The sequence below is a fragment of the Antechinus flavipes genome, chromosome 1, assembly GCF_016432865.1.
Source record: "Antechinus flavipes isolate AdamAnt ecotype Samford, QLD, Australia chromosome 1, AdamAnt_v2, whole genome shotgun sequence".
Lineage (NCBI taxonomy): Eukaryota > Metazoa > Chordata > Mammalia > Dasyuromorphia > Dasyuridae > Antechinus > Antechinus flavipes.
The window spans coordinates 91,782,080-91,854,168 of record NC_067398.1 but is presented as its reverse complement, the minus strand read 5'-3'; the positions used below and the strand labels follow the sequence as shown (position 1 = coordinate 91,854,168).

Here is a 72,089-nt window from a genome sequence, read left to right as displayed (position 1 = left end):
GAGAAGCATCAAAAAATTCACATGAAATGATGAAGATTGAAATAAACAGAGCCAACTAGAACCACATATAGTCACTAGAATAATATAAACAGAAAGAACAGCAACTCACAAAACAATCAAAAGTTAAAGTTGCAAAATTAAAAAGAATCCTAAGAGATGTAACAAGATTCCCTCTCTTTTCCAGTTCTTGGTCAAGTAGAATGGGGTGGGGTGGGGTTCACTGGTGTGAAACATTATGTATAATGTCAGATTTTTTTTCTATGTATTGATGAGTTTTGCTGTTTTTCCCTTTTCCTCTTTTTAAATCTTGTATTCCAATGGAGAATTTTTTGAGAGACGAAGAGAGAAGGATAAAATAGGAAATTTAGAAAATGTAAAAACAAAAGATATTAATGATATACCTCTCTTTTCTCAAGATTCATCGCAGGTGTCACCTTTTTTTCATAAGATCTTTCTTTGTCATCTCTTCTCCCAACCCCCATTTTGTTAACCTACATCCTCAGATTCCAAATTTTGCATTCAGTGAACATATTATTCTCCACACCACTCTATCACTTCCCTGAGGAAAAGGGCAGTTTTGGTTTAGTATCCCCATTTCCTACCACAAAGTTGCAAATATAATTGCACCTACCTGCCAGTGTTTTTGTGAGGATCCAATGAAATAACATTTGTAAAGCATTTTGCAAACTTCAAAGTAATTACTATTATTAATTAATTCATAGATGCCTATTGAATTTGATAGTTTGAACTGAATTTCTTGCCAGCTCCTTTTTCTTGGGGTTCCAATGCACCAACCAAAATGCCAAGTGAACCTATTGTTGCCTTCTTTTAGCATGAGGATGGCAGCTGTCCATGTTTAATAATAAATAATCAAACTGGATAATGAAATGCATTTTTTCCCCACTAAATAGGCTTAGAGAATGGCTGTAATTTTGTTTTACTAATACCAGCTATCACTTAAAAAGTAAAAGTTACCTTGGGAGGTAGTAATAGACTGAAAATAAAAAAAATCTCAAATAGTGAAACAAGACTTGTAGAGTAAGAAGTAACCAAACTGAAAAAGTTCCCTCACTCTATGGGTCCTTACCACATGCAGAAGCACCACCTTGTGGTGAAGTGAAAAATAACTTTTCACATTTGCAAAGAATTAGAAATGAGTTGTAGAATCAAGAAAGTGTCAGAGATAAGAGGCATCTAGCATTGCCAAAAATTTCCAAAGTGAGAACTCATTGGGGGACCCCAGTGCTATGTGAACTAATCAACTGGAAGTTGAGCAGTGACTCATGATGTAAGCTCCCTGAGAAAAATGGAGGAAGTAGGCCAGTGGGATTGAAAAGATATGGAAAAAAGAATTCTATATCCCTCCTTTCCCACCCCTCATTCACTATCACCCAGGAAAAGGAGGTGGACCTATTTATCTCATTACAAATGGTCCCTCCTCCATCAATTTGTAGCATCTTTTTTCGAGAAGCAGCCTGGTATCAAAGGGCCAGAGTTCATTGCTAATGTGGCTTTGGGCAAATGTAAAATGACACTTCTGAGTTCCCTTCTTTCTTTAGAACTATGATCCTATGAGATGCTTGTTTCTGCTCCCATCCCTCCCTTTCCCCCATTTCTTTCAAGACTTGATGCTCAGTTTAACTTAAATTTTCTTGGATAAAAGTATTTATTGTAGAAGAATGGAATACAGCATAATTAGATTAATATAACATGATAGACTCTCAGAGTTTAAAGGAAACCCCAAGGTCATTTAGTCTAACCCAGACCTTTAAATAAACTCTTAAAAATATCATGAACAAGTGATCATCTAGCCTCTTTATTTAAAGCCTTCAATGATGAGTAACAGCTCTAAATTTGTTTTTTTTTAATAAAACTTATTTTCAAAACACATGCATAATTTTTAACATTCACCCTTGCAAAACCTTGTGTTCCAAATTTTTTTTTCCCTCTTTTCCGTCCCTCCGTCCCTTCTCCTTCCCCTAGATGACAAGTAATTCATGTTAAACATGTGCAATGCTTCTATACATATTTCCACAATTATCATGTTGCATAAGAAAAATCTGATCAAAAAGGAAAAAACATGAGTATAAAAACAAAATGCAAGCAAACAATAACAACAGCAACAAAAGTGGAAATGCACTCAGCCCCGACATCCTCTCTCTGGGTGCAGATGACCCATCATAAGACCATTGGAACTGACATGAATTACCTCAAACAGCTCTAAATTTGAACAGCTCTAATTGTTAGGGTCTTATTCCTTACTTCAAGTCAAAATTCATCTTGCTGTAGATTATACTCTTTACTTCTATTTTTATCCTACGAAGTTAAGCAGAACAAATTTAATCTTTCTTCTACATGACAGCCTTTCAAATACTTAACAAATATCATGCCCTCACTTTCCTAAATTTTTTCTTCTTCAGGCTAAACATCCCTAGTTCCTTCCCATGGATATAAAGGATATAAATACAAGTATCTTCCCACGCCTTGGTCCCTTACTACTTTCATTGCCAGCCCCTTTTTCTCCCATTGGTAAGTCCTCTGAAGCTTTCATTTTGAAGAAGACAGGCCCACATCTACCATGTTTCTGATTTTACAGACTTCGTTACCCTGATTCTGTTGCCTTCTTACCCTGAAATTGTCCTCTCATTCTGGCACTTCCCTCAGCACTTTTGGCACTATCCCTGCAGTATCCCTCTACTCTGCCAACTCCTTTCTCCCTTTGGTGAATTGCTTTTGATCATCAATTTGGGGGATCAAAACCCCACATCAGAAATACCCCATTCCTCTGGGTTTTGGATTCTGAAGACTTTGCTGCCATATTCCAATATGACTACCTCTTATTCTTTCCCTTACTTTCTAATTTCTTACATATTGTCTTCCCCCATTAGAATGTAAGTTCTCTAAGTTCAGGGATTGTTGATTTTTTGTTTGTTTTTAAGTTTTTGTTTTTTGCTTGTATTTATATTCTGAGATCTTTGCATAGTGTCTGCCATATAATAAGTACTTAATAAGTGCTTTTTGCATTGCCTTCTTTGGATATGCTTCAATTAGTTGATTTCCTTCATAAAAATGTGTCAATCAGAGCTTAATACATCACTTCATTTATGGTCTGATCAGCATAGAAACCAGCAAAATTATCATTGAAGACCACAGTCCTGCATAAAGTGTAGGCTAGATTGAGATTACATCCTGGGCCAAGTATTATCACTATCTTTCCCCTGAGAGAAAGGCACATCATGCTTAATAGAAAAAAATTTTTTTTGTTACATATCACACTATGATTTTACTGAATTCACTTTTTGCTGTGCAATCACATCTGACTTCATAACCCCATTTTGGGTTATCTTATCAAAGACACTAAAGTGGTTTATCATTTTCTTCTCCAGCTCATTTTACAGACAGGATTTAGTGGCTTTTCCAGGGTCACACAGGTAAGAAGTGTCTGAAGTCAAATTTGAACTCCGTTCTTTGCACTCTAGATCTGGTACTCTATCCAGTGCACCATCTAGCTGCCCCGTGGGATTCACTGTTACATGTCAAAGCCTTTAGGTCACATCTCCAGCTTTCATCTTTTACTTAAGTAATTGGGGTTTTTTTTGGAACTCAATAGAAAAACTTTATATTTGTTAAATTTCATCTTCTTAGATTTGACACACTATTCCTGCCTGATAAGATCATTTGGACGCTGACTGTCAGCAAATATGTTAGCTATTTATATCAGTTTGTGATTTCCTTTAGCCCTCCATTCTTTCTAGTCCTTAGGAAATCCTTGACTAAAATATAATAATAAAATTTTAAGACAGACCCTTTCCAAATATATTTGAAGGTACAATGTCTTTCAAAACCATATACCTACATATAGAAGATAAAAATGTGTTTATCATTGAAATAGTATTCAAATGGAAATCTTAAAAGCTCAGATGAGCTAATCCATCTCAGGCATGGAGGTGAATTTGTAGAATTTTCTGTTTAAATAGTGAGGCAGAGGATGAGAATCATGATGGAAAAGACTACAGAAATCATCCAGCCTATTCTTGGCAATCATAGATGTAAGCCCTGAATCAATCTCTGGAAAATGGAGCTAAATCTCATTTAAATCCTTTCTGGTGAAATGGGGGATAGGGACTGAGCTTCTCTTGGAAGGTCATAGCCTGAGATATTATTACATTTCATTGACCATTCTTGTTCTCTAACTTTGAGGAGGGCCAAATGCGAGGAGGGCTAAATGGAAGTCAGCCATGATGTCTTCCAGAATTCCTTCCTTTGTCCTGGTGTGTAGGGAATTGGCAGCCAGATATTCCCTTATTTTATCGCCTCTTTATCTCTATGGGATGCTATCCTGAATGATGAGGGATTTGCTTAAAGTGGCACAAAGGATGAAGATTAGGATTCATGGTCTCCCAACTTGTGCTTAATGTGTGTGTTTGTGTATAGACGTCTCTATAAGCATGAATTAGATAGCATAGGCAAAAAGACATTTGTGCTGCATAAAATAGTACTCAAAATAGTTTTGATAAAGAACTATTTTCTACCACTATTGTAAATATTATTATTTTAAATAGAAGTGTTATCCTTTACTTCATTGACAAATAAAGCTATTCAAACATATAAAAAAGAACATTTTATTGGGAGAGGGAACAGGGCTGGGAATATGGATCTATGATATCATCAGTATGAGAATTTTTGGTTAGAGAGCCTCCCTACAATTAGAAACTTCGAGTATTAAAGAATTCATCAAGAGAGTATGTGAATCAACCAATGTTACCCAAGTATTATTAAGTCAGAAATAGAACTGGAGCCCAAGCATTCTATCCACTATGCCATGCTCTTCTTATTTTATATTTTCTCCTAACTCCTGATAGGAAATGAAGAAAGGTGAACAAAAAGAGATTAGTAATTATGGTCCACATCCCTAAAATTCTGTTTTTTTTTTTTTTAAATCAATTGATCACTGTACTTCCAAAATATGGGTTTGTTAACTTTTGCATGGTAGGAACCCTACAGTCTTTGAATATCATATAAGCATAGAGTTTTTTTTTAAAGCTTTTTATTTTTAAAATATATACATGGATAATTTTTGACATTCACCTCTACAAAACCCTGTGTTCTAATTTTTTCCCCTCCCTTCTTCCCATTCCCTCCCTAATTGGCAAGTAATCCAATATATGTTAAACATGTGCAATTCTTCTACATATATTTCCACAAATATCCTGCTGCACAACAAAAAATCAGATCAAAAAGGAAAAAAAATGAAAAAGAAAACAAAGTGCAAGCAAACAATAATAAAAAGAGTGACAGTACTATGTTATGGTCTATATTCAGTTCCCAGCCCCCTCTCTGGGTGCAGATGGCTTTCTTCATCAGAAGACCATCGGAATTGGTCTGAATTGCCTCTTTATTGATGACAATCATTCCATCAGAATTGATCATATAATCTTGCTGTTGCCATGTATAATGATCTCCTGGTTCTGCTCATTTCACTTAGAAAACCATAGAGTTTTTATAACTGGAAGAAACTTTAAAAATTAGGAATAAGGTTCAAATCTGGCCTCAGACATTTACTAGCTGTGACACTGAGCAAGTCATTTTAACCCCAATTACATCCCCCAAAAATGAGCATAAGAAAGAATGAGTCAGCCTAGAGTGGTGACTAGAATTCTGGACATGAGTCAGGAAGACCTGGTTTTAATTTTTCGTTAGTAAGCTTTTCTTATTAGCTGTTTGATTCTGAAAAAGTTAATTTCTCTTCCCAAGCTTATTGTCTAACCTGTAAAATGGGGATAATAAAAACTCATATTCATGAGATCAAATGAGATAACATAAGTAAAGCACTCAACAACACTTGCAGGGTTGTATAAAGTTATTGTAAGCCTCTTGAGGGAAAAGATTACTCTATTTTTGTCTTCATATCCCCAGAATTGAATACCTAGCATGCATTTATGAAATGCTTATTGATTTATTGATCATTTACAGATGAGGAAGCTAGGACCCAGAGGAGAATGATCCAAGACCCCACAAGTAATTAATAGCAAAATTTCAGACTTCCTTTCTACCTGTCCAGGATTCTCTCCTTGAATCCTCCTCTTTCTCTTGCCTAATATAAGGCATTCTCCCTGTTTTGGGGGAAATGATTAAGATAAAGAACAATGATGAGGAATGCTAAAGTTCAAGGAGAAGGCAAACTTTTGAGAAATTGCATAGGCTAGTGATCTGGGAAAATAACAATCAAATTCTGCCTCAATAAAGATGGAGAGCAGAATGACAGAACTGTTCAGCCAAGTTTCTGAGAAACTTGGCAGGGGAGAGATTCTTTAAGCATCCCATATTGATAGGGTGATTGATTACTAATTGAAATTTACTCCCCACCTCCTTGCTCATATCTCCCTTTATTTAACCTGAATGGAAGTTTCACTTTTTAAGATTTCTCCCAGAAAGATCTGAGTTGACTAACTTGTATTTCAGCCATATGGGGAGACTTTTATTTTTTCCAGATTTACTGTTAACCTTTCTTTAGTTTCTGTCAGCATATTGTAAAACATTTCCCTTGCCTGTGTCCTGCTATGCAACGCTGTGATGAGCCCCCTGAGCAGCCTGGATACAGTCCACACTCCCTATGAATCTGTATCATCTTGTTAGGTAAGGGGAGGGACAGAGACACTATTACTTCCTATTATGCAAGTTTCATCTTCCTAGGAAGAAAAGGGATTACTTGGAGACTGGGTGATCAGTATCACTCTAGAATTCATCTACAGGTAATGGAGAGAATGAGTTCTCCTACTTCACATGGGTACAAACAGATGCTCTGACTTACATGACATGTTGGATGGTCATCAGGCTATTGTTCTGTTTTCTTTTTCTTTCTTTTTTTGTTCCTCTCATCTTGTCTTTTTTCTTCCTCTTTCTCTCCCTCTCTCTATCTTTCCTTCCTCCCTCTTTTTCTACCTGTGAGCCCCTTCAGGGTTATGGCTTTGGAGACTGTCAGCTATAATGTTGGAGCATGAGTTGTTATTATTATTTATTCAGTAGGCAAATTGTTTTACTTGACTCTGCCCTAGTTTTTCCCTTCTTTGATATTGAAGAACATCATCTACACCACTTTGATGTGGAGGGAAGCTATCTTAGAAGTTATTTCTAAAATGATTTGAGCTATCCCTTAAAAAGATAATTTCCTTTCCTTTTAGTGTCTACCTTTCTGTAGGGCCCTGTATTCTGAGTGTCTTTAATGGCTCTGTTGGTATATTTCATTTCCTCCCTGGCTAGCTTATTCAACATCCTTTTTCCTCCTGTCTTATCAATACTTTTGTGAATTGTTGACAGCTAAGATATTTGGTGATATAGGTTCTTCCTACTTCTGCCAGTAGAAGTTTCTCAAAGAGGTGAGTCTAAGTCTTCCTGAAAAAGGAGATATCGAGATAAAATTGATCTATGTCGGGGTACAGGAACCTTTCTGCCTTAGGAATTCTAGATAACAACAACAATAATAATTGATCTATAGAGAGTGTTTTGAAGTTTGCCTTCCCAAAAGCTGCTTAGAGAAATTCATTGTTCCTTACCTTCCATGACAGTTTATACAAAAGTTGTCTATAAGCCATTTGAACTTGGTCTTGGTTTTTTCATATGTTGAATTAGGGAACTGAACTAGACTTTTTAAGGAATATTCTAGCTCTAAATCTCTATGATAGTGTTTGTAGGACAAGAGCTATGAAGCTATTGGGATTACAGAAATAATTGAAAGGAAGGATTAACTAATAGGCAATTAAATGGACATGAAAATACACATGCATCTACAGACCGAGTATGGCAAATTATAGCACAACAGCAAATATAATAAATTTAACAAATATTTATTAAGCACTGTCTTAAACCATTGTGCACTGAGGACTGGTATGGAAGCAATATTTAGATAAGGCATGGTCCTTGCCCTCAAGAGATTGATGGTTTAATATGTTAGAGATATATCTTTGCATAGCTTAAGGCCATAAGGTGGGGTGTGGTGATTAGAGGGATGATAATAATTGTAAAGCTATTGGTCCTCTGAGTAGTGGTTCTTCCCACATTTATTATATGGCTTACAGGCTGCCACTCCCTATGATTCCATTGCCTTCCTTCCCCTTTCCTGGGTTCCAGTAATATACTCCTGAGAATGTCCCCACTTACCACGGGCATATTCTTGCCATATTTCTATATTTCCCAGCACTAGAGTATGTACCCAACCCCCTCATCTCTTTAGGGGATTATCATCTACCTATGGGAACATTTTCTAATCTACACCCAATAATTCTTTTTGTCTTTACTGTTTGCTCCTGAGGATCTATGCCATAACCTTTTAAGAGAGAAGAGAGAGGGCACCTTAGGTTATTCACAATGTATTGAAATATAATATACACATAATATGTACATAAATTAGGGACTTGCAAGAAAGCTACTTGTGACAGTAAAGGTGAAAACCAGATGCTGGCATTCATCTCACAAACACACACACACAAATGGAGTGTGTGCGTGTGTGTGTGTGTGTGTGTGTGTGAGAGAGAGAGAGAGAGAGAGAGAGAGAGAGAGAGAGAGAAACAGACAGACAGAGAGATAGAAAGACAGAGAAACAGGGAGATTCAGAGACAGACAGACAGAGAAGCGTGAGAGAGAGACAGAGAGACAGACAGAGAGACAGAGAAGAAAGAGACAGAGAGAGCAGACAGACAGACAGACAGAGAAGAGTGAGAGAGAAAGACAGAGAGAGAGAGAGAGAGAGAGAGACAGAGACATAGACAGAGAGACAGACAGAAGAGAGAAAGAGACAGAGAGAGAGCAGACAGAAAGACAGACAGAGAAGAGTGAGAGAGAGACAGAGAGACTGACAGAGAAACAGGGAGAGACAGAGAGAGAGAGACAGAAAGACAGAAAGAGAGACAGAGAAGAAAGAGACAGAGAGAGCAGACAGATAGAAAGACAGAGAAGAGAGTGAGAGAAAGACAGAGAGAGGGAGAGAGAGAGAGAGAGACAGAGAAACAGAGAGACACAGAGAGAGAGACAGAGAGCACTATTCTCATAGGGTTTAATATACTGGAGTTTCTAACTCCTGCCCCTCCCCCATGATCCCACCTCCAACCCCCAACCCTCCACTATGGGATTTCTGCTCTCAAAGCCTGAGATTGGAGTCTTTCTCAGATTTTTCACCATTCCTTGACTGAATTTATCTTTAAAAATTGATCTGAAAAAATTTTTTAAAAGCTGATTTGATGATACTTTGAATTCTTCCCTTAGGTGTTAAAACTGCTAGTAATCATTCCAGTCTAACATGACATCCTGTCAACTGCCATTTGTCTGGTATCTATATAATCGCTATAACCTGACACCTCCCCCTACCAAGTATTCCATTTCTCATTAGTCTCTTCTCCATCTCAGTTGTGATCCCTGTTTTGGACCCAATTTCCATTTTAGACATCACCTCCTACCTCTGATGCTTTTCAGCTCCAGGACTCATCTGCCTGCTGGTTCTTGATCTTGGCTCTTTTGTCCTTTGATTTAGACTCCTACCCTTACAGGAACTTCTTAGCTACAAATCCCCCACCTCCACTCCCACCCCAACCCACCCCCACTCACTCCCACAGTAGTTCTCTTCCTCCTTCTCCCCCCCAAAAAAACAAAACAAAACAACAACAACAACAAAAAAAAACAGCAGCAACAATAGGAAAGAATCAGTTCCATGAACCTCACTCCATCCATCACAGCTCTTGAGGGGAAGGAGAGGAGGAGGAGAAGGACCCAACAAAAGCAGTTTCATTCACTGGGGCTTACTTTCCTCACTAGTGACTGCAGAGTATGCCTTTTGTCAGTGCTGGCAAAGAATGGCTGCCATCATGGACTGTTTCCACAGCACTCAGCATCTGCCAAAGCCATTTTTATGAGTCATTCCTCACAACACCCCTGGGAATCGGGTTAGTCATCACCAAATAATGGGCAATGTGATGCTAGTACCTATGCATTAGTGCAACGCTAGGCACTAAAGCAGGTGCCAAATTTTTAGAAGTGCCCCGCCCTCCTGGGTTATTGTGGCTCTTTGATTTCGCAACACTCCTCAGCCCCTGAACGTGCTCTGTAGCATGTGCTGGCTTTTTCTCAGTCTCTGTCTCCTCAGTTCTCTCTCATTCTCTGTCTCTGTTACCTGTTCCTCTCCCTCCGTCTCTTTCTCTCTCTCCTTCCTTCTTTTTTTCCTTCTTTCTTCTTCCCTTCCTTCCTTCCTTTGTTCTTCCTTCCTTCTTCCCTCCCTCTGTCCTTCCTTCCTTCTTTTTTTTCTTCCTTCTTTCCTTCCTTCTATCCTTCCTCCCTCTGTTCTTCCTTCTTTCTTTCCTTCCCTTCTTTTTTTCTTCCCTTCCTTTCTCCTTTCCTTCTTTCCTCCCTTCCTTTCCTCCTTCTTCTTTTTTTTCCCTTCCTTCCATGTAATAATAATTCTTAGGGAACTTCAAGGACATCTTTCAAAACCAATGAAGGTACCTTAGAGCAAGGATTCTTGGTACAAGGCATCTATGAATAGATTTCAAGATTTTAAGATTCCATGAACTTAGATCAGAAAATTTTTTTTTATTTTACTAAATAACTAAATTTTCTAACTGAATTAACTAAATAACTAAATGAATGAACTAAATAACTAAAATTTCTAACTGAAAATAATTTTTCCTTCAATTAGACATGTAGACAACAAAAATTAGTCTAAGAAGGGATCCATAGGCTTCAACTGCACAAGAGATCCATAATACAAAAACCTTAAGAACGCCTATCCTAGGAAAAAAAGCATGGCAAGGAATTTTTATGCTATTCCAAGCTATTAAAATAGTATGACTTTTCCTTCTAGGAGTAGAGAACTTTTGAAAATAACAAGTCATTGTGTATGTCATTTTCTTGGCTCTATTGTGGGAGGGTTTATGGGTGCAAAACATTACATATGATGTCATATTTTTTGATGGGTAGAATTTTTGCTGAATTTTTTTCTTCTTCCTCTTTAAACAAAAACAAAAACGAACCAAACCTTTATTATAAGAGATAGTTCTTTGAGAACAGAGATGATGAGAGACCCAGAGAAAATCTTGGTGTTGGAGAAACAAAATATAGAAATAATAATCTATTTGTTAAAAAGGAAAATAACAAGTAGATGAAAGCATAGAGGTGACGAGATGACCAAAAGTAAAACTGGGGCCTCTTTGTCTGTAGGAATAATGATAACTTGTTTGCTTTGGATAGATTTTGAACTTAGAATTATAGAGAACTAGAAAGGACCTCAGAGATAATCTAATCCAAACCATTCATTTTACACGTAAGGAAACTGAGGCTAAGGAAGATTTTCATGTTTGCATTTCCTTAGGGTAACATTGGGAAATATGGATGGACCGATAGAAAATTTGCTGGACCACAGATCTTTTTTTGAGATGAGTTCCTCCACCCCTGAAATAGAAGTAAGTTTGTGAGACAGTTGCCTCACATGTGAATAATCAGTCATAGATGGACCTTCAATGAGTCCTGAGTTTGGGATGTCTATGTGAGCATATATATTATTGTTTTTTGAGAGAAAAAGAATTTGTCATGTATATATATATATATATATATATATATATATATATATACACAGAGAGAGAGACAGAGAGAGAGAGAGACAGAGAGACAGAGAGAGAGAGAGAGAGAGAGAGAGAGAGAGAGAGAGAGAGAGAGAGAATCTTAAGGAGAGATTTTACCATACTAAGGCATATTGATAAGAAGGAAGCCAAAGTTTGCAGCTTACACCTCAGGATTTAGACTGAAAACTTTTGCTGAGTACTGGAAGTTTCTTGGAATGTTCTCTCGCTTGAGAGATAGCATCAGCTAACACTCCCCTTGGATGTGGCGGGATTGGATGCCAAGGCAGTTTCTAGGACAGGGAGTCCCTTGTAAGGCAGAACATTTATAAAGCACTAAGTGGGAGGATCCTGTTCAGACCTGCCATTCTGTTATTTTCCAAGGGGTAGTTGAGTTGGCTTCAATTCAGTGTGTCACCCCTGAGATACCATTGGAATTATGTGATATATTCCACGAGCCTCAGAATCAGAATTTTCTTCCATGTAAGAAGAGCGTATGTGAGGTCTATTGCCTTGGAAATTCACACTATTTCTCTGGCTCAGTGGATCACCTAATCATTAGAAAATCCTTGATGGATCAGGGTACAGAGAGTTTCTTTACCATGATCTTCAATTCATGGCACAGTTCTTTCTATTTGATAACATCATACCTTATTGTAATATTAACCTGGGCTTAATAATCTAACTAGAATGAGTCTATAATAGGATGACTTGAAATTGGCACCTTTCTTATCTGGAGTATGTTTCTCATGTATTCTTATATCTTCAATTGCAAAATTAGAGCATATGATAGGGCATAAATGTGGTTGATTGATCACACAGTGTTACAGAGGAAAGGGACCTTGGAGGTCAATCTTTAAAGTATGGAATACAATTTACCTAGTATATAAACTGTATTCCTAAGAAGCCATCAACAAATGACACTTTGGTAAGTGAAATATTACTTTGCAACGGACTTACATTATCATTTTTACCATAATTCCCTATAAATCATTTGGTAACGGCTTCTAATATTTTGTCTAAGAATTATGAATTCTTCACTTCCTCAGGCACTCTGTTAAGCAGCCAGTGCCTTGTGAACTTGAAGATCTTTAACTGGAAACAGAATCACCCATTCTCTGGGATATATTGTCAAAAAGAAATCCTGTTGTAGTACAGTTTGGTCCTAAGGAGCTCAAAAGTGCATCTGACTAATATTTCCCAAAGAGGTTATTCACCTTTTCCTACAGGAGTTCAAATTAGATGAAACCCAATTCTTCCAGACTTACCTATTCTAGTTTAAAGTAGCTCTGTTAGGAAGATTGTTCTTTCCATCAAACCTAAACCTAAATCTGCCTCTTGAAATTTTTATTTATTGTTCCTATCTTTGCTCTCTCAAGTCAAACTGAATAAATCTAATCTTTCTTCCACAAGGTAACCTTTTAGATGTTCAAAAGTAGTTACTTACCCTCTCCTTCCTCAAAATTTTTCTTTTCTAAGCTAAAAATTTCTTGTCCTTTAACCAATTTTGTTATAGCATAGTCCTGAATGCTTGATCATCCTGCTTTTACTTCTTTTCAGTGAACTCTAGTTTGTCAATGTCCTTGCTAAAATGGTATTCTGAATGGGCCACACTACTCTAGATCTATGGTCTGACCACAGCATTTTCTATGTTCTGGGTACAATGTCTCCTCTGAGGCAGCCTCAGATGTATTAGCTTTTTTGACTGCCATGTTGCACTGGACACTCATATTGAGCTTGTAGTTCACTAAAGGCCCCAGATCTGTCTCAGATGAAAAAGATTCCCTGTGAAGTCTCTTCCAACTTTGAAACTCTATGATGTTATGACTTCAAAGCATAAATGTGGTGCTGAACACAAAGTAGAAATCCAACAATATCTGCTGAATAAATGAATGAATGAGTTCACTATTCACAAAAGAAATCCTGTGATAAATCTTTCTGGAAAGTAATTATGAATCTTTTAACGTCGGTTTTGTAAGTTTGGGGCTTCTTTTTCTAAATACAGAACGCATTCACTCTACCACAATAAGGAGCTATGAACAAGTTCATTATCTCTTCCCAACAGGTGACTTTCAGACATTTCACTTTTTACTTTCTACTATGCTGGCCTCCTCTTACCACTATTTGTAGTTTATGCAAAAATGTTATTTGTTGAAGTTATAAATCACCCAGTGTTTGTGCAGCTGTGTGTGCCTCTTCATGTTCTTCAGTATGTTTATCTTCCTTGATGTTGCTGTCTTAGATCATAAACTGCTAAAGGACAGAGACTGTGATCTTTTATTGGTTCTGTGCCACGTATGCGTGGGTATTTACCAAAAGCTTACCTATGATGAGGATACCTTTTATTCTTCTTCATTATCTTTCTATCCATTGGCTTTCCCCCCACAACCTATAAAGAAATTCAGGTCTCTCTATTATTTTTCCCTTGACATTTCTAGTCTATCCAGCCAATCATCTGTACTCTCATTTCCTCTTTTTCATTGCTAAAATCCTGGGGAAAATTAATACTGATGAATTCACTTCTTCACTACCCAGGATCTCCTCAGTCCCTTTCACTCTATTTTCCACTCCTTCCCCATAACTATTGTACTGAAACTTCTCTCTCAAAGGACATTATTGATAGCTTCATCACAACATCCAGTGTCTTATTTATGATTATCCTCCTTGACTTCTCTGTGACTTTTGACACAGTTGATAATTTCCTCCTACTGAATAATTCTCCTCCCTCAGTTATGGAAACTCTTGGATTTCCTTCTCTTTATTCTCCAATTACTTCTCTGATTACTTTTTTACTGAGTTGTTTTCCTTTTTTTTTTTTTTTTTTTTTTGATTACATAACATGAATGGTCCCTAGGGTTCTACTCTTAACCCTCTTCTATCCTCTATATATTTTCTTCCTTGGCAATCACACTCATATTGGCTTGGCAAGTCCATCCACATGGCTTCAGCTATGATCCTATGAAGATAATTTCCAAATGTGTCTATCTCTGTTTTCTTTTTGAGCTTCTGATCATTTCTAGATTCTTTTAAAAATTCATCTTCCATCTCAAACTTAATGTGTCACAATCTTAATTTATTATCTTTCTTCCTAATCCTTCTCTTTCTTTTGACTTTACTTCTTTTCTCTTTGATATCCCAATTTCTTTAGACCTCCCACAATCGCAATCTTGGACTTGCCATTGACTTTCACCTTTCTCTAGCATCTCATATTCAATCAACAGTAAAGTTTGCTTGGAAATTGAGAATATTAATGTGATTTTAATAAGTTGAAAGTTAATAATTCTAAATGTAAAATCTTAGAGATGAGTCAAATATAAGATGAGAGAATTCTAGTTGGACAGCAGTTCAACTGAAACAATTTTGGGAGTTTTGGTAAACTGCACACTCAGTCTGAGTCAAAAATTATTTTTATCTTTTTTTTTAGCATCCCCTGAACTTAACATAGTGCCTGACATATAGTAGATAGTTAATATAGACTTATTGATTTGTGGCAATCAAGTTATACTGTATTCTGTTCTTGTCAGCACATATCTGGAAAATTATGTTCATTTCTCACCACTTATCAATCACAAATAGTTATTCATTATCAACTAGTATTCTAAGCACCATGTTAAGTGTTGGGATAAAAAGAAAAAGCAAAAATTACCCCTGCCTTCAAGGAGTTTACATTACCAATGGGGAGACAACACATAAATTAATAGGCACAGATCAAGTAAATGTATTGTGATTATAGCATGGAAGGTGCTCGTAACTTGAGAGAACAAGAAAGGCATTGGAGCTGAGTCTTGAAGGAAGTCGGGGATTCCAAGAGGTGGAGATAAGTATAGAAAAGATAGAGGATACTAGTGCACAGGTGAGATACTATGTGTGAAGAATAGCAAGTGTGGTAGAGCCACAATTAGAAAAGATATTGATAAACTGTTGTATCCAGAGAAAGGCAAACAGGAATAATAAAGGAACCTGAGGCTCTCGTGTTATAATCAATTGAAGCAACCAGAAATGGTTAACCTGGAGAAGAGAAGACAATGGAAAAAACCTATTAACCACCTGCAAGTAGCTTTGTGTGAAAGAGGGATTAAACTTGTCTTGTTTCTGATAATAACAGGAAAATGCAAAGAAGTAAATTTAGGCTTAGAGAAACAATTACAACATCCCTTTTACATTTCTTCTTATTAGAATTGGCTCAGTGTTCTAGCCCATAAGGAAGACTCTGCTAACCAGTGTGTTAGCTATTCCTCTCAGCTTTGTGTCATCTGAAAATTTGATAACACATATTCATTTATGGTTTTTTCCTAAGCCATTGATAAAAATGTTAAACACCAAAACAGTCAAATTTGGATCCCTGGGATGCTCCATTGGCAATCTCTCTCAAAGCTGACATTGGACTATTAATTTACATCTGGGAATACTGAGGAAGAGAGAGATTCAATATCTTGCCTACGGCCTCAGAGTGAAAGCCTACATTGCCTAGATAATCACTGTTGGAATCCCCTAAGGGTTGTGGGATGAAGCCTAGTGTACTGTATATATAACAGTATAACTGCCAGCTCTCCTGGGACTGTTGCTGTAACTCTCTCCCTAATCCTGCATCTCTGGATCCTGGAGCAAAATTTACTAATAGTCATGTGAAGTGGGTTGATGTAAACCTGAGTGAATCAAGACATAAAGCCTGGTTCCCAGCTTTTGGCAACCCCCAGACCACTGCAGCTTGCTTAAAGGTTCAGCCAACAGCCATGGATTCAGGTTTCCCTCTGAGACAGAGAGGGAGGATTCCCCTCTTTCCCCCCCAATGCTCCTTTGGATGAAGGGCTCTCCTACTACTCAGGCCTAATCTTTGCAGCTGAGTCTCTTTTGCAACATGCTTTGCATAATTTGGTTAAATATTTACTGAACCAGCCTCATTTTCTGGGCTGTCTCCTTGGCTGACAGCTGTGAAGGCTGCAATTATAGCATTGAACACAATGCCAGGGAACCATTGGGAAGCTCTCAGCAAGGAGCAACTTCCAAATAAACGGGTCTGCCCTGGTCTTTGCCAGAGCTGGGAAGTGTCCATCTAATAATACCAAAATGAACTGAACAAATAGGGCTTTCGCTTTTCCCCAGGATGGCACTCCTAGGTTAGGGAAATTTCCAGGGTAGAAAGAAACGAACATTCTAACTGCTGCTCAGGGAAGAAAAAGTCATCAAAAATCAGCTGGGTTCCCCTGATCTTTGCCCATTCCCATAAATCAGGTCTGGTTATATGCCCTGTAGTTCATAGCAATAAATTTCATCCAGTACTGGCAGCTGCTGGGCTACACTGAGGAAGTTCTCTGGGGATGCTGAGAGCTCAGTTTAATTGTCACTGGATGCCACAATCTCAGTAAAATTTCCCCTAGCCATGGCAGTAATAAATCTTAAGACTTGCCAAGATGGCATCATTACATCAAGGTGAATCAGTGAGCACCAAGTAACCTCTCTGCCGGTCGCCATGCCCTCTAGTCTTGCTCTGCTTTGAATGATCAATCTTTAGAGTGGCCCTACCTCCATAGGAGTCTTTTGCAAATGCTTTCCAATAAATAAACAAAATCCTTTCTCCAGGACAGTATCTTCTTTTTAGGGATTTTAGGGCATTTTCTTCCTTTATCTTTGTGTTAGTATAATTAGGTAAAAGATGGCATTCTCCATTTTCAGTATACTTCAGCAGAGTCCTAATATCATCCATGTGTACATTCCCTCCAGTGATACAATCAAATTACACGCACACCTTCACACACATTCTTGTTCATGTTCTCCTGTGAACTGTCATAAGAGAATCTACCCAATATACTGAAAGTCTTCATCTAAGTCTTTTGTCATTCTCTCAAGACCAGTGCAGTATCTAGACTGTCAAACTATTATTTTCTGTTCTTAATACATGATTGACCCATCTCCTTTTCCAACCATGTATTTCCTGGAAGATGCTTTTCATGTTGCTTCTTCCATGTAAGCCATCATTGGTATTATTCTGTAGGTTGTGTAGATCTACTATGTGTTTCTCTGGTGCTGTTTGAGCCAGCATCTGATACAGTGGGTAGAGTTTTGGGTGTCAGAGTCAGAAAGACTCATCTTCCTGAGTTCAAATCTAGTCCCAGACACTTCCTAGCTGTGTGACCCTGGGACTTATCTGTACATGCCTCAGTTTTCTCATCTGTAAAATGAGCTGGAGGAGTAAATGGCAAATCACTTCAGTGTCTCTGCCAAGAAAATCCCCCAAAAGGGGTCAGGAAGAGTCAGTCATGACTGAAATGACAGAATAGTAACAACTGATAAACTAACTCAATGGACCACATGACCAACTTTGTATTATGGTATAACAATACAGATTCTTCAATAAATTGTTAGAACATTGTCATTTCAGTCATTGTGGATCTTATTGAAGATGGTTGGTTTATATCATGGTGTTGGATGTCTTGCACAAATAGGAACAGTTAGAAGATCTTGCTATCTATAGGGACTCCTCCTATTAAAATTGTTTTTTTCCCCCTGAGGCAGTTGGCGTTAAGTGACTTGCCCAGAGTCACACAGCTAGGAAGTGTTAAGTATCTGAGGCCAGATTGGAACTCAGGTCCTCCTGACTTCAGGGCTGGTACTCTATCCACTAAGCCACCTAGCTACCTCTAAAATTCTTGATATTACACAAACATACCTCCACCTCTCATGATGATGGCAAAAAAGAAAGAAAGAAAGAAAGAAAGAAAGAAAGAAAGAAAAGAAGAAAGAAAAGAAGAAAGAAAGAAAGAAAGAAAGAAAGAAAAAGAAAGAAAGAAAGAAAGAAAGAAAGAAAGAAAAGAAGAAAGGAAGGAAAAAAGGAAAAGAAAGAAAGAACAAAAGAAAGAAAGAAAGGAAAGAAGGAAGGAAGGAAGGAAGGAAGGAAGGAAGGAAGGAAGGAAGGAAGGAAGGAAGGAAGGAAGAAAAAAATCCTTTGCTGAACATAGATCTCTAGGTTTTATCCTTCACAATGTTATCAGTGCTCTGGTTTTCTGTTCTGGCCAGAAACTCTGAGGGTCTTCCCCTCCAAAGTCAATTCTTTTTGGGAAACCAAACTAGTTCATCTTTTGCCTCAATTCTCACCCAGATTTTAATCACTGAATGGGTGTTGCCTCAGACAAACATATTTAGGAAAGACCTTTTTTTTTTTTAAATTTTATTTTATTTAATAATAACTTTGTATTGACAGAATCCATGCCAGGGAAAGACCTTTTCTTAAAAACACCAGAGTCCCCTAGCCATTGACAGTCATCACAACTTAAGTCTTTCCACTGGAGTTTGGTAAGTGTGAGGAGAAAGTGAGGCTGATGACTTTTCACAGTCCTGTCTCACCTAAATCCAATTCACTTTCAAGTCAAAGCATCACCTTCCAGATGTCATTAGTCCTCTTTGAGAACAAAAGATGAATAAAAACCTGTTTTCTATGTTATCATTGGGAAAACTGGTGCAAAATGATTCAGTATAAGCTCCTTCATAAAATTAGCTTTTCAGTCTGGGCTAAGTTTCCTGTTGGGGAATTTTCTGATTATCTATGACTATCAGAGACAGGATGATTCTAAGTCAGTCCCTTAGCAAACACTTATTAAGCATCTAGTATCTCACAGAGGCAATAAATTAAGCACTGGAGATAGAAAGAAAGGCAAAACAAACAAACAAAAACAGCCCCTGACTCAAAAATATGCCCTTTCAATGCTCATACAGAAGTTGAGAATTAAAAATGATAGATACAATGGATACAAAAAAATTAAAGAAATTGAGAAAGATGAACCATACAATCCTTAAATCTTTGGAGCCCTGAACTTCCCGCTCTTTAGCACAACCGGATTCATCCAAAAGAATAAATGGCCAGCAAATTGGGTACTTTAAGTTTTTGAGTTGTTTTAAACGAATTATGTCACTTGATCCTTACAACAATATTATAAGTATTTTGCCTAATTATCCTCATTTTGTAGATGTGGAAACTGAGGCTTACTCAATGTCTAAAAGGTATCTGAGATGGCATTTGAATCCAAATCTTCTTGATTCCAAATCCAGCACTTTTTCTACCATCCTGCTTTCTTCCTCTAACTAGAATCACAGGATAAGAGAATGATAGATTAAGAGTTGGAAATTATTGATCAGAGATGATCTAATTTAATCCTTTTATTTTATAGGTGAGAACACTGATATCCAATGAGGTTAAATAGCTTGCCCAAAATCGCATAGATGGTAAATATCACAGATGGGATTTGAACCCAGGTTTCACGCTCCAAATTCAAATTACATATCACAAATCCTTTATTTTTCTATTTCTTTTGGATGAATGCACTTCTTCCAGCACAATTCAACTAACCTTTATTCAATACCTACTTAGTGCAAAGTACAGCAATAAAGAAATAAAAAATGAACTACCCCTTGCCTTGAAAAGCATTTACAAATCTGAAAGCACAATATAAATGGTAGCCATTATTATTATGGTTGTTATCATTCTTATCATTTATTCTATCTTTTCTAATGGAACTCAGATAGAAATGGTTCTGGGGTAAGTTGCTATTCTGCTATGATTCTTTGACATTTAACATTCTGTGAATTTTTATATAGGTAGATGAAATGACTACATTTTTATAAATGAGTAAAAGCATTGGAATGGAAGTTCGTCTTTTGTAGTTTCATTCAAAGCATCTTTGGGCAATTTCAATAAGAGACAGGGTGATAAGAATGATAGCTTATTTTCAAATGTCTTTCTTGTTATCATCTCATTCTTGTCATCTTTATGTTGGGTTTCACATACCAATGATCCTGAAACAAGTCTATATCCTGCTGTTAAGCTTTCATATTTAATACTTAATGGACTATTGCATTGAATAAATGGATAAAATAATTGCTTTTTGTTGTTGAATAAAATTGCTAGGATATAGTTTCATCATCTTTAGACTCATTGGAAAACCAGGATTATCTGTACCACATCTTAGTCTTATCTGATTTTTAAAATTTCCTCTTTTAAGTCTTTATATATTGAAAGTTTATCGTTGCATGAGGCTTGGAGATTATGAGTATTTGGTTTGGTGACTTTTAAAAAAAATCTTGTCCTTAAATTTTTATCAATCAATATTCTATGAGGGAGACTATGGGCAAAAGTTTTGTCCGTGATAAAGTGAAGAAACTAGTCAGGAGACATTATGGGCAGAAACAGGAAACCTCCCTGACTACAAGCAAATACTTCTTTTGTCAGATTACATTACAACATAGGAAGCATATGAAAGGGATGGGGAGGGAAATAGCAAAATGGTGGGGGGAAATGTGTTGAAGTCAAATCAAGGACTAGCAACAAGGTGGGGGAGATCTCTGCTATCTCAGAAAGAAAGAGTCTATAGGGGAAGAAAGAGGAGGAAGGAAGAATAATTGAAAGAGGGATGAAAAGAAAGAGACCTTACTTTGGAAGTGGGAAAGGTTCCTCCTGATGAATGCTTTTATGGGTGAAAATAGATGAAGACTTAACAAGATCAGGCTAGGGATTTGGTACCTGAAAATCCTTCTTGTTCTAGGAGAGGGGGAAATTGAAATCCTTGGGGTCAACTGGCCCCTGAAGGAGTGAAAATCATTAACACAGGAAAATTTTTTTTACAAGGTCAATGAGAGGATATAGATCAGTGTGGTGGGAGGGACCCTACCTTGGAGTAGTGTACTGTCTGACATCTGCAATAATAGTCATTGTCCTGGAAAGGACAAACTCTGAAAAAGGGGAATCATCGGGCAGTACCTGGAGTGCAGAACCTAGAATGTATCCCTTGAATGATTTGATTAGATAAAGAATACAGAGAAAGGAAAGACCAGATGATTATAGGGGTCATGAGTCAGAAGCTCTAGAATAAACAGATAATGGTCTGTCTTAAGGCACTTTATAAGTTGAGTTAGACAGGATATTTTGGGACTTGAATGTATAGCACAGGGATTGTCATCAGTTGCATGTGGAAGACCCCAAATTTTTGATGTATCATTCAGCTCATATTTGGTTAAGCCTTAGCTTATATTCTAATACTTTTATTCAATAGTAAAAAAAAAAATTATACAATGATACAGTAATATATAGTATATTAGATATAAAAGAATAATATCAGGTATTTAAAAAAAAATAACTTTGAAGCACTGTGCTATACAGTGTCTAACATTTCTTGGAATAAACTTCACTGATCACTACATTTGGCCTCCTTAAGTACAAAGTATTCTGTATTAACTGATAGCAAAAACTCCTGAGCTGCCATGTATGCCTTCACTTTAAAGATAAAAAAATCTGTGTAACTCAGTCATTTGTTCTATGATTCTATGTCAGATTGTGGGTTGTATTCCTTTGGATGATGCCCATGGAGAGCCTTTGATTTTATTTTTAGATCTTAGCTATTTAAGACAAATCAAATGGCATCTAGTTGGCACAGTGGATATGATTCTGGATCTAAAGTCAGGAAGACTTCATTTAAATTCAGCCTCAGACATTAGCTAGTTATATGATCCTGAGCAAGATACTTAACTTCTACCTGCTTCGGTTTCCTTATATAAAAAATGGGAATAATAATAGCTCTACTTCTAAGTCTTGTTGTGAGATTCAAATAAGATTATATTTATAAAGCACAGTGTCTGGCATATAACAGGTACTTAATAAAAGCTTGTTTGTTTCCTTCCTTCCAGTGGCATGTATCTGTTATCATGTTTTACTACCACTTGGAGAAGGAATATCTATTTGTTCCAAAATTATTTGCATAGATTTTTGACTAGCTGAAGATGTACTCTAAAAATTTTTTAAATCAAAATTCTCCTTTCTTTTTTGTGAGAAAATATTAATATTGTTATGTTAATAGTGTTGCACATTATATAACATAATTATGTATTATCATTATATATGATAGAGAATATAATTATATAAGATATATGTTAATATATCTTAGGATGATGGATCTTGTACTTTGGCTTACGAAACTTTCCAAATCTATTCTGGTCCATTTTACAGCTCATAAAATATGTATTAATATAGCCACTGTATAGGTGTTAATTGCTTTATATATGACCTTTCCATTTACCTTTGATTTCAAGATGCCAGCAAGTTTCAGTGTATTCAGATACAGCCTTCTTTTGATATCTTTATGCTTTATGTTTTTGCCTGAAGGAAATCAAGATATTTGTGGTATTAATGTCATCCATTGGTTTGATGTGGCTTTGGAAATAAAGTTTGAAGTCATCAATATAACTTTTTCTTGGTGTGCTTCAAGAATTTTTCACTTATGAAATCTAAATGACATTTTATCATCATTGGAGAAGATCTCATGGGATCACAAAACTTTAATATGATTTTCAGTAAAATATTCTTATAACTTGCTGTCATCAATGTACACCAAAAGATTAAAAAGATATTTTGGTTCAATTTCCTTATTTTGGAAACTACACTTAGCTCTATTTAGGAAAGAAAAGATTTAAGACTTAGCAGAGGCATAATGGGCTGAAACTGTCTTCCTAAAAATGTTTCTTTTATAGCAATTGTTCTTGTCATTTGAGTGTTGATGATATATTTTAAATAAAGAACACTTTTCCATGGAAACATCAAATACCCTATTGTTCTCACTATACTTGGATCTAGATATATATTTTCAGTATCTGAATAAGCTATGAGTGCAGAAATGAGGTGCATTCCAGACATGAGAGACCTATTGGACAAATGAATGGAGGCAGGAGAGGGTGGAGTAAAAACAGAGTTATAAATAGTCTAGTCTGGCTAGAACATGGCTTAGTCCAAAAGGGATCTTATGAAATAAGTCTGGGATAGCAGTCATTGTCAGATTTCTTTAGCACTTTGTGGTTCAAGAATATGATTCAGAAGTTGACCTGTGAGAGCCATTCCAATTGAAAAAGTCATCACCCTGTGGCCAACCTAGTGGTGTGACTCTTTAAATTTGGCTGGTCCTCAAATGACAGATGTATTATATGTTTGCATGTTGTTTTCCTCTTTGGAATTAGAACTGTTTGAGAATAGTAACCGTGTTTTTTCCTCCTTTATTTTTTCATCCTCAGCACCTATAAGAATGCCTGGCACAAAATAGCTGTCTAATCAGTGCTTCTTGACTGACTGACATAGCCTTTAAGAACCCAGGCTTCCATTCCTCCTTCCCATAGGGAAGATGCAAAAGAGGACTTTAAGCGGTATATATCACCACAATGACAATTTTTAATCATAGTTTATTTTTCTAAATACATGCAAAGATAGTGTTCAATATTCACCTGTGCAAAACCATGTCTTCTAAATTTTTCTCCTTTTTTTCTCCTCCCTTCTTAAGACAGCAATGCAATCTGATATAAATTAAACATGTACAATTTTTTCTAAACATATTTCCATATTTATCTTGTTGAGCACTAAAAATCATATCAAAAGGGAAAGAAAGATGAGAAAGAAAAAAATTAAGCAAACAAATTATAGCAACAACAACAAAAAGGTGAAAATACTATGCTTTGATCCATATTTAGACTCCATAGTTCTCTCTCTGGATGCAGAAGGCACTTTCCATCACAAGTTTATTGAGACACAATGAGAATTAATTCAAGTTAACAAATGCTTATTGAGCACCTTCTCAGTCCAACGCTCTGTGCACAGCCCTTGGGATATAATGATGAAAAATGATTCAAATGATACAAGATAGGATTTAAAAGAAGATCTAGATAAACTGCTCTAGGAGGGCATGCCAAGGAAAAGGTGGAATTATTAGAAGGAAGCCATGGATATCAGAACATCTGGCAGTCTAGCCTCTTTAGAACACAGTATATGAAAGGAGGAAAGAAAATATGACTGGACAAAGGATATGAACAATTTTCAGATAAAGAAATTAAAACTATTTCTAATCATATGAGAAGGTGCTCTAAATCACTACTGATCAGAGAAATGCAAATTAAGACAACTCTGAGATACCACTACACACCTCTCATATTGGCTAAGATGAAAGGAAAAGATAATGATGAATATTGGAGAGGAGGTGAGAAAACTGGGACACTGATACATTGTTGGTGGAGTTGTGAATGAACCCAACCATTCTGGAGAGCAATTTGGAACTATGCTCAAAAAGTTATCAAACTGTGCATACCCTTTGACCCAGCAGAGTAACTACTGGGCTTATACCCCAAAGAGATCTTAAAGGAAGAAAAGGGACCTGTATGTACAAAAATGTTTGTGGAAGCCCTGTTTGTAGTGTCCAGAAACTGGAAACTGAGTAGATGCCCATCAATTGGAGAATGGCTGAATAAATTGTGGTATATGAATGTTATGGAATATTATTATTCTGTAAGAAACTATCAGCAGGATGATTTCAGAGAGGCCTGGAGAGACTTATATGAAGTGATGCTAAATGAAAGAGCAGAACTAGGAGATCATTATACACAACAACAACAAGATTTTACAATGATCAATTCTGATGGATGTGACTCTTTCCACCAATGAGATATAATTGAGGCCAGTTCCAATGATCTTGTGATGAAGAGAGCCATCTACACCCAGAGAAGAATCTGGGGACTGAATATAGATCATAATATAACATTCTCACTTTTTTTGTTATTGTTTGCTTGCATTTTGTTTTCTTACTCATTTACTTTCTTTTTTAAATCTGATTTCTTTTGTGCAGCAAGAGAATTGTCTAAATATATTTATACATATTGGATTTAACATATATTTTAACATGTTTAACATATATTGAATTGCTTGCTATGTAGGGGAGGGGTTGGGGAAGGAGGAGAAAATCTGAAACACAAGACTATGCAAGGGTCAATGTGGTCAAATTATCTGTGCAGATGTTTTGAAAACAAAAAGCTTTATCAAAAATAAAAAAGAAAATATACCTGGAAAAGTTGTTTAGAGGCACATAATAGGTAGCCTGAAATGTAAATATAAATGGTTTCTATTTTGTTCTATAGTCAATAACCCACTGAAGGATTGTTATTTTATTTTATTAATTTTTTTTGAGGAGAAGAATTATCAGAGAAATGCTGTGGTCATACCTATACATTACATATGTAATTTTGACATCTGGAATGGATTGGAGACTAAACAGACTATAAGCTGGAAGATCAATTAGGAGAACATTATTTTCAGATGAGAGGTGATGATAAGACTACAATAAAGTGGTACCAATAGTAATAGAGAAGGGGCAATAGAGGTTAAAAAATATTAAGAAGGTAGAATGAATAAAGGTTGGTAATGGATTGAATAATAGGTGTATAAGAGAAGGAAGAGCCCTTTGGCTGAGAAGATAGGAACAATAAAGAAGTCAGGGGAGAGGGAGTATTTGGGAAAGTTAGAAAAATAGTAAAAACCAGTTTAAGAAATACTAAGTTTGCAGTGTGAGTGGAATATCTAGGTGAAGATGTCCAGAAGGAAAATGTACATGTGGGCCTGAAGTTCAAGAGAGAGATGAGGGCTTGATATAAAAATGATTTGAATTAACAGACCTCTCTCCAAAGTTTGTGCTTTCCCTCAATTTCCAATTTTTCACCACCACAAAAAGACTTATTATAAATTAAAAAAGAATTCTTAACAGTTCAGAATACTAGGTTGATTCTAAGAAGATGAAATTAAGTAGAGATCTTTTAGTCTTTTTACTCATATTCAACTCTTTATAACCGCATTTGGGGTTTCTTGGTAAAGACACTAAAGTAGTTTTCCATTTCTTTCTCCAGCTCTAGATGAGTAACTGGACAAATAAGTGACTAGTCCAAAGTCACAAAGTTTTGTCTCTGAGACCAGATTTAAATTTAAGAAGATTCATCTTCCTAATTTGAGGTCCAGCACTCTATTCACTATGCTACCTAGATGTGTGTTACACTTAGGTTAAAAAAAAAGTCAGTCTCATTGATCTAAGGTCAGGAAAGCATGGCTAGACAGAAATTCACCTGAAAAAAGATCTGAGGAGGGTAGTAGAATGAAAACTAAATATGAGTCAATCATGTAATATAGCAGTTTAAAAAGCAACTTTAAGAAAAGACTGGGTAGTCACTTGTTAAATGGATCCTCATTCAGATATGAGTTGAAGTAACTTCTGAGATCCCTTTCAACTTTGAGTTTCTGTGAATCTATGATTTCAAACTATATCATATCACAAAATAGTGAAAAATTAATGGCAAAAGTAAGTCTGCAGAAAGTTTGGCATGAGACTCAGTGAAGTCAGAGTATCCTGAGCCTAGATGGAGCCCAGTAATTAGTTATGAATTGGAGTAGATCTGCCAGAATTATTATAGCAATCTAATCTCATTATTGATGATAGGGTAACAATTACATATGGTTGCTTTCATTCCCAATGTAGCTATATGAGGAAGTAAAAAAAGGCAATCAAGAAAATGAAATAAGGAAAAAAAGGAAAAAAATTGTAGTTAATCAAATATTTAAAAAAAAAAGAAAATCTATGCTGGAGATAATTTTAAAGTAACATGTCTCAATCTTCAAGTTCACTTAAGGAGGACAAAATTTATAAAAGAATAGAAAAGATCACAGATAGTATTAGTTTCAAAAGGACAACTAAAAATTTTTATCAATTCTAATATTTACATTCTGTTCTTTGAAAAAATTTTGTAAGAGTGGCCTAAGAATGGCTACCTACATTGAGGGTAGCCTTCATGAAAATGTGAGAAATCAGTAGGAGACTATCCTTCCTAACTTTGTGTCATCAACAAATTTAATAAGTATCTTGCTTATCTCTTCATATAAGTCATGGATTAAAAATGTCAAATGGCCCAGTGCCAATAAAAGATCTCTGCATCATTCACTAGAGGCCATCCATTAATGATCATTTAAACAATTCTGAATCTGATTGTATTGTCATTCTGTTTACATTTTTCCATGCTAAAAGGATGGCATAAGAGATTTTGACAAATGTTAAGCTGAAACATAGACATAGTACATCCATAACACTCGTTGGCCTATCAGTCTAATGAGAAAATAATAATAAGTAATTTTTAAAAAAACCTAAAGAAGGAAGGAAGGAAGGAAGGAAGGAAGAAAGGGAGGGAGGGAAGAAGGAGGGAAGGGAGGAAGAAGGGAAGGGAGGAAGAAAGGAAAGGAGGAAAAAGGGAAGGAAGGAAGAGAGGAAGGAAGGGAGGGAGGAAGGGAGGAAGGAAGGGAGAGAGGGAGGAAGGGAGGAAGGAAGGGAGGAAGGAGGGAAGGGAGGAAGAAGAGAAGGAAGAAAGAAAGGAAGGAAGGGAGGAAGAAGGGAAGGGAGGAAGAAGAGAAGGAAGAAAGAAAGGAAGGAAGGAAGGGAGGAAGAAAGGAAGGAAGGAAGGAAGGAAGGAAGGAAGGAAGGAGGGAAGGGGGAAGGAAGGAAGAAAGGAAGGAAGGAAGGAAGAAGGAAGGAAGGAAAGGAGGGAGAAAGGAAGGAAGGGAGAAGGAAGGAAGGAAGGAAGGAAGGGAGGGGGGAAGGAAGAAAGGGAGGGAGGGAAGAAGGAGGAAGGAAGAAGGAAGGAAGAAGAAAGGAAGGAAGGAGGGAGGGAGGAAGGAGGGAAGGGGGAAGGAAGGAAGAAGGAAGGAAGGAAGAAGGAAGGAAGGGAGGAAGGAGGGAAGGGAGGAAGAAGAGAAGGAAGAAAGAAAGGAAGGAAGGGAGGAAGGAGGGAAGGGAGGAAGAAGAGAAGGAAGGGAGGAAGGAGGGAAGGGGGAAGGAAGGAAGAAAGGAAGGAAGGGAGGAAGAAGGGAGGAAGGAAGGAAGAAAGGAAGGAAGGGAGGGGGGAAGGAAGAAAGGAAGGAAGGGAGGAAGAAGGGAGGAAGGAAGGAAGAAAGGAAGGAAGGGAGGGAGGAAGGAAGAAAGGAAGGAAGGGAGGAAGGAGGGAAGGGAGAAAGAAGGGAAGGAAAGAAGAAAGGAAGGAAAGGAGGAGAAAGGAAGGAAGGAAGGAAGAAGGAAGGAAGGAAGGAAGGAAGGAAGGAAGGAAGGAAGGAAGGAAGAAAGAGAGAAGGAAAGAGGGAAGGAAGGGAAAGTTCTGAAATTATTTGGCTCCAGTAAGCCAAAATGAAGCTCTCTTCTGATAAGATATTTCTCATTAAGATTTCAAAATCATAAAAAAATTTTTTTGATAGGCATCCCCAGAGATAGTTTTGATTAATAATATTTTTGTTATCTTATCAAGTGAGAAATAAAATAGGGAAACATGATCACTGAAGGTTTTTTTATCACTATCATATAATACAGGCTTATAGGATAGATTTAAAAGTTGGAAGAAATCTTAGAGGTTGTCAAGTCTGAACCCTCTATAACAGATAAGCAAAATGAGGCACAGAGAGATAAGTTACTATTGGATCCATATTGGCAGTAAATTCTAGAACTATGCTAGGCAAATTCCAAATGAAAGCAAGTATTCTTTATAGATAATGAGGTTTTCCAAATACTTGTTTTTGCAGTTGACATTGTATCAAACAACAGAACCCTATAGAACATTCACATTGAAATGCCCAAGCACTCAAAAATTGATTTGCTCTTTACCAATTCACATGGGAAAAAAAACAACTATTGTATGAAGAATGAATATTACTGAAATGCTGATTTGCAGTCTGTAGAACATATTGGGCAGGCTCTTCAGATGGACAACATGATGAATCCATAATTGAATAAAAAGAGAAGAACAAGTCCCATCACACTTGGGAAGCTGAATGATGGTATCAGTGATTCCAATTTCTTCTTCTAAAGCTTGTCTTCCATATTCATAAAGTCCTGGTGATTCTAAATGGTTGTGAATTATGGAATGCCACAATCTCAAAAGAATCAAAATTATAGGTTACTCAAGGGGAAATGGAAAGACCAGCTGGACTAGATAACTTTGAGATCCTTTCCAGTTCTGGAATTCTTTGATTCTGAGATAGCTTGGTGGGAAAGAAATGCTACTAATTAACTGCGATTGAGATTATGATAAAGTATACAAACACTTACTAGTAAATCCATGGCTTTTATAGTTACCATTCTACAGACTGTGGTCCACATATATACATCCCAAATATGCACATTTATTCTATATGCAAATAAATGTTTATACTTGTAAGTGGATACTGCAAGCAAAATTGTGATCTTTTCCATCATCCCTCATGAGATTCTTTCCCACACTCCCTCTCCTCACTTCCTAATACTTTAATGTGCTGTTGTATAATTGATCTGTGATTCAGTTAGGGAAGGTGACAGACTGGTGAGAATCTTTTTTCTTTATTACAATTATGTTGGGTCATTTCAATTGTTAGTGGACTCAAGAACTTTCTTTCTCTACACAAAATTGTAAGACCTTAGAGATGGAAGGACCTTAGAGATATTTAATTCAATTCTTACTATCATCTTCATTTTCATAGGCACCTCAATTTCCAATTCTTTCCTCTCAGAAAAGAGTTGCTATAAATATCTTTTGGTATATTTAGGTCTTTTTCTTTTTGTTTTTAAAAATCTTTTTGGAGATCCAGACCTAGCAATGGTATTGCTTGGCCAAAGGTATGCCTGGTCTTATAGATCTTTGGGCATAGTTCTAAATCGCTTTACAAAACGGTTGAATAAGTTCACAATTCCATCAACAGTGTATTAATGTCTCATTTCCCCCACATTTCCTCCACTATTTTCCTTTTCTGTCCTACTAGCCAATCTAACACATATGAGGTAGTAACTCAGAATTGTTTTAATTTTCATTTCTCCAACACTAGTAAATTAGAGCACATTTCAGCTTTTCTTGAAGGAGAGAATAGGTATATAATTTTTCTGTTCAGTCTCTAATTGAACATCTTTGGGTGATTGGGTGAGATTTCAAATAAAGAAACATATTATAACTTATAAGGAAACTTTAGGGTTTTTAAGGGAAGTCCCAGAAAGGTTTCCAGTAGCTGTGCTTTTTTTCTTTTGGATTCCCTATGAGGAAACTCTTCTACCAATGTTGGTTGGAACCTGCTCTACCATTATAGTCTTAGAAATCTGTCTTTTCAAGAAAAATAAATCACCATGAAAAGTGAGTCTTGGAGATGTGATGGGAAGGGCAGAGTCTGGCAGGTGGAAAAGCCAAGTTATATCTACCTTGGTAATAGTAATTCCTTTGCTATATTAGGGGTTTCCTCCACCTCTTTCTGAGCTCTGGACTTCCTGCAGAAGGTGAGACTTTAGCTGAAACTTGAAGGAATCCAGAGAAGTCAAGAGTCAGATATGAGAAGAGAGAGCCTTCCAGACATGGGACACAGTCATTGAAAATGTTCAGCCTCAGGTGATGGAGTGCCATGTGAGAGGAACACAATGAGAGCAGTATTACTGGGTCAAAGAACATAGGAATGGAATAAGATATATATATGTATACTGGGAAGATAAGATAATACCATGTAATAAAGGGTTTTTAAAGGTAAACAGATTTTATATTTGATCCAGAGGTAATAGGGAGCTACTGAGTTTATTAAATGAGGATGGAATGGGGTGATATAGATCAAATCTGCACTTTTGAAATTGTTTTTCAGTTTTACCTGAGTGACCCCATTTGGGGTTTTCTTGGTAAAGATACTGGAGTAGCTTTGCCATTTTCTTTTCTGATTTCTAGAATCACCCAGCTAATGCCTGAGGCTGGATTTGAACTTTGACTTTCCTGACTTCAGTCCTAGGTTTCTATTCCCCTGCATCACCTAGCTACCTATGACCTGCACTTTAACATTGTAGGCCTAAAAGCAGCCACCAATTGAGAAAGAGTTAAAGCTCAAACTCACCTGTCATTTAATCCCAACAATTCATCAAAATCCCTACAGCCAATATTGGACAATTCTATTAATATTTAGAAGATATAATGCTAATATTAGTAGTGAAATTAGGATAATCTAATTGACAGCTGGAAGTAGAGTGGGGAGAGAGATTTGAGGCAGGGAGATAAAAATCGAGGCTAACTGGAGATGTCTGACTGGCTGTCCATGCTTTCTTTTCTAATGAGTCTTCTTGGTAATTGGATTTTCCTTTTTTGTAGGCAACAGTAGATCTGATGCAATCTCATTACCATTTCTTCATCTTCAGCCTGTTTCGGAAAAGGATGGGTTTTGTTCAGCAGATGTTAAGCTCCCCTACTCACAAGGGGAACTATAACTGGGTTCCTTACCTTTCACTAGGTACTTGGACGTCTCCGAAGCAGCTTCCTCCAGCTGCTACTATCATTTCTTTTCTTTTCTTTTTTTTTTTTAAGTAACTTTTTATTGACAGAACCCATGCCAGGATAATTTTTTACGGCATTATCCCTTGCATTCACTTCTGTTCCGATTTTTCCCCTCCCTCCCTCCACCCCCTCCCCCAGATGGCAAACAGTCCTATATATGTTAAATAGATTACAGTATGTCCTAGATACAATATATGTGTGCAGAACCGAACAGTTCTCTTGTTGCACAGGAAGAATTGGATTCAGAAGGTAGAAATAACCGGGGAAGAAAAACAAAAATGCCAGCAGTTTACATTCATTTCCCAGTATTCTTTCTTTGGGTGTAGCTGCTTCTGTCCATCCTTGATCAATTGAAACCGAATTAGCTCTCTTTATCGAAGAGATCCACTTCCATCAGAATACATCCTCAAACAGTATTGTTGTTGAGGTCATTATATACCTTCTGGTTCTGCTCATTTCACTCAGCATCAGTTCATGTAAGTCTCTCCAAGCCTCTCTGTATTCATCCTGCTGGTCATTCCTTACAGAACAATAATATTCCATAACGTTCATATAGCACAATTTACTCAACCATTCTCCAATTGATGGGCATCCATTCATTTTCCAGCTTCTGGCCACTACAAACAGGGCTGCCACAAACACTTTGGCACATACAGGTCCCTTTCCCTTCTTTAGTATCTCTTTGGGATATAAGCCCAGTAGAAACACTGCTGAATCAAAGGGTATGCACAGTTTGGTAACTTTTTGAGCATAGTTCCAAATGCTCTCCAGAATGGCTGGATGTGTTCACTATTCCACCAACAATGTGCTACTATCATTTCATGGCACGCAACGAACAGTCAAACAGTCAAACAAATTCAACAGCAAAAAACCAAAAACAAGGGGAAAAAAAACCAACCCAGGATCCTGTAGTCTTAAATCACATTCATCTTACCAGTAGCTTTTCTAGATAGCCACGAAAAGAAGAGGATGCTGTGGGTAGGTGACAAGGTAGAGAGGTTGAGATCCTGATGCTTTTATATTTTATCTTCAAAGCCCTGAATGATCCATTTTTTTGAATGTGAGAAAGATTGATTTAGAGGACAGAAACTTTAGGTCTTCCCTCCAGCATGTTGAATGCAAAAATCCCTCTGATAACCTTAGGGAGTTCTGATTGGCTTTCCCTCTGGCCCTCAAGCATTGCTGCTAAGGAAATCTTTGGTCATAAAATTTCTTAATATTGGGTCATTGTTCTTACCCCATTCAGACCAGTGATGAGTAGGATGGAGTGAAATTAAGGATGACCCACTTTGAGATGGCCTCCTATTGTATTAAGAATCCATTTTATTAGGGAAATATATTTAATTGTTGTCATGATTATTACTTTTGGGAACACTAACTTTTTTTTATTTTTGCCAATCATCTTTGCTGATAAAATTTTATAGTACCCGTTCCAAATACAGATTTCAAACTTCTGGATTACAAAAATAATTCTTATGTGATGAAAATTTATTATACAAAATGAAACTCTGCAAGATCCTAAAATTAAATCTCAAAATCCACAATATATCTATGATGGTTAAGAGGATATAAATTAAATCAGAACTTTATCTACAGAAGTACTCATTAAGCATATTTTCAAATAATAGCTGCCTCAATATTGCCATATTCTAACCTGAACAGTGCATCTTGTCTATTTTCTTAAGTTAATTGGGATAAAACCAAAATTATTCGGGCAAATCTGCCATCAACTCAAGTACTGTTTCTTAATCAAAGTTAGAAGATAGTAATGAAACAATTCTAAGGAAAAAAAATCTATTTTTAATTGGAAATATTTACTAAGGCCTCTGGAATAAAGTTTCATTTTATTTTAAATAAAAAAAGAAACACCCAATGTTTGGGAAGGTAAGTTTGAGTAAATAACTGTTGCTTTTATTCTTAGCAATATGTGAGTCTCTACACACTAATAGATTATGCCATAAGAGTAATATTTCTTCAACAGATGATCTAAATGGAATTTGTAATCTGTGCTAATTTGAGAAAGCTTTGTTTCTACTTTATTGTCTATTTAAATAATGACCCAAACTTCAATTACTTCTTTACTTGATTGTCTATTTTGAAAATTCACATAATGGTAATAAACAAATTGTAGATATATATCCATAAATCCAAGAAAAGGAACTATTCACAAATATCCGTTTCAGTATGATGACCATAAAAAAATCTGAAAGGTAATAGGAACAAATGAGTTCAAGGGCAGATTCAGAGACCTACAATTATAGTTTCTTTGCTCCTGTTGGCAAATAATAAGAAAAACAAGCCTTTACAAAGAATAAAGGTTTCTTTTTTAGAAACAACATGAAAAGTTATTTACTATTAAGAAGACAAAAATAAATACTTTGGGGTTTTTAGCTCACTTCAAAAATTTCTCTGTTTCTAGCTTTCTATATCAGACTTTCCATTTGGGTAATCTAAAATTGATTAAATTTGATAAAATTGATAAAAAGTCGATTTCTACAATCAACCAGAAAAAACATGATCAAATAAATATTTATTAAGTAATCCAAACCTAATCTCTCCTCATTTCCCCCAAGTAGTAGTTCAAGTTTTCTTTCTTAGAAAATAATAAAGCTTTATTTTTCATTATTGAAAAAATAATTTCTACATTTCTTTCTCAGTAAATTATATAATATATATATATATATATATATAATATAATAGCTGTCCAGTTAATATCCAAAATGTCATTATCAATTGTGTTATGTTGCTTAAAACAAAAAACCATTTAGGATCTAGGCTTGAAGAACAAAGATATATCCAAATTGATGGTCTATGCCACAAAACTAAAAGATTATCAATCTTTTAAAAAAGTTGATTTTGTTTTGTTTTGTTTTTGACAATCTTGAAATCTTTGAAAGGTTTTTTCCTTAAGAAATGTAGACGTAGGCCTAGTACATGTAAAATATAATAACTCTTTGCTAATCTTCATTATCAAAATAGAGATCAAATTTAGGAATGGATACATTTCCTTTTTTTTTTTTTTTATAAGTCCAAGCTAAGAAATGTGGATTTTCAAAAAAGGTATAACTCTTTAAATTTTATGTAGAGCTTTATTCATGTATATTTATTATTTGGGTAAAAAAAAGAATAGCATATCAGAGGCCTAGTATAATGTGGATTTTCAAAAAAGGTATAACTCTTTAAATTTTATGTAGAGCTTTATTCATGTATATTTATTATTTGGGTAAAAAAAAAGAATAGCATATCAGAGGCCTAGTATAATCAATTCTTTCTATATATGAGAACTTGTCTTTGTTTACATCTAATAGCAATGACTCAAAATTTCTACTTTCCCACTAAAATTAATAGGAATAATTTAGACCAGCAGGATGAATACAGAGAGGACTGGAGAGACTTTCATGAACTGATGCTAAGTGAAATGAGCAGAACCAGGAGATCATTATATACCTCAACAACAATACTGTTTGAGGATGTATTCTGATGGAAGTGTATCTCTTCGATAAAGAGAGCTAATTCGGTTTCAATTGATCAAGGATGGACAGAAGCAGCTACACCCAAAGAAAGAACACTGGGACATGAATATAAACTGCTTGCATTTTTGTTTTTCTTCCCCGGTTATTTCTACCTTCTGAATTCAATTCTCCCTGTGCAACAAGAGAACTGTTCGGTTCTGCACACATATATTGTATCTAGGATATACTGTAACCTATTCAACATGTAAAGGACTGCTTGCCATCTGGGGGAGGGAGTGGAGGGAGGGAGGGGAAAAATCGGAACAAAAGTGAATGCAAGGGATAATGCTGTAAAAAATTACCCTGGCATGGGTTCTATCAATAAAAAGTTATATAAAAAAAAGACAAATATTCAGTCAATAAAAATAATTTTCCATAAAAAAAAAATAGGAATAATTTAACATGTAAAGGACTGCTTGCCATCTGGGGGAGGGGGTGGAGGGAGGGAGGGGAAAAATTGGAACAGAAGTGAGTGCAAGGGATAATGATGTAAAAAATTACCCTGGCCTGGATTCTGTCAATAAACAGTTGTTTAAAAAAATAAAATAAAATTAATAGGAATAAAACTAATGACAACCAAATATTGATCTTCTGCTAAAATCTTTTAAAAATGTCATTTGACAGTGTGCTGTGCACAATATAAAAAGAATTAAATGAAGGGCTGATTTAAGATTGTGATTTTTCTGGTGCTCAATTCATTAACAACTTTTAAAGTAAAACCTGGTTCATTATTAGGAGCTTTGGCAATATGAAAGCTTAGCGATATCTTGACTCTAGTTTTTCTTAGGGTTCAGGTCACTGCTGACAAAGATGTTCTCTCTGATGCATTGCTTTCTTGAAACTCAGAAATGAATCTCGAGTTTTTTGAAGGATTTCTCTCAAGCCTGTGTTTTCTTGTTCAAGCTGAAAAATTCATTCCTGATCCTTACATCCCTGCTGCTCATCAATTTCAATAACTTTCCTCATTAGTGCTGCCATTTCGGTAATACGGTCCACATGTACTTTCAATCCTTTGGAATGTTGCTCCTTTAACTTCGTTATAATACCTGGGTCATCTTTTTTATTGGCCATTAGCAACCTAAACATCGATACTTGTTCGTTTGAATTCTAAAGCAGACTGGTGTTCTTCGAGAGATGCGAGTGATTATTTTCTCAGTGCAACTCTTCCGATATGTCTGTTTTCTTGCTGATTCCCCATAACTAAAGTAGATCGTGGTCAGTTTCTCGCAACCTCATTCAGTTCTTGAATTTCTTCTTGCTACTTTGCTTGTTGAGAACTGTACTTTATTCAAGCAGAGATTCTGTGACATTGTTATGGTCTCTTAATCATTCAACAAGTGCTTTAACGCATCTGCAAAAGCTTTTTCAATCGCGCAGCTCATTTTCTCTTCTCCCTCTCGGTCTCCGCGGCCCCGCTGCCGCCACCACCTATGGGAGGGTTCTGCTCGCGGGGACCGGGTCGGGGCTCCAGTCCTCCCTATGGGGTCGCAGCATCTGCAGGACCGCAGAGCTAGGCAGAGACAGCAGCGAGGGGAGGCGTCCTGATCCAGCCCCTAAAGCTGAATCCGTATGGGGTTGCCCACACAACCTCCAGCACTAGGGAAGAAGAACACTTTAACTCTTTAAAATAATTTTTTTGACATTTATTTTATAATTTATTTATTTAGCTGAGGCAATTGGGGTTAAGTGACTTGCCCAGGGTCACACAGCTAGGAAATGTTAAGTGTCTGAGGTCACATTTAAACTCAGGTCCTCCTGACTTCAGGGCTGGTGCTCTGTCCACTACACCATCGAGCTGCCCTGACACTTTAACTCTTAAGAGACTTAAGCCGATACTGTTTTCATGGGAGACCATCTGAACTTCTATAATCTGCCTTCTTCATTCTTTTCTCTTTTAATCCCACCAGATGGTGGGAAATGAACCTGTTTGTATTTCTTATTTGTTGGATCCACCTCCAGGTCTTTGATGAAAATAACAGTTCACATTTGCATCAAGTTTTACATATCTTAACTCATTTGATCTTCATAACAAACCTGTAAAATTAGTCCTGCAGGTTTTATCATTCTCATCACAGACCAGAGGAACCTGAGATTCGGAGCATAAGGGACTTTCTCAGGGTCACACAGCTGGGGAATAGCAGAGGTGGGATTTGAATAGAGAGAGGTTTTTCCTGATTCCAAGATTAATGTTCTTTTCACTATACTTTTGACACATCCCAAAATTCAACTGATGCATCCAGCTTGTTGTAGGGGAGCATTAGGTATAATTTCTGAATAGAACCTTCCATCACAAGAATTCTCCGTAGAGGAGAGAGAACATATAGTTCCAAGTATGATTTACTGAGAGCAGGGGGAATGAAGGCCAGAAGCTCAGCTAGAAAGATTCACTGGGCTTAACAATGACTCCTCTGATGTTTGAGAGCAAGCCTGACGAGATACTGGAGAAACCCGGAGGAGTGCTAAGTATGCCAGGCAAACAGCAGAGATAGGAAGAATTGATTTGTTATGAAATATGTGGGCGACCTGAAGAGAACATTTTAGAGACTTTCGGTTGTTTTATTAGCAGTGGAAGGTGAACTGTCTAGAAGGACAGCTGTCACCTGGTGATGAGAAGCACTGAGTGGGCTGGAGGAAGATTTCCTGGTGATGACCGTGGGAGATCAAATAGTGATAAGATTTTAGCACACATATGCACTCCCACAGACTGAGAAGAAAGGAGAGGATGAGGAAAAATATACATCTTCTGAGCATTGTTGTTTCTGGTTCACACGACCCAGGACCAAATTTACCCGTCCAGGTGTACTTTTGCGTCAAGTCCAATAGATAAATTGACATACTCACATGGTGACCAGGTTGGTGACATCCTAAAAAGGCCATTTCCGTTTTCCTGCCTTACAATAACATAGAGAACAATAAAAGGGAAGCAGAATGGTGACAGTGGGAAAAAGAAACAAACAAAAAAACCACTGGTTTTGGTATCAGACAACCTGAGTTCAAATTCTGTCTTGGATATTGACTACCTACATGATTTTGGACAAATCATGTAACCTGCCAGTTTCTTCATCTATAAAATGAGATGTTGGACTAGATTGCTTCTTGAAGTCCTTTTCAACTCTATAGTTCAGCTCTATAGAGCAAATTATTCAATCCCCCTGTGTCTCAGTTTCCTTCTCTGTCAAATGAGGGGGTTGGACTAGATGGTCTCTGAGGTCCCTTCCAACCCAACATCTACCACCCTATGATTCCTTTAATTCCAACTCTCTGCCCATAGTCATTCATTTAGTAAATATTTATTGGGTGCATGACTTCTCTGAGCATTCATCAGCAAGGTAACAGGATTCAACTAGGTTTTCTATGATGTTATTCTACTGGTACAAAACATAGGATTTCTATTATTGCTGTCCCCAGCTGCTCAGAAGAAAACAAATGTGAAACTGACCCTTAGAATATGCATTCTGAAAGTGCTGTTACCATCAGACTAATATTAAATAAGTCAAAATTTTACTTAGGCTTAGGAAGGATTGTAGAGCCATAGCAAGTTATTAAGGAAAGCTAGGGATATTGGTGGGGGATAGTTAGGTGACACAAAGGATAGAGTGCCAGGACTCATCTTCCTGAGTTAAAATCTGACTTCACAGGTTAGCTGTGTTATCCTTGCCAAGTCACTTAACCCTGTTTGCCTTAGTTCCTCATTTATAAAATGAGTAGAAGGTGGCAAATCACTCCAGAATTTTTGCCAAGAAAATTCCAAATGGTATCAGGAAGATTCGTATGTGATGAAACAACTGAATAACAACAATAGGAATATTTTGAGTATTTGTTATAATGAAGGAATATTATATTTTTAAAAATGAGTGGATTTGTATTGAATAACAGAATCTCAGAGCTGAAAGGAATTTCAGAGACCATCAAGGTGTGTCATGTTGGATAAGTCATTTCATTGTTCTGAATCTCTGTGTTTTCCTCTAAAATTAGGGGGCTTGAAAGTCCATTCCAGAGCTCAATCTCTGATTCTGTAATCTTAAAGTCATATCTCAAGAAGAATTCCCTCTATAAAAAAGCTTCTTAAACTGTGGATTGTGACTCATTGTAGGGTTGCATAACTGATGTGGGGGTTGCAAAATTATGATTTACTATCAGTATATTTGATTTACATACCTATTTTATATACCTACATGCCTGGGGTCCTATAAAAATTTCTCAGATGAAAAGGGATCATGAATGAAAAAAGTTTAAGAAGCCCTCCTCTATGATATGCTGTCAAGTATGTCTTTTCTGAAAGCCAACTTTTTTTTGAAACCTCTAGCAAGGTAAACTTAATACCAAAGTTTAGTCTACTTTGGATAGCTATAATTGTTTGGAATTTTTTTTTCCTTCCAGCAAGCTAAATTGGAGTCTCTTAAACTTTTACTCACTGCTCCTAAATCCATTTACTGATTCTAAGCAGAATGAATGAATGAACTATTTAATTAAAAATAATTTACTAAATGCTTACTATGTGCAAAATACTGTAATAAGCTCTGGGTAAATAGTAGGAAAGTGGAGACATTTTTCTCTCAAAAGCTTATGTTCTGATGGGGAGACAGTACATATAGGATATTTCAACTTCAAGGTAGATGGGGAAATATCTTTAGGTTATAGAGGCAATTCTATGGTTGTTGAGTCATATCTGACTCTTTGTGACCCTTTGGGGGTTTTCTTGGCAAAGATACTGGTATGGTTTGTCCTTTCCTTCCATGGTGCAGTGGCAAAGCAGATGGTAATTCATATTTAACATAATTTCCCATGATGACAACAAAAATAGCAAAACAACAACATCATCATCAGCATTTATTAAGTGCTTAATATGTCTGAGACATTGTACTAAGGCTGAGAATAGAGGCAAAAAGAGTCCTTACCCTTAAGGTAGCTCACATTCTAATGAGAGGTACAAGATTTTTAAAAATTCAATTACATACTTACAAGAGACAATTAAACCTGAATAAAATGAGCTTTTATTCCATAAAACAAATAAAGACAGTTGTCATATTAGCTCTCACCCTGTTATCTCTTCTCCAGGTGAAACATCTCCAGGTCCTTCAATTGGTCTATATATAGCATAACCCTGAGATCCTTCATCATCTCAGTCAATCTCCTTTGGGATTTCTCCAATTTATCAACTTATTTCTAAAATGTGTGTACTTAAAAAAAAAAGATATTCCAGATGTATTCAACTTGTTCAAAGAACAATAGAATAATTATTTTCCTTTTTCTGGTCCCTATCTCTGTATTGATGATACCTAACACATTTTAAAAGGGTAGCTAGGTGGTGCACTGGGTGGAGAATAGTGCCTAGAATCAGGAAGACCCATATTCCTAACATTAAATCTGGTCTTAGAAACATCCTATATGACCCTTGGCAAGTTATTTAACCTTGTTTACTTCAGTTTCTTCATCTGTAAAATGAGCTGGAGATGGAAAAGGCAAACTACTCCAGTATTTTTGCTTTTTTTCGGGGAAGGGAAGACAGTGGGAGGACAAGGCAATCAGAATTAAGTGACACCCAGGATCACTAAGGCTGAATTTGAACTCAGGTCCGCCTGACTCCAAAGCTAGCCCTACATTCACTGTACTACCTGGTTGCCACTCTAGTATCTTTGCCAAGAAAACCCCAATTGGGATCACAAAGAGTTAGACATGACTGAAGAATGATTGAACAACAAAAAATACTTAAAAGCTTCATCCTATACCGTTTTCTGTTCTCTATAGCTTTTCTCTTGATGATGTCATCAGTACTCATGGGCTCAATTTTTAATTTCTCTGTAGATGACTTCTAAATCTAATCACCCCTAAATTTTCTATCAAATATTGGTTATACCTCTCTATCTGGATTTCTTGGTGTTTTCTAAAATCCAACTGGAGATGCTACATGGTGCATAAGAAAGCTACTAGATTTGGAGCCAAAGAATCCAGGTTCAAATTTCCTTTCTGTTAATTTCTAAATCATCTGATCACTGGGACTCTCAGTTTCCCAATGTGTAAATATTCTTTAAGACCCTCTCCAGATTAAAATCTATGATTCTATGTCCAAAATAAAATTCAATCTCTTCTTTCAAGGTCATCCCGCCTCCTGGAAAAGTTCCCCATTTCAATTTCCTTCTAGTTCCTCAGGATCACAATCTTGGACTTATTCTGTATTCTTCTTTTCCCCTTGATTTCTATATTCAATCATTTGCCAAACCTCATTAAATTTATCTTCATACAATCTTTCCTATTTATCCTTTTTTCTCTACTCACATGACTACTACTCTACTTTTTGAAACTCACCATTTCTTGTCTATGATGGCCTCCTAATTGATTACCCTATTTTTAGTCTCTTTCTTATTTAATCCATCTTTTATGTTCCTGGCAAATTGGCATTCCTAAAATATAGGCATAGTTTTATTATTTCCCTTCTTAAAAAACTTAGGTGGCTCCCTATAACCTCTGGGGGAAAAAAAATACAATTTTCAGCCTAGCATTTAAAACCTTCCACAATCTGGAACCAACCTGTCTTTCCAAATTTATTTTATAATATTCCCTTGTGCATACTTTATGTTCTAGCTGACTGCTCTAACAGTGGTGTTCCTACAGCTGACATTCCACTTCAAGTTCTCCTAATAAAAGATATTCAAGTTAACTAAACCATGTTCTTTTTTTCCTTGCCCCAGCTGAGCCTACCTAGCAGTCCTGACTGTGGAAAGACAAGATTACCAAAATGGACTGTTTCCTGTGGTCAGCCAAGCTTGTTCACAGATGATTTATCTCTGGGCAAAGCCCAAACTAACCACGTGACTGCCATTAAACTATCAGTCTTACTCTTATTGGCTTACCAGAATTTCTTGCCTCAGGAACAGAGCTGGTGAGAAGAGAAAAGAAATGAAATAGTTTCCCATCAGCCCACAAACCATGAACTGACCTTTCTCCCAAATTGGTCCATTACATTAGCGTTTAGAAAATATAAAACAGGGTGAAGAGGAAGATAGAGAAGGTATCTCCCTAAGGAAGGGAAAGAAGGAAAAGTAAGAGTACTATTTCTGTCCCCCTTTGAAGTAATGGAAATAGGAATAAAATGATCTAAAGAGTTACTTCCTTTCTCCTCCCTCAATCAAGCACCACTCACAGTTATTCTTGTTATCATTGTTCAAACATTTGTCCAGAAATTCCCTGCTGAATTCTCATTTGCTCTCTTCTGTCATAATAGGTGATATTATAATACAGAACCTTGATTTTGTAGTCAGAGGATCTTTATTGGATTCAAATCCTCAGTCTGCCAAGTACTAACTGTCTGACCTTGAACAAATCTTTGTGACTTTGGGCCCCGGGTGGGCTTGCTTCCTCATCTGTAAAATGAAGGGGCTTGATGAGATGGCTTCTCAAGTGCCATAGAAATCTATGGTCTGCTGCTAAGTCACTTAACCCTTTTCTGGGACCCACAATGAGGGGCTTAGGTAACATGATCTCTAAGGTCTCTTCCATTCTATGATCTGTAACCATAGCCAACAAAATTGGATGTGCACTACTCACAAAGCTAAACAAGAAAGGAGTAGGAAAGCAAATTCTGTCTGAGAGCAATAAAGTTCTCTCTGGGCCTCTGCAGTTGCTCAAGGCCATCTCTCTCAACCTCCCTCCTCCATTCCCTTCTCTCTCCTCCCCCATGCTGCACTGCTATTAAGCAATTACTCAGGTTAATAATTGGGTCAAGCATGAGTGTGTAGGAGCCTTTGTGCCAAGGATGGCATCTGATCCATCATAGATCAGACAGGAAATTCTGAGACACCCACAAAATTGCTCCTATGTTTCTTTGGTCTTGTAAGGACAGACTATCCCAAGACTTGTATTATATACAACTTATTGATTGAGGTTCCAGGAAACTGAGTCATCTGTCACTAGCTCTTAGGGATTTGTTTTCATGCTAACAAACCAGATTTCTCTTGCTAAGTTCATGCTGAAGTCTATCCTTTGGTTGGCCTAGGTTAGTGACAACAAGAATGGCAATAATAACTCCCATTTTGGGGGGATAGTTTTAATAATTCACCTCTCACAACTACATTACCTGAGTTCAGACTGAAATGAGAAATGAGCAGCAGATAAGAGATTTGCACATATCCTAATGATTTTGAAGTGTTTTAAAGTTTATAAAATGCTTTCCTCCTATTGGCTTAGAATATTAATTCCATTTTACAGATGGGGAAACTGAAGGAGCAACTCTACTACCTAGCAGAATTTGGTCTTTAATACCAAATCTCATAACTTCTAATCCAGAGCTCTTTCTATGAGAGTACAATAACTTGTATGATGTGTCAATTTTAATACTCCCACTCTCACCTTTGACCTGGAACATCTTGGTCTTTAATATGTCCTGGTCCTTATGCTTAGAAGTTGAGTCAGACCTGAGAAGGCTAGCTTCATTTTCCTTTCTCCCCTGGCCCCAATCAGGAGCTGTGCTGGAAGTATAAGCTGGGCTCCAAAGACCAACTCAGGTCTATAGAACTGGAAAGCCTCACATAGTCTCATAATCCAATGGGTCTCTGGAGTTACATGAGCTCTGGATATTCTCTGAATGATTCCAATCTATTGAATGGGAGAGAAGCACTTTGGATAAAGTGAAAGGATAAAACTAAGCCAAAGCCACTAGATATCCCAGCTCTTCTGGGAATCCTTTTGAGTCATAAGACCAATTTCAGGCCAAACCCTATGGGATGACTCCAGATCTATTTGAAATTGATTCTATCTACTGCCTTAGTTTCAAGTTGCCCCTAAGCCTGTGAATCAGGGACAGCTGTAGGACCAGAATGGTCAGAATGATTTATCCTAAGGTTGCTATGGGTTCCCATAGCTTAGAGAATCTCTATACCACACAGCAGTGGCAAACCTACCCACATTTACATTCTAACTGAAATGGTTTACTTATTTATTATTGCCAAAACTCAGTATTCCATCTCCAGTCTTTAGTCCCTTACCCAGGCGATATCCTCCACCCTTCTTCCCTCCTTACTCATGTTTCTTAAGTGCAAATCTTGTGCTACCTCCTAAAGAAAATTTTCCTGATCCCTCTGATTTTTAGAACTTTTTTCCTCCTCAAATGATCATATACAAATTAGCTTTTTATATGTTGCATTTTTTTCCAATAGAATATAAACACCTTAAGGGCAGGAGGTAATTTCCATATGTTCTATATGGACATGTATCTATAGGACAATGCCTTGGACAGAAGGAGTTAAAGAATGGAACAAGAACCATTTGACATAGATACTATAAGCCTTATTGTTTTCATTTTACAGATGAGAATTAGTATGGAAACTTCCAGGTTAGGAAACTCCCTCATCAATAAAGGTTGGCATCTTCTCTGCAACTTAAAGTCTTAGAGAATTGTTTAGAGCTCTGAGAGGTCAAGTGATGTTCTCATAGTTGCATAGCCAGTATGAGTCAGAGGCACTACTTCACCCCAGGTCTTGCTGGCTCCCCAGCCATCTTTCTATTTATTGTACCATGCTGCTATGCTTAATCAATGCCTTTGTAGATTGCTATCAAAATTGAGGGAGCTCAGTAAAGATTCAGAGTGGGAGAACCAATCAATAGGCATTCATTAAGCACTTAAACCATTCTTGCCCTGCCCCATATCAAGCATTTATTTTTAACTACTCACACTTGAGTGTTGAAGATAGGGAAAGAGGTCTTTTATGTACTGGAAAGAGTTTACCATCATGCTTAAGATAGACTTTTAATAATTCCCAAAGGCCATTGGGTTGGAAGGGACCTAAAAGGCCATCTAGAACAATTTCCTCATTGATAGATGAGAAAACTGAAGTCTAGAAAGTAAAAGTGACTTTCTTAAAGTTACATGACTAATAAATGGCAGAAACAGGACTGGAACCAGTGTGGTACAGAAGCTAAAGCCAATGGATTAGAATTGTCATTGTTACCATCACTCACATTAACCTAGTATTTTACCAAGTGCATTTTTTTATGGGCATTATCTTACTTTAGTCTAACAAGAACCATTTGACATAGATACTATAAACCTTATTGTTTTCATTTTACAGATGAAAAAGCTGTGGTCATAGGTATGATTAATACCTGGGTTTGAGTCCCAATCCAGCTATTTAAAAGATGGGCAAATCTTTTCAAAACTTCAGTTTCCTTATCCAAAAAATGAACAATTTCTGTAATGGGCTGAGGCTCAGGTTGATGCACTGAGGTCCCAAGCACATGAGGCTAAATAGTAATTGGGCCATACTCTATTAATATATAAGCTTGGAGAAAGAATGGTCCCCGCCCACTCTTTGTGCAAGTCCTGATGTGTTATATAGGAAATGACGATTTTGGTGGGTGGAGGCAGGGGAGTGGAAAAGGAAGGGGAAGGAGAGACTGCTAGCATTGCCACTGTGAAGGCCTTTCAGCTCAGGTTTCTCTCTGCTAGCTGCCTTCCTGTCTCAGCTGCCCATATTGCTATCGCAATCCTTCTTGCCCATATTGCTATGGCAATCTTTTTTCAACTCTTCACTTCAACAAAGATTGAAGATTTTTCCCTTAACTTGAATTCCTGACTCTGGTTGATTTTAAATACACGCTCATTACAAATTTCTATGTTGCCTACCTTTCAGAAGTTTTGTGAATACCAAAAGAATCAATGTATATAAAATTCATTGTAATCATAATATACCAAATGAATGGAAATGATTAGTAAACCATCTCTTATGATTTAGTAGTATAGGTGTTCCCTCCAAAGGATGTTGCCTGGTAATGGGCACAGAGAGATAGATACATTAGCAGCTTCTCCTTTGACTTGGTACCACATGCTTAGGCACTTCTAGACCAATGCCTGACTCTATTTCTCATCTCTAACATGGTGGTGATCACATTTCCCCTCTGTTAGCAGGTCATTCATTGTGTTTGTGAATGCCCTTTGAAGATGAAAAGCAAGATGTAAATATTATGGAACTCCTGGCAAAGGAACACATTCTTGTATACTTAGTTCCTAGTGGAAAGAAGATCATCAAGTTGGGACCAGAGCCAAAATGACATTTGGAAAAGGTGGCTACTTGAAAAATCACAATGACTGTGTTGCCTAAGTATAAAGTTCTTTAAGTGTAAAGGCAAATTTTAAGCTTAGAGTGCAAGTATTTAGATGAACAGGAAATTTTCAGCATTTTCAGGGCTATGAATTTAACAGCTCTCATTGCATTGTTATACATGGAGTCTTGTCTTAGAATCTGGTCAGAACTGTCCCTCACTGATCCAAAGAAATTCTCCTCCCTCCCCTCCCCCCCAAAGCAAAACAACGTAAATATAGCAGCAGCCAAAGGAAGTATTTCAAACACTTTGTGTTTTACGGATTGGAGTCCTACCATGTATGAGCCTCAGCAGACCTCCTTAAACCCAGAGGAGGCAATATAATTAGAAATAACTTGTCGGGGCAGCTAGGTGGTGAAGTGGATAGAGCACCAGCCCTGAAGTCAGGAGGACCAGAGTTCAAATCTGGCCTCAGACACTTAACACTTCTTATCTGTGTGACCCTAGGTAAGTTACTTAACCCCATTTGCCTCAGCAAAAAATAAACAAATAAACAAACAAAAAAAAACTAGTGACCCAGAGTTCCTATGTATGCAGGACATAGAAAAATTCATTTCAAGCTGAAAACTTCTGCTGTATCATTCTTAGATTCATGCATCATGAGAAATTTCATGAGAAATTCAGGATTTCACCCAAGAACTAGGAATTTGCTCAGAGTTTGATCTCTAGAAACCCAGAACCCCATCCTGAGACATTCCTTGCTTTTGTAGGCACACAGGAAAACGCTATGTGTGTATATGTGTAGAGACACATATATAATTATGAACATATTCACAGTTATATATAATACAGATATAGTTATATATATATACATACCTATATATGCATATATATATATATATATATATATATATATATATATATATATAAAATACATGTCTATATATGTATATGTATATAGTTATAGGTCTCTGTTCTATCCTTAGTAATACCATTGAATTATTCTGTTTGGATAAGTCACTTTATTTCTCAGTATCCCTATTTCCACATATCAAAATGATTTAACATTTATTCCTTTATTCAACAAGTATTTCTTAAGTACTTACTGCATTTAAAGGTCTGGGAGAAATAAGTATTTCTCTCTTGTATTTAATAACTAATTATTATATTAGAACCCAAGGTTTTCCCCATTTTCTACTTCCTCATCCAGAAACCAACCAGTATGGTAAATCTCTCCTTAAGATTTACCTAGGCAGTTCCAATGGTCTGGGTGATGCATCCTGACAAAGGACTGAGTATGGATCACAACATAGCCTTTTCACTTCTTTTATTGTTATTTGCTAGCACTTTGTATTCTTTCTCATTTTTTTCCTTTTTAATCTGATTTTTCTTTTGCAGCATGACGATTGTGGAAATACATATAGAAGAATTGCACATATTTAACATTTATTGGATTACTTGCCATCTAGGGAGAACGGGTGGGGGGAAAGGAGGGAGAAAAAAAAGAACTTGGAATGCAAAGTTTTGAAAGAGTGAATGTTAAAAACTATCTATGCATATGTTTTGAAAATAAAAAGCTTTATAAAAGAAAAAAGATATTTACCTAGGTCAAGGTCTATTCAGACAGTAAAAGAAATGATAAGTTGAGGCTAATAGATTCATTCCTGCTCATCATGTTTACTCTGAGAGGTCTGGGGAATATATGGATCCTCTCTTTTGTCAGTCTCTTTGGCTAAGATTGAATGACCAAGTAATGGCACATGATTATAATACAGCCTACCATTTCATTGTAATATTCATTTTCTCATTATTTAACTAATTAGAATTGATTGCCATCCTCAGGGACACCTGCTGTCCCTGCATATAAATTGTGAGCCCACTGCCATGAGAGGCCTTTGGTTTAAGAGAGATGGCCACATTACAATATTTTTATTAATAAATGTGCTAGCCTTATTAATAAAATTATTAAGTTACTCAGGAATTATCTCTTGAAGCTTTTTATTCGCCACAAGTGTTAGTTATTAGAGGAGATACATAGTTTAGATAAAATGTTCCCTGTCCTCTTGCAACTTATACTTCAGCATGAGAATAAAATACTAATACAGATAGCTACAGCACATGAAATTAAGTGCCTAACAAAATACAAAATAAACACTTTGTATAGTTTGAGAAGGAAGATTATTACCAACCTGAAGCCTCAGGGAAGGCATACTGGGAAAAGTGATATTTGAGTGAATGTTCAGAGGTTGGGTAGGAATTCAATAGACAAATAGAGAGAGGAAGAATATTCCATAAATTGAGAGCAAAATATAGTACCTTTAATTCAGCTGTCTGAAAGGCAGTTTGCATGGTACCATGCAAATGTACCATGCAAACATTTTGATAATATATCTATAAAAGTGAAAGAGACAATGAATCTGCAAAATGTTTGAGTTCCTTGGAAAGAGCTGCCACCAAAATAGCAACAACAATATTAATAGCAGTTCATATTTCTACAGCACTTGAAGGTTTACAAAGCCATTTCCTTCCCACAACCCAGTGAAGGAGATCGTGCAAATATTTTTATTCTTATTTTATAGATGAGAAAACTTTGTTGCTTCAATGGATCTGTGATCTTTTCTATGTGGATACTTTCTATAACAATAAGACAAATTGTAACTCATCCATGTGTGCACATTTTGTATGAGTGTTGTTTGTATTCTCCCATAAATCTTCCACAGGGGGTTCATTCAATGAGCTGCATGCTTAGTTTCCAGTAGATCGCATGATCATTTGTTGGTTATTCATTGCCTTCACTATTTGACTAATCTGTTTTTTTCTTCTTCTGAGTAATACATTGTTTGGATAACTTCCTTTACTCCCCTGTGCAGTTCTATATTTATAGGGTATCCAAATCTCTGTATTAGAACCTTATCTACCCCTATCCACTCAGTGCCTTTTTCCATTGTTCTTCATTTCATATACAGCCTCAGTTCTTTGGAGGTTGTGATATTCTTTGACTCACAACCATACAGCAAGAGCAAAAAAAAAATTACTGTTTAAAAGATAGACCTTTATTTCATAGAGAAATTTGGAAGTCACTTAAAAAAAAAACTAAGATTTCACTAAAGTAATCCAACCTATTCTTCTTTTCCTATTCAATTCTGGGCCCAGCCCATATTGTCTGTTTGCAATAACTGCTTAAGATATATGCATCAGGGTAGCTAGATGGCTTAATGGATAGAGCACTGTCCTTGAAGTCAGGAGGACCTGAGTTCAAATTCAGGCTCAGACACTTAACACTTCCTAGCTGTGTGACCTTGGGTAACTCATTTAACCCCAATTGCCTCAGCAAAAAAAAAAAAAAAAGATATATGCATTGATGAACAAATTCGATGGGCTGTTCATATATCTGAATATCATCATGTGAATAACAACATACTTCATCTATTTAATTTTTCTATTAAGATGGATCAAAGAACATTTTTGGGGGGAGTGATTACATCTCTCATTTCAGAGGCTTGACAGTGGCCATGATTTGATGCAGTCATTAGCGTATCATTTACAATCAGGAAATTCTGTAGGGCTTCTAGAAGGAATCATTCTTACATTTGCACTTTGCATATGACGTCTTCTAAAAGGTAGTAATTTATGGTTGTTCAATAATTTTAGTTGCATCCAACCATTTGTGACCTCATTTGGGATTTTCTTATCAAAGATACTGAAGTGATTTGCCATTTCCTTCTCATATCATTTTATAGATGAGAAAAATGAGGCAAACAGGGTTAAGTGACTTGCTCAGGGTCATACAGGTATTACATGTCTAGGGCCAGATTTGATTTGGAAAGAGGAATCTTCCTGACTCTAGACCTACTGCTCTATTTACTGCATTACCATCTAACTGTCTTTAATAACAATAGCTGATGCTTATTTAGCACTTAAGAATTTATGCAGTATTTTACATATATTCTTTCATTGAATATTCATCTGAGTGATAGATGCTGTAGATATTATTCCCATTTTATAGTTAAGAAAACTGAAGTTTAAAAAGGTTAAATGTCTTGCCCATGGACACACACCTAGTAAAGTGTCAGGGATAGAATTTGACCCCAGGTTTTCCTTATACCACCCACTAGATCATAACCATACGTCCTTTCCAGTTATATTCCTTTTCAATAAAAATCCCAGGCAACTTTTCTTATTGTTTCATCACAAAGAAATATTCAGATATCATTAAGAACATGGGATTAAAAAGCAGAAGGAACTTTGGAAATCATAGTCCAATCCACTCATTTTCCAGATGAGTAAACTGAGTCCCAGAGAGATTAAGGATTAGAAATATAATTCTTAGACCTCTAAGAGCATCTAAAGCTTCTTTAAATGCATGTGGAGTCATGTAATTGAAAGCAGGGATCTCAAAAAATTTGGTAACAATAAAAGGTATCTAACATTTCACCAAGATTTAATTCTTTATGTAAAAATAAACAGGTACATCTATCTCATTAGTATGTAAGTTTGCTTTTGTCTTCACTAAATGGAAAGATCTATGTATACCAAAGAATTGTTTTAAAACAAATTTTTATGATGTATCCATCAGTAAATGTTTGATTTGTATACCTATTTTATAAACATATATCTGAGATCATGTAAAAATTTCTTCAGCAAAAAGGAATTGCAAGTGGAAAAAGTTTTAAGAAGCCCTGGTCTAGTCCTTCTCATTTTACAAACAAGGAAACTGAGGCTCAGGGACAGTTTTTAAGTACTGCCATAGTAATTATAAGACCTATAAGAGACGGAAAATGAATCGATCGTTTTTTCTTTTTTTTCTTTTCTATAGAGAAGTAGTGTTAAAATAGAAACCTGGGCTTCTAAACTGTGCATAAATATTCCTGGCTGAATATATTGACTTAGAAAATCACATATTAACATTATCTATGTTTTATTGTATTTTTATATATTTTGTTAAATATTTTGCAATTACATTTTAATCTCATTGGGTACACACTTGGGGAGTATTAGAGACAACAAGCAGCTCAACACATCTTCCACGGAAAGCTGGGATGTGAACTTATGTCCTGTGACTTCAAATTCATTGTGTCTAGTGATTTTTACTTTCATTCTGGTTACTTGTCCTTTTTGGAACAAAACCACCTTTAGCTGGGTGAGAAGAAAAAATTCCTTTCGGAGGTTCTAGAAATGAAGTGCTTCCAACAAATAGGACAACTTTGAAAGTAAAGTTTATTTTACTTATTTGTAATTATGTATTATATTCATTCTGCATTATATATTTATGTTACATATAATTACATGTGTATACATGAACATACATGTATGTCAAGCAAGCTGTATGTAGAGGTTTACAATTTCTCATATAACCTTTATTTATTTTTTTTTTGTACTTTGTTCTTTGTACCTGGTAATGTTTATGTGTGTGTGTGTGTGTGTGTGTGTGTGTGTGTGTGCATATACACATATGCTGTCCTGCAAAGTTCAAAATTTTAAAAATTAAATTATGCTGAAAAATTAAGTGCTTAATGGTAAAATTAGTAGAAAAAGCATATAAGAATCTCTGTATTGTTCTTGTCTGAGAAATTTAACTTTCTTTGTTTTGTAGCTATACATCCGATCCCAATAATGTTGTTTATTGGACATTCTGGAAAGGTCAAAATGCTTGAGGAAGGAGTAGTTTAAGACTGAGGGGTCTGCCTTCTAAAGCCATCCTCTGGGGCCAATGTCTCCTTAAGCAAAATGAAAGGAAAAGGAAGAAGTACTTTTCTACCTCTTGTTAATCATTTGGTGCCCACAAAGAGAGATGTTTTCCAAAAGATTTTCTCCCTATACTGTATTTTACCTTAATTCTCCAATGCATAATGCTCATCCAAGCTGAGCTGAAATATCATTTATTCAGATAATGGAACATATAGCACATTCCATGTCTCACACCCAATCAGTGTGTGTGTATGTGTGTGTGTGTGTGTGTGTGTGTGTGTCTGTGTGTGTGTGTATATATATATATATATATATATATATATATATATATATATATATATATATACGCTTTTAAAACTGGTATCACCAAATTTGCCCCATTAAAGGCCAGAAATTTTTGGCACATGAAATCTGTAGGAGGCACATCTATCTGATAATTGTTAGTGAGCAAATATTAGCCAGGTAATGTTGATTTTGGCCAGAATTTCTACTTGAGCCATAAGCATATTTTAAAGATCATCATTCACATCATTTTAAAGATCATCAACATTAGAAATCTTTGTCCTATCAATTCTTGTAATAATTATTCTTTATGGTTGGAAGCAATACGATGAGGAGAAGATTGGTTTTTTTCTCTCTCTGCATGATTATAAGAATTATTTATTTCATTGCCCTATTAATAGCCTGTTTAAATGCCTTGTGGAGGTTTGCCTATGGAATGCCAAGGAAAGATTCTGAATAAGTAGTCCAGATAATTATCTCTGTGTCTAGTACCAGGATTACAACCTTAAAAGAAAGACTCAACAGCAGAAATGACCCCTCGAGGAATGGATTTTTTCTGGCTCTGGAACTTTCTATAAAGGCACTTAGGAGTAGATGAATATTGATGGATGAAATATCTAGGACCAAATACATTTTTGAGTTATTAGCATCTTTAAGATTAGTTTAATAAGTCATGTTCTTGGCTGGGGGAAAAAGTGTTCAGGAAGAGTTGGTTGACCTTTTTTGGTCTTTTTTACATATTTAGAAGTATTTATAGAGATTTAAAAAGTGTCCTTCATAGCTTATGGATGACATTTGTGGTTTCAGGCACAAATCTAATTCATGAATAGTTTTCATATCCTTAGACAGGGCTCTGCAACATGTCATTGTTGCTCAATAGCAGAACTTATGGCTCAAAACATATGGGGAATGGAATTAAATGTTTCATCTTGGCCCAGACTATCTTACTGACAGCACTATTGAAAACAACACTCACGCTGTTGCCCTTTGTAATATTTAGCTGAAGCAGCCAGGTGGCACAGTGGATAGGGTGCTAAGCCTGGAGTAAGGAAGACATCTTCATGAGTTCAAATCTGGCTTCAAAGCTTTACTAGCTGTGTGATCCCTGTTTGCCTCAGTTCCTTATCTGTGGAGAGAAAAATGGCAAACTTCTGCAGTATTTTTGCGAAGAAAATCTCAGATGGGATCAGACACAATGGAAATGCCTCAACAACAACAACAACCACAATGAAATCTAGTTACTCCTTAAACTTTGTCAAATACTGAGCTACTTGAAACAATTACTATTGCAGGCACCTTCTTCCTTCATCCCTACAATTGGAGAAAGTCAAGAGTTTCATCAGAGCGTCTGCACATACCAAAAAATGGATTCTAGACTCCTGTAGGGATGAAGCAGAGGTAGAGAACCACTCAGTGAGTTAATGATTGGTTGGCACTCCCCCAAAGCAGTGCTTGAGTGTAAAGAGCCCTTTGAGGGAGGTTGTTCAAACAAATCAACTGGGAGAATGTAGATTTTTGTCTACTAGGTCCATTAAGATACTTCTAAGAGGAAAATTAACCTGAAGAAGAAGCTTGGGCTAATGCACATTTTTTTTAAATTCATTCATTCAAAAAGTGTTTCTCAGCATTTGGAGTGCAGGGCACTCTGCTGGGTATTAAGTATATGCAAAATTTAGGTAAGAGATGGTACTATTTTTGGAGCATATAGAATATCATAGAATAAAACAAAAGTGCAAGTAGCTGTAACGCAATATTATATAATAAATTCATGAGAGATTCAAATGAAGTGTTGTGTCAGCACCAAGGGGGTGAGATCATCATTGGCCAAGGATGGGTACCAGGGAAGACTTCATAGAGGAGGCAGCATGTGAGTTGTATTTGAGAGGATTGCTGGTCATGTAATACACCAAGAAGAGGAGGAACCAGATATTTTAAATAGAGAGAACAAATGAGCAAATGCCTAGGAGCAGGAGGTCAGGAACCAGAATGGCCCAATTCTTCACTTCCCATCACCCTTTCCAGGCTCCATCTGGGGCAGCTGTTAAGTATGCTATTCTCAGCTCAGTCTAAGAAAAAGAGATGCAGATTTCTTGGATGCCAGATGATGGTAAATGGTGACAGTCTATAATCCCCAAGAAATAGAAAATGAAGGTGATTGACATCTGTGCCAGAGAAAGAGGAGATGCATCTGCTTGCCTCCTGCTCAAACTCAAATGACTGGCCCAAAGGCCCACACCCATAACATGTTGAGAGTGTGTTGGATTTATTGAGGAGATTCTGATGACTGTAATGGTTTCAACAATTCACCAATTGAAAAGGTATGAGTGCTAGCCGATGTTATGGTTCTCCAAGGGCATATCCTACATTTCAACTATCTGAGTAAGAATTATATGACATCATCTTGCCCACAGAGTTTTTAAAAGTAGCACAAATGGGCCTTGAGATTAGGTGAGGAGAAAGGTATAGGCCTGGAAACACTTCTACCTGAAGCAGCTGCTTTTCCAGGGGCAGGATGTAAAGTAAAGCTACCACAATGCATGACTAGTATTGAACTAAGCATTGTATATTCTTAGGCCATAACATGGCCTTCCAGGATAGGAACCTTCTTAGGCAATATGTGATTCCTTCCCTAGAGTAAGCACTCTTTTTTTAAAAAATAGCTTTTTATTTACAAGACATATGCATGGGTAATTTTTCAACATCGGCCCTTGCAAAACCTTCTGTTCCAACTTTTCCCCTCCTTCCCCCCACCACTTCCCCTAGATGACAGGTAGTCCCATACATGTTAAATATTAAAGTATATGTTAAATCCAATATATGTATACGTATCTATACAGTTATCTTGATGCACAAGAAAAATCGTATCTAGAAAGAAAGAAAAAAAAAACCTGAGAAGGAAAACAAAAATGCAAGCAAACAATAATAGAGAGAAAGAGGAAATGCTATGGTGTGGTCCACACTCATTTCCCATTCTCTCTCTGGGTATAGCTGATTCTCTTCATTACTGAACAATTGGAACTGGTTTGAATAATCTCATTGTTGAAGAGGGCCACGTCCATCAGAATTGAATCATCATATAGTCTTGTTGTTGAAGTGTAAAATGATCTCCTGGTTCTGCTCATTTCACTTAGCATCAGTTCATGTAAGTCTCTCCAGGCCTCTCTGAAATCATCCTGCTGGTTATTTCTTTCAGAACAATAATATTCCATAACATTCATATACCACAATTTATTCAGCCATTCTCCACCTGATGGGCATCCATTCAATTTCCAGTTTCTAGCTACTACAAAAAGGGCTGTCACAAACATTTTTGCACATGTGAGTCCCTTTCTGTTCTTTAACATTAGAGTAAGCACTCTTAACCACTCATATGACTCCTTTGGAAGTCTGGTGGAGATTATGAACTCCTTCTCAGAATTGCATTTTCATATGCATATAACAAAATACAAGGAAATTAACTGTATTGGAATAAAGATGTGATTTTTTTCCCTCCAAGTTCAAATCTATCTATAGATCCCCAGGTGAAAAATTCAGGAAGCCTTAGTCAGTCAAAGAGAATTTATTAAGCTCTTACTATATGCCAGGCACTGTGCTAAATTCTGGAAATATAAAAAAAGGGGGAAAATAGTGTCCACCCTCAAAAAGCTTACATTTTTATGGGAAAGGCAACCCATAAATAACTAGGTACATAGAAGATCCATAATAACAATAGGTACCAGGAACCAGGAACAGTACCAGGAACTGTACTAAACATTTTACAATTATTGTCTCATTTGATCTTCACAACAACCTTGGAAAGTATGTGCTATTGTTATCCCCATTTCATAGATGAGGAAAGTGAGATTAATAAGTGACTTGTTTGGGGTCATGTGATAGCTAGTAAGTATCAAAGGCTAGATTCGAGCTCTTTCCAGATCTAGCACTTTATCAATTAAACCATAGCCAGAGCATGGTGATAGGTAGACCTAATGCAGAAGGTGGACTTTGAGCTCAGTACTTTTGATCTCACCATTTATATTTGTGGCATCTTCATTCAGCTTTTTCCAGAGTACTGAATACTTATTGATATATTGTCTGAAATAGTAAAACCATATAATGTCAGGACCCTAAGTGATCATCTAGTTCAATCCCTTCATTTTACAGAGAGAATACTCGAGGACAGTGTCTTTATAAAGTTCTCATAAGTTGGTGGCAGAGATAGAATGAGGACCAAAAATCTCCTGATTCCAAGGCTAGTGCTTCTTCAGCTGCCTCTTACTGCCATCACAGATAGTTTGGGAAAATTCAGATGAAATTAAAGACAGAAGAAGTGGGGGAAAGTGGGAGACAGAAGAAAGGAGGAAAGAGAGAGGGGAAAAGAAAGGGAGTGATGGAGGAAAGGGGAGAGAGAGAGAAGAAGAAGTAAAGAAAGGAGATGGAAAGTGGAGAAAGCTGGAGAGGGGAGAGAAATGGGAGGGAGAGAAAAAAAGAGAGACAGAGACCAAGAGAGACACACAGAGAGAGGGAGAGACAAAGAGAGAAAGATAGAGATAGAGACAGAGGAAAACAGAGAGAGAGAGACAAAGACAGACAGAGACAGAGAGATACGTAGAGAGACACATAGAGACCAAGAGAGTGAGGGAGAAAAACTGGGAGAGAGAAAAGAAGAGATTTGAAATGTGAATATATGCATATTTAAGGAGACTAAAGAATAAAGAGAAAGGAGAGCTGGAGAGCTGGTTCAGGAGAATCCACAAAAAGATAATTAGAAAAGAAACAGATGAAGCACTAAATATATACAGTTACCATGCTCCAAGTTCCAGGGCAAAAGTATTACTGATACTACTTAATTTATTTAAGTAACCTCTTTCAGAAGTTTCTTCTTTTATAAAATTAGGGAGTTGAACTAGATGTCATCTAAGATCTGCTTCTAAATTTATGATCCCATTATCTAGAAGCCTGCTAGTTAATGTTTAATGATCAGCTCTCTGAATGCATGGGTGGCAATATGCATAACACTTTTAAGTTGAATCTGCATTATTAATATTTTTCTATCACTTTCTTAAGTCTAGAAATCAATGAAACAATAAATCAAGCCCTGATTAGTAGCATTAGCCTATTTCTGAGACGTAAATATTTGCCCTGAAAATCTAACAAATAGCTCTCACAAATAAATATGCATACCACTGTTATTATTTCCGTGGATGAGGCTCTATGTGTAGGAAGGAGAGACTTCAATCTGATCTATTCTTCTGTTACTAAATTCATGAGTTGTAGCTGTAGCCACACTAGGAAAGAATTTTCTAAGGTGGTCTCCTAATATCAAAGGCATCCAGAAGGAGTTGAGAATCCCCTTAATGCCAGAGTGGGGCACATACAATAAAAGAGGGGGAAAAAAAAGATCTGCCTGCTGGAAGGCAGCTTGAAGTAATCAGAACTCCAGCTGAGTTCATCAGAAAATACAGATCTGTGACATTAAGTGCCCTATAAGGACTATAAAATCATAGAATCATTGCATTCATAGTAGGAAGGGACCTATGAATGTCATTTATAATTTTACAGATGAGGAAACTGAGGCATAGTAAGTGGAAATAAATTGAATTGCCCAAAACTACACAAAAAGTGAATATTAAAGCTGAGATTGGAATCTAGATTTTTAAATTCTCTATCCAGTTAATGTATGAATGAAAAAAAATTATCAGGTGCTTACTCTATGTCAAGCATAAAAATATCCTCATAAGGATACAAATAGATAAGTTATTGCAGTTTCTGCTCTCAAAGAGCTCTGTAATTCACAGTGCATGCACAAAACTAATTTACCATTACATATGTTAACTAGTGTGAGGAAACACTAATTAGACTAACACTTCTTAATACTAGCAATCAGACTCTATTAATTATGTGAACATTAGTTCATTTATATTATCTATTAGATAATGTAAACATCAACCTCACTAGGAACAAATTGCCAACCTAATTTCCTGGGGTTTCCTAATAAACATGTCTCATTTCTGTATTCATTGACAAGATTCCCTCTTTGCCTCACCCAAGACTTTGTATCTCCCATTGAGGTAGCTGCCTGGCAAGTTGAGTCTCCATTAGTCAATCATCACAGCTCTCAAGTCAACAGAAAGTCATTGCTTTAATACAGGAAATATAGGAGCCAACCCTAGTCAAAACTCAAGAGCAAGCTCCAAGCTGGGGTTTTAAGTGGGGTTTCTTATACTTTAGCTATGTCAAGTTCTGATTGGTAATCAGTACCCTAATCTTCTTGTTAATTAATTTAATTGATATCTGATAACATAAACTAATGACAAGGGTTTTAATTGTTGCTGTTTTTACTAAATTTTCCTCATTGATGGTCCTATTTGGGGATCTCATTGTTTATGAACACATAAGTTGTTTACTCATCTATACCACTTGTACTTATCTTAATATTGAAAAGTAAGTTAGGAAAGGCAAACATCAAAATACTTTATCACAAAATGGTGACCTAAAACAAAATAGAGTTGGTTATGTCAAGGCAACAATTTTATTCTTACTATTAGCTCACACTCTAATTGGGGGAAGATAGCACATATCAAATAGCTAAGCTCTATAATGTATAATCACTGCCATGAGATGAATGACAGTAACTTTATCTTCCCTTAAGACTTAATATATTAGGCTGCATATAGACATACTTAATAAAATATTAAGTGTCTGAAGATAGATTTGAACTCAGAGACATTGCATTCAGAGACATGTGGCTAGTAAGTGTCTGAAGCTAGATTTGAACTCAGAAAGATGAGTCTACCTGAATCCAAGACTAGTACTCTATCCTCTGTGCAACCTAGCTGCCCCGTAGTCAGAACGACCTGTTTTCAAATTCCTTCTGACAGTTGTTGGCTGTGTGATTCTCTTCGAGAGCAAAAGACAAAGAACAACCACAACCACAACCTGTGTGGTTCTGAGCAAATCACTTAATATATTTGTCATTTAGTTTCATCATTTGTAACATAAGAAGATGGCTTCTAAGGTCCTCTGTAACTCGAAATCAATAATCTTATGAAATGTTTTTGAATTGGATTCAGTAACTCTACTCTTCTAATGTGAGCATTATATTAAATGAGATTTGGGGAAACTAAAGAAAATATTTAGCTCCTAGTAAAATGGACATAATTCTGGGACTGAAATTAAGAAGACCTGGATAAAAATCTGGCCTCAGGTACTTACTGGCTCTTAAACCTTAGACAAAATACCTAACTATTTTCTGCCTCAGTTTCCTCTTCTGTAAAATGGTGCTAATAATAGCATTTACTTCCCAGTGTTATGTGAGAATCAAATGAGGGAATATTTGTAAAGTACTTGGCAAACCTTAAATAACCACATAAATGTTATTTGTTATTATTATTATTAAAGATATGTGTAAAAATATTTTGAGAGTAGGAAATGAAAGGTTAAAGAGAGTGATCTGATTTAGGTATGCAGATCAAATATTATTCCTCATTTCCAGAGCACATCAAAGAGGACGGGGTGGAGTTTATTCTGAAGAGTTCATACAACTCAAGAACAGAAAAAGTTCTTAGAGAACCTAATTCAACCCTCTCATTTTAAAGAGGAGTAGTTCACAAAGTTTATAAATTGGACAGCTAGGACTGGAACCTGACTCTTTGTCCAGGTCTTTTTCCACTACACCCCCTGAACCTACAGGAAAATGTCTTTTTAAGAAGGTAGCAGAGCCCTAGAGCACTTGCAAAGGGTCCTTTGAAAATTTCTGATCTTGGAGAACAAAGTCAATGACGACTGGATTTCGATGGCATCAGTTTGCATGAGACTGGGGATGAGGAGTGAACCAGATGACCTTTTGAGTTCCTTTCCCATTCTCTGATTCTTAGATTTTTAACTGCAATGCTGTTGTGGACCATTTTCTCTGCAGCCTTGAGCCCTCCTTATTTTAATAGGGCTTCACTGGCCCAGGCATTCAGAGACATGTGGCCTCAATATTTTCCCCCTTAAACTTCCATTTCCTTGCTTTCATAGGTTTGTGTCTTTACCTCAGCTTTCTTTTAATGGAGCTTTTGGTGCGAACAAAGGTTTATAATATGCATTAAAATATGTTACACACAACTTGAGATGAAAAATATCATCATAAACCTAAAGGAAATAAAACCTAATGATACCTTTAGTCAGGCCAGTAACGCGACTCTTTGTTCTTAGGCTGGCCACAGTCCTGAAAGATGGAATTCCCTTTCAACTTTAAATGTGGTGGTAATGCATAAGAAAGCTTCTCTCTCTGTCTCTTTCTCTCTCTCTCTCTCTCTCTCTCTCTCTCTCTTCTCTCTCTCTCTCTCTGCTGTCTGTCTGTCTGTCTGTCTCTGTGTCTCTCTTTCTGTCTCTTTCTCTCTCTTTCTCTCTCTGTCTCTCTTCTCTCTCTCTTCTCTCTTTCTGTCTCTCTCTCTCCATCCTTCCTTTCTTCCCTCCATCCCTCCTCTTCTCCTACTTTCCTTTTCTCCTCCCTCTTTCTGACTCTCTTCTCTCCTTTCCTCTCCCCCTCTCTCTCTTTCTCTATCTGTCTTTGTCTCTCTCTCTCTCTCCTCTTCTTCCCCTCCCTTTTCCATTCTCCCAATCTTCTCCCCTCTGCCTGTCTGTCTGTGTGTCTCTTTCTCTCCCTCCATCTTTTCTTCCTCTCCCCTTTCTTCTCTTCTCTCCTTTCCTATCCTCCCAATCTCCCTCCCTCTCTATATCTCTCTGAGTCTCTCTTTGTCTTTGTCTCTAATTTTTGTCTTTCTCTCTTTTCCCCTTTTCCCTTTCCCTTTTCATCTCTCCCTTCCAATTCTCCCATCTCTCTCTCTCCTTCCTCCTTACCCCTTTTTTCCCTCACTCCCTCCCAGTCATTTCCATCTCACCTTCCCTCTCTTTCTCTCTCCTTTCTTTCTCCCTTCATGCTCCCTGCCCCCGACCCTCTTTTCTTTTTCCTTTGGAGTTTGAGATACATGGCTTTAACACTCTTAGCTCTTTGGGTGCAGGTATACACACACACACACACACACACATACACACACACACACAGGGTAGGGGGGAGAATACAAATGTTGCTACATGGTCATGTGTATGACTACATAAGAAAACCTACATGCAATTTATGACAGCAGATGTATAATCCAGATATCCTATTCCTGAGCATCTTTCTTAAAGAGGTTAAAAGACAGAAACAGAAATAGTACATTGTATAGTGCAGGAGTTCTTAAATTTTTTCCACTTACAACCCCTTTTCACCTGAGAAATTTTTTCATGACCCTGAGTATATAGTCATATAAATGGATAAACAAATCAAATATGTACTGATAATAAATCATAATTCCACAATCCTCATATTCAGTTATGCATTCCCATATGGAATCACAACCCACAGTGTAAAAACTTTTGGTTAGTGAATGGGATATTGGACTACAAGATGATAATGACAGTAACACTGGACTCATGGGATTATTGTGGGACTCAGAAGAATTAATGTATGTAAAGTATTAAGGAGACTTTAAAGTGCTTCATAAATGTCTTTATTATTGTTATGCTTTCAAGAGTTGTAGTCCTCTTGGAAGCCCCTTTCTTTCACTAAGGTACTGAAGGATCATGGGACTATCATAAGAGCTGCTAGAGTTCTAATCGTGTATTACTAGCCTTGCAACTTGGGTCAAATCACTAATTTTTCTGGACTTCATTTTCCTCATCAATGCAAATAAGAGAAAATATAAGAGTTCTTTGCTATTCCCCAAAGATGACACTCCAACTACCACTTTCAGTGGCTGTCTCCCATATTTGGAATTTTTTGCCTCCTCTGCCTCTTAGCTTCCCTGGATTCCTTTAAGGCTTGATGAAAGTCCCACTTTTTGTTAGAAGCCTTTCCCATTCCTTTTTAATGCTATTGTTTTCCTCCAGAGTTTATCTCCAATTTATCTTATACATTTTGTATTTGTGTAGAGCTGTTTTCCTCTTTAGATTATAAGTTTCTTGACAGCAAAGTCTGTTTCTGTCTTACTTTGTTTCCCTAGAACTTACCACAGTACTTGGCACTTAGTAGGCATTAATTGTTTTGCAACTTATAATATCCACTGCAAATATAAGGAATTATTTTGGAAGAATATTTATATGATGAATGTCCTCTCTGATGTAGAAGTTTCCTTTGTTTTCCACCTATCTCCACTCCACTAGATCTTGCCACCCCTGGACTCACAAATCTCCAGATCTTCCAAATTTATATGGTCACCTCCATTTTGTTGGGCTACCTACTCAGAAAAGAAAACACAGAGTGAAAAAGTTTAGCAGAGTCCCAGGCACAGGCTTTTCTAAAAGAATTCATGTTCTAAGTGGGACTTGAGGCATTGTGGGAACAAAGAATGCCTTAACCCTCCTCAGCTTCCCACCCCAAATCTCCTGCATAGGGGAGTCAAAGCAGAGAACATATTACTATCTACATCAGAGTGACTTAGTTAGAAGCTGTAGCTTCTTTCAATAGACATAGCTGTATCCCCATCAACCCATCTCATTTTCCCCAACAATTTTATGGGGCAGGGAAAGACCTGTAGATCACCAATGGACACAGAACCCATAATACCAAGATCTTTAAGTACTCTGGAAAGTGCTCAAGCCCCACATGGCCTAATTCAGTGAGGAAATTTATTATCTCTCAAAGGCCCAAATGATGAGTCATAATTTCACTGGAAATTTTTCAGAGAGCTCTGTGCACATATTCCCTGGGGTGATCTCAATTTACCCTCCAAAAACATACACTTTAAAAATATGTAAAGAAGGGGCAGCTAGATGGTATAGTGGATAGAGCACCAGCCCTGAAGTCAGGAGGACTTGAGTTCAAATCCAGCCTCAGACACTTAACACATCCTAGCTGTGTGACCCTGGGCAAATCACTTAACCACAATTACCTCAGCAAAAAACAAACCAAAAAAATGTAAAGAAGACACCTTGCTTGAAGAGAGCCTTTAAGAATGCATTTTTCATCAAATCAAATAAAAGTAAATAAATAAACAATCGTTACTGTGGGATATTATAATTAACCACATCTCTTAATTAGTCACTTGACCATAGAAGTGAAATCTGCTATAAAAGATCCTCTACACAACTCTGCCTGTTTCTTTCTATATTTTCATCAGGAATTACATCAGCAGTATCTAGACCATTCTCATAAAGGTTTTTGTAGAGATAAGAAATAGAATAGATATATTAGAATATATAGAATAGATATAATAGAATGATATAATCATTCCAGGGTGAGGGGAATCATAGAAGCATTACTTATGGTATTTTCAATATTTTTGCAATCTTTCTTTGAGATACTTTGAAAACTGATACATGAGTACCTTTAAAATTGTGTCATCTCAAGTGTGAATTTTTCCATATGTGTTTGATCTCTTCCTAATTTCATCTTCATACTTGTTTTTATTATTTCCTTACATACATAGTACATTGTGTTAGGAAGTGGTAAGAAAATCCAAATGTGGTGGTTCCATTGACATTGCTGATGAAAATAGCTTATTATAAAATCCTGGCAGATTTTTCGCATTTTTTGTTTGATTGTTTTCATGTACACACATTCTTGAAATAATGTTTGGTTAGGTTCATCTGATGCCAAGCTTTGATTATGCTCAACTGTTTTTTGTTATTTTGAGAGGTGATGCCTTTGGCAGTCTTTCATTGTTCTTCTTTAAAATGTTTTGTAAATGACCTTGTGTTTAAAATTGGCATCCTTTTCATTTCCCAAGAATATTAAGCATTTACCAGGCAATATTTAGAGTCTTTTAACCTACTAGTTATGCTAAATCTTTTTTGTGGATTAATTCTCAGAAATGAAGACAACAGTAGTCAATGTCTTTACTTTTGTCATTTCTTATTTTTTTGGAGTTGATAATCTGTTTAAATGAGTTTAGTTGGAGTTCCTAAAATTCAATGCAGTATCCTTCCTCTTGTCTTCTAATTTAGTATTTCCTTTGACTAGCCAATTGCTAATCTGATGACACACACAACTGATTATGAACAGAATTGTATCACTGTAATAGTTACTTCCTTTTTGTTCAGATATAATCAGTTTTAGTTTCGTAAAGTTATTGAATCTTTTTCATGTCCAGTGCCTTCTGATTCTGTTCTGAAAGAAAGCACTTATGGTGTACAAGTGTTAAGACTTCGGAGTACTTTTGTTTTCATTTCACTTTTTTTTTAGCTTTTTATTTTCAAAATATATTCATAGTTTTCAATATGCACCCTTGCAAAACCTTGTGTTCTAATTTTTTTTCTCCCTCTCTTCTCCCCACCTCCTCTCTTAGACAGCAAGTAATGCAATATATGTTAAACTATTTTTACTTCTTGATCCTAAGCCCAACATAGTTTTCATTCTCTATCTTTTACTCACTTTTGAAACAAAGTTATCAAATTTTAAGTTATATATCGATTTAACTTGAAAAATCTTATTAAGTTTTCATAGAATTTCTTTGCTTCTTCATCTTTTGCAATGATTTTTGTGGCCTGAACTGCAATTAACTTCCTGGAGGTTTGCTTACTTATGCTCTTTATGAGTACTACAAAGTAGATGTCCAAGTTACCCATTAAATGATGTTTCTTTTTCCCTTTGGGCATATAATGAAATCAATTTCACCAACTCCCTTAGGAGAACTTATGAGCCACTCTCCTGGCTAGAACTTCTTTGTGTCTCTTGGTTTTCTTTACAATGAGAATATAGATTTCCAGATGGTTGAGTTCCTTTAGTTACGTATCAATTTGTTGGTCACTGGACAAACATCTCATCCTAAGAATACTAATATGTTTTTAAATGATTTAATAACTATGTGATTCCTTCCTTCTTTTCTTCTTTCTTTCCTTCTTTTCTTACATCTTTTCTTCCTTCCTTCCTTCGTTCTTGCCTTCCTTTCTTATACCTTTCCTTCCTTCCTTATACCTTTCCTTCCTTCCTTCCTTCTTTTCTTCTTTAAGTCCTCCTCTCTTTTTCCCACCATACCACTGCTGTCATTTTGGACATGGAAGGACACCACCCAGAACCAAAGGCCTTTTTATATTTCCATCCATTTTATAGGTCATCGAAGCTATCAAATTCATCACATAATAGTTAGATTTCCGATGAGCTTTTATATTCAGTTTGGTTGGTTCTCAGATGATAGATATATAGTCTAATCAGATATCAAAATATACATACAGGCTAACATCTCTGTACTCAAAGTCTTTCCAGTTTGATAGAACTTGCCAGAGCTTGTGCTCTGTTGGCATAGTTTTCAATAACCCATGGTTGCCTCTATAAAACTTTTTCTCTGATGTCTTATCATAGAATGAGAATGACCCTGGCTTTATGCCAGGGGACAGCAAGCTGTGGCAGGTTCTATCCTCCACAAAGTTTATAGCATAGCTGGTCTGGGCCAGAAAAATGCATACATGCTAAAAAAAGAAAGAGAATATATATGAGTTCTAATGTTAGAGAAAGTTGTGCAGAAGTAATCCACAACAATGTGGCATGGGTAAAAGAAGCCTAGGAGTCAGAAAATCTAGATTATGTCCTTACCCGTTTTATTAATCACTCCCTGATGTTGAATAATTTTCTTGATTTCTCTTTCCCTCAGTTTCCTCATCTGTAAAAAAAATGGGGTTATATGGATACTATCTACAATCCCTTCTATCTCTGGTAATCTTTAAATTTTTCATTCTATGATGTCTGAGTATATAGAATATGTGGCTGAAAATGGTTTCAAGAGACATCTGGCCTCTCCTTCCCCTTCTTCTTCTCCCCCCCCCAGCTCCCCCTCACCTTAGATCTACTTCTAATCAGTATTTTGACTTTGGGTAAGGTCAATAACATATATTTTCTGAGCCTTGGCTTCTTCACATGCAAAATAGGAGTAACATCTACCACAATAGGAAAGAGCGCTTTTTTTCATTCATGAAATTCATGAAAAATTGATTTTACCAGTATGGGTATATCCCCAATAGAGACAGATCACAGCTTCTCCAAACATTGGTAAATGACTTTCACAAATTTCTGTAGCCAAAAAAAAAAAATTTCGCAGAATCAAAGATCTAGAGGTGAAAGGAACCTCGAAGGCCATTTACATATTTTACAAATGGAAAAACTGAGTTCATGGGAGGTTTAGTGACTTGCTCAATAGTTAACATTTATATAGTTGGGTAAGGTTATCAAAACATTTTATTCCAAATTGATCTTTATCACTACTCTATAAGGTAGATGTGACTACCATCCTCAATTTTGTCAATGAGGCAACTGAGAGAGAAAAATTTAAATGATTTGTCCAGGATCACACAGCCAAGTGTCCCCCATGAAATTCTAAGGTTCCTGAGAGCCGAGACTTTCACCTTCCTTTATATCCCCAATGCTTAGCACGATATCTATGTAATAGCCACTATAGAGTAAAATATATTGTTTAAAATTTTTAATTGTTACAATAAATATATACATATATACAATATCAATGTTTAATTGACTGAGTTACCTCAGATCTCCTTGATTCCAAGGCTAATGTTCTATTCACCATGCCACCTAGGCTTTTGTCTATGCTTTTGGAAATGAGCCTTTTTAAGCCCAAAAAGCCTTCTTGGAAGAGCTCCTAAAGGATCTGAAAGTCAAATAAGAGAGATAGAAGAAAAATTGGGGAAAGAAATGAGAGGTATGCAGGAGAGAGTCAACAGTTTAAAATGAAGAACAAAAATTGACTGAAGCAAATAAATCCTCAAATAATACAATTGGGAGGAAAATTCACTGAAAAAACCAACATATTTAAAATTATAATTTAAAAATGAGCCTCTTCCTACAGAACTAGTTTGATTCACAGACATGGGGTCAATACTTAAAACCTTTCCACGTTGGTAAAAACCTGACAGCATTTGTGTTCCTTGGACATATCTTCAAGAACCAAGGGTCACATACACCTGTCAGATTGGCTAGAGTGACAGGGAAAGATAATGTGGAATGTTGGAGGGGATGTGGAAAACAGGGACACTGATACATTGTTGGTGGAATTGTGAACACATCCAGCCATTCTGGAGAGCAATTTGGAACTATGCTCAAAAAGTTATCAAACTGTGCATACCTTTTGATCCAGCAGTGTCTCTACTGGGCTTATACCCCAAAGAGATACTAAAGAAGGGAAAGGGACCTGTATGTGCCAAAATGTTTGTGGCAGCCCTGTTTGTAGTGGCTAGAAGCTGGAAAATGAATGGATGCCCATCAATTGGAGAATGGTTGAGTAAAGTGTGGTATATGAACGGTATGGAATATTATTGTTCTGTAAGGAATGACCAGCAGGATTAATACAGAGAGGACTGGCAAGACTTACATGAACTGATGCTAAGTGAAATGAGCAGAACCAGGAGATCATTATGTACCTCAACAATGTTATTGTTTAAGGATGTATTCTGATGGACGTGGACCTCTTTGATAAAAAGAGCTAATTCCGTTTCAATTGATCAAAGATGGGCAGAAACAGCTACACCCAAAGAAAGAACACTGGGAGATGAGTATAAACTGCTTGCATTTTTGTTTTTCTTCCTGGATTATTTATATCTTCTGAATTCAATTCTCCCTGTGCAACAAGAAAACTGTTCGGTTCTGCACACATATATTGTATCCAGGATATACTGTAACCTATTCAACATGTAAAGGATTGCTTGCCATCTGGGGGAGGGGGTGGAGGGAGGGAGGGGAAAAATCGGAACAGAAGTGAATGAAAGGGATAATGCTGTAAAAAAATTACCCTGGCATGAGTTCTATCAATAAAAAATTATTAAAAAAAAAAAAAAGAACCAAGGGTCACTACCACAACCTGGATGAAATAAATTAAAACAAAAAATAGCTACCTATCTATATCCTGGCAAATCATTCATTTATGGCTAAGAAAATATATCTCAAACTTTGAGCTAATTTAAACATCAGACACACAAATAATGTGTCAAAATGTTGCTAAGTATTAGTGGAGATTTTGATGATCAAATTCATTATGAATCCATGGTGGAGAGAAAGGAGCATAATTTATACTGTAACAATTAATATTATTAAAAATGAACAATTTTGAAAGACTTGAGAACTTTAATCACTAAATAACTAATCATGATTGCAGGGGATTGATAAAGAAGGGTCACCACCTCATGACAGAGAGATGATGACTAACATGCAGAATAAGAAATGCATTTTTGGATGTTACCAATATGGGAATATGTGTTGCTTGTCTGTGCTTATGTGATATGTTCTTCCTTCCTTCCATCCACTATGTCTTTCTCTATCTCCTTCCCTCCCTCTTTTCCTTTCTTCCTTCCTTCCTTCCTTCCTTCCTTCCTTCCTTCCTTCCTTCCTTCCTTCCTTCCTTCCTTCCTTCCTTCCTTCCTTCCTTCCTGCATTCCTTCCTTCCTTCCTTCTTTCCTTTCCCTTTCCAATTTGTCTCTCTTGTCAGAATCTGTTGATTTGTTGTTTGATTTTACTAAATTGTTTTTTTCATCTCTTTTAAAAATTCTTTCTTGTAAAGTATGGCTTTCTGGAGAGGGACACAGGGAGGCATATACTTAGAAATTCAGGTGATATTAAACCAAAAATTGATAAAAATTAAAAAAAAATACTTCTTCCCTCCCATTTACAACTAAATCCTTCACTGTGTTATGGCTCCTGGTGTCTCCCTGTGTTGTGAAAGTAAACTTGGATTCTCAAAGAACAAGCCAGGAGAGGAAAAGCCATATCAAATCTTAAAAAGCTGGAGTGGTTCAGAGTATGGACCTAGGGAAGAACTATGTAGTTGTCCCCCAAGCTAGGACAGAGAGATGCTCATCCATCAGGTTTGTCTTGGCTACAGCAGCTCATGAGGATGATCCATTAAGATGGGGAGGAGTTTTCACTTGCTTTAGGGGAGGTAAGTCCCTATGCTGATGAAAACTCAGATCCTTTAAGAAGCATAATAACTAGCCTCATTCAGTTGGCATTATATTGATAACAATCATCGTTACATCATCGTCTTCTCCATTTGCATTGTTACAGTCATAGATTTTCTGCGCTGAAAGGTGAAAGCTTGGTAAAACAATGTAGTGGAGAGAGGAGAAGGGTAAGGGGAGGAAATAAGCATTTATTAAGCACCCACTATTTGCCAAGAATCATTAAGTGCTTTACCATTTGAGACTCACAACAATCATGTGAGGTATGTGCTATTATGATTCCTATTTTACAGTTGAGAAAACTGACTCAAGGAGAAGTTAAGTGACTTGCCCAGAATCACACATTTGAAGCCACATTTGACACCAGGCTCAGAGTTCTATGAATTGGAGTTTAAGAGAGAAAGAATTATTATGATGTTCACAGATGGGATTCTTTCTTAGCTGGTGGAGATCACCAAAGAAATTGAGGAGCTGTATTCTGTCTAATGTTTTAGTCTCAGAGTCAGAGACACATGGCTTCAACTCCCACCCTGATATCATCTGGGTGGTATCTGTCCCTTAACCTCTCTGAGCCTCAAATGCCCCATAACTACAATGGGTATGAGAAAAATATTCTGAGAAACCTATCTTATTGGATTATTGTGACACTTGAATAAGATAATCTGATTTTTAAATCTAAAAGTTCTACACACATATTATTATTTTTATATGTCTAACCAAAGGCATCACTTTGCCTTTTTCCCCATCTGTAAAATTGGCTAATAATTCTGGCATGGCCTATCTTATAGGACTACTATAAGGAGGAAGATCTTGAAAAATAGCAAAGTGCTAAAGTCAAAAGTTAGTCACATTCTTTTTGTAAAAGGTAAAGACTTTAAAGGTAAAGACTAAAATTAAAGACTTTTAGAAATTAGTCACTAGATACTTCTTAAGTCCTTAGCATGTGCTAGAAGGCATCAGAGAAAAGAGATCTGAGAGATATTCTAACATTCCATGAATTTGAGACATCAGCTTTATTGTCATTTGGGTCAGTCTTCTCATGTGTCAGATGGGGAAACTGAGGATTAGAGGAACTTATTCAAGATCATAAAAACACAGACATATAAGAACATTTTCTCTTTAAGATTTCCCTATAGCTGATAAATAAATGAATGAATAAATAGATAGATAAACAAACAAATAAATAAATAAATAAATGGGTGAGTGGATAAATAAATAGGAGACCCACCAGAGATTGTAATTACTCTCTCTTCCTCCTGAGAATCTCTGCTCACAGAAAACCCTAGAGTTAGAGGTACCTGATAGCTTTAAAAAGAAAAAAAAAATCCTCATTCCTCTAGAGGGCATTACAATCCAGCTTTTCAACAGGCTGGGTTACAAAAGTTAAGCTACTATATTGCATTTGGATAAGGTACAGTTTGTCACTATAAACACACAATTATGTGGGGAAACAGCAATCTGGCAGGAGCCTCCCAGACAGAACACTCATGATTCCTCACAACGTCAGGAGGGCCAGCCAAAGGGATAGAAAATATCAGCCCATGGTGTTTCCACAGGAGAGTGAAGCAGTGGGGACTTTTGAATCACATCTGAAAGAGAGGAAAAGACTATCCTGTCAGGAAGAGCACTGACTTCCTTTCCTTCTGCTTTATAAAGTCAAAGGCTCTCCAGAATTGAAATTCAAGGGCCTTTGAACTCCTATCTTCCTGACTCCAGGCCCAGAATTCTACTGTGTCCACTAGCTGCCTCCTAGATTGTGCTCTGAATGAAACAATGTACCTGAAACTGGAAACCTTGAGCTAGAGTTCAGTTTTTCAGATGAGAAGAAAAATTATTATTTTTCTGTTTTACAGATGGGGTTAGCAGGTGGAGATCACCAAAGAAATTGAGGAGCTGTATAGGTAGATATGTCTTCATCTATAAAAATTAGGGGAGGATTTCTTCTGATTTTAACTTCAACTAAACAAGCATTTATTAAGTTCCTACTGTAAGTACAGTTTGAAATGAGATTTAGGAAAAGGGGAGGGGAATAATATGACAGGCTGACATTCTTCTCAGGAGAGTTCAAAGAACATGAAAGAAGGGCCTATTATCGGTTGTGTGATCACCCTTGGGCCTCTGTCTTTTGCTGAAATGATGCAAGGGATAAGTTTTTTGCTGAAATAAGTGCAGAGAGCCTCAATTACCTGTAATACAACCAAGCAGACCTGATCTGGTACTCTTGGTTTTCTGTTCTTACAAGAATGAGCATAATGCAATAAAATAAAGTAGTAACAGTGATTGATGTTACCTCAATTTCCTGTCACCTTTTGATGTCATCAACTGTCCAAGTATTTCTAGCTCATGGTCAAAATGGTAATCCTGAGAAACTGCCAAGTCCTCAATTTTAATTTCTGAAAAGAAAAAAAAATCCTCAATATCTAATGAAAGATTTATTTGTGCTCCCTGGAGTTTATTTTTTCCACTGAAGTCCTTCTTCATTTGAATGCAGATCTAAAGTTAAGTTCAAGAGAAATTTAGGGGCCAAGAGGATCTACAATACTTAGCTATATAGCTACTCACCTCTGGAAGTCTCAGTTTCCTAGACTGGAAAATGGGGATTAATTAATAATGCCTGTAATAGTTACCCCATAGTATAGCTCTGAAGATCAAGTGGGATATTACATATAAAGTTCTGTGCAAATGGCATCAATTACTCATCCCTACAGAGCTGAATTTCTGATGTGAACAAAAATTGAAAAGGAATTCAATTTCTTTATTCCCTTGGATTCCCTGGGATCTGCAGCTCCAGGCCTCATTGAGTGTCAAAAAGCTGAAGATAAGCTGATCATGAATATCTCATGGGCAAATGAGCTTTCTTAGGCCTCAGCACAGGGTCCTTTCCATTGGACCCCATGCTCATTCAGAGAATGAGATTGTCCAGATGGTCTCTGCC

At 36.6% G+C, this 72,089-nt stretch overlaps 1 pseudogene; it reads right to left on the bottom strand.

Moving 5' to 3' along the window:
- Positions 1–36,038: 36,038 nt before the first annotated feature.
- LOC127544246 (FGFR1 oncogene partner 2 homolog) lies at positions 36,039–36,630 on the bottom strand (annotated as a pseudogene).
- Positions 36,631–72,089: the final 35,459 nt, after the last annotated feature.